This window comes from Schistocerca cancellata, chromosome 1, assembly GCF_023864275.1.
Source record: "Schistocerca cancellata isolate TAMUIC-IGC-003103 chromosome 1, iqSchCanc2.1, whole genome shotgun sequence".
In the NCBI taxonomy this organism is placed as follows: domain Eukaryota; kingdom Metazoa; phylum Arthropoda; class Insecta; order Orthoptera; family Acrididae; genus Schistocerca; species Schistocerca cancellata.
Window position 1 is genome coordinate 1217474652 of NC_064626.1, and position 72089 is coordinate 1217546740.

Genomic DNA, 72089 nt, shown 5'->3' on the forward strand with positions numbered 1-72089 from the left:
TTTCCAAGTGCTCCTTTTTTAAAGAATGTGGATCATAAAATAATTATTTAATAGATCTGTTGACAGAAAGAGTTCACATTAGCAAATGCATCTAAGTTTATTTTATAAAACTAATGCTGCAACACAGCTGGAAACCAGATATTAAATGAAATAAGCAACTATGAAAAGCAAAGCATAAAAATATCATTCAATAGTCATGTGACATTTCATAAGTCAGTAGCTCTCAACTCTCGTACAAAGACACTTGTCATAATCAGGTCTGCAGATGTAAAAATATTTCTTGTCATTTTATTAGGCATTTCAGTAAATATCATAAATTACGAGCTCCACAGTATGCTTTCAACAAGGAGATGTCAGTAGCGCGGACAATGGCCTTCCCTTTCTTTTTTTTTCTACCTGTGCTTCTGACGAGGCACTCACACTAATGGCTTGTTCTCCAGGTGTTTGACACAGCTGTGTCCCGACGACGCACGTGCAGGTGGTCAATTAACTTTCTTACGGAAATATTTACGACAGCAGTTTCCGCTACAGTGACAGTCTCATATAAAAATATTTCACAGGTCAAGAATGTGCGTTGCAAATGTGTAGAAACAAAATCCTATGAATATAACCGTGTTCAAAAAATTTTCGCCGGCATTGTGATACATTCACGCATTTACACACCTTTCATAACTCTTAAAGTATGATTCTTGGTTTCCAACATCCTTTTTCACAAGTTCGCGTCCCTAACCACTATTCATTACTCCTTACCTTATTCGTCGACACTTCTTCAATATTGCATCATAACAGATAAGTAGCATAATCAAATAACTCATATAGCATCAGCCTATTAATCATAAACATACCTCAGCAGCATAATACTCATCGTCATCGTAATAATAACATCATAACACCTCAGTCAAATCTCAAAATCGTCGTAGCTTCCTCCAATAATTTCAAAACCTAACAAAATTCTCTGCTCATGTCAGAAGTGTCATCTGCCTCAAACGTACTTTAAAATCATGCTCCCTTACCAAATACATCATTCAAAGCTCTCATAGTATCACAATGGTACCAAAAAAAAATATGAACAGTGCAAAAAGTACAGACAAAATACAATTTCTTAAGTGTGAAGTAATCCAACTCTGTAATTGCGTAAACATGTGTCACTGACGTAGTAAAAAAGATGTTTGTTTCTCTGTTAAATGATCAGATAGCTGTGTAATTTATGTGTTAGAGAAATATGGTACCGATGTGTTAAATTGTATAAGCAAATACCATATTAGCTAGGGCTCCTTGTGCTTGCCAGACACATGGTACACAAAGTAAACGTGTACCCCGCTGAGGTTTATTGTAATTATACCCTCAGGTGTTACAGATTACAGCAATGGAATGAAATGTATCACAAAAAACTTTCTGTGTAATTCAAAACTCTTTAAAAATAAATGTTTTAAGTACAAAATTAATCACTCAAATACGTGTCCTGTAGCGCTAAATATGCGTCTTGCTGTTAGATAATCTCTGGGAAGTGTGGTAGTTATTGTCCTCCGAAAGCTAAGTTCTGCAGAAGTCAATGTACTTACCTCATGATACACAAAAGTGAAATGCTTTGCGTATAGATAACTTAGTTATTACGCTTATTGCCGTGATGAGGAAAGTACTGTGCTGTAACGTATTGTTGTCCTACGGAAAAGGCTGTCTCCTTGTAGCAATACCACAAAAGTTACTACTAAAACATGTTTTGCTTTCCATAAGGATTCAGAAAAAACTGTGCAGATATAAAACAGATACACCGCAAAAGCAACATTGTAAATTGTCACTCATTAGTAACGTCGTGATATAATCGTAAAGGTGTCACACAAACCAACCACTGTGTCATCTGGCATTTCACAGAAAGCACCTCAAATCCAGAATCCACTCGTAAGCAAACCAAAATGTTGCATGTTAACAGTTTCTTAAGTCTGACAAAGCATACTAGAAATGTGAAGTGAAAAGTTTTATGGCAAAGACAAAGTTAAAAGCAGATTATCTTTCAATAAACGGTTTTACATGTGAAATGTGGTGTAAACCTTTACTCTTCCTAGTACGCAGAGTTTCAACTTCAACGCAATTATCATGTGGTATACGTCGGATTCTGTAAGGTCCATTGTAAACTAGAAAGAATTTGTGACTCAAGTGTTTCTTCTTATGTGACAATGAATGAGCTTTAATGAGAACTTTCTGACCAATATATAATTTCTTTGCATTTGCTTTACCGTGTAGTTTTCTCCTTTTGTCTGCTGCAGATTTTATATTTTTAAGAGCCAAATCAATTATGTCTTTGTGTCGAAGTTTACGTGTATTCGGGAAAGGTACAAGCTCTCTGATTCTGTTCGGAGGTTCTACATTCTTCAGTACAAGAGTAGGTGGTAAAGCAGTGGAATCATGAGGCATTTCATTCAGCACATTTTGAAATAAGTGTAAATATCTGTCCCAATTCTGATGCTTTCTGTGACAATAAAGTCTGCAAAGCTTATTGATTTCTTTCATAATCCGTTCAGACGGGTTACAATGTGGTGAATACAATGAAATAAAAACAGGTTTGATTTTATGATTCCGAAGCATGCGTGACCAAACAGCAGATCTGAATTGCGGTCCGTTATCTGAAATGACTTTACTAACGTGTCCAACTTCACGTAAGAAATTTTTAACAAAGGCGTTGGATACAGACCGTCCAGTGGCTTTACGTAACGGAGTGAAAGAAACAAATTTTGAAGTAAGTTCAACAGCGACTAGAACGTACGCAAATCCATTAGATGTTCTGACAAGCGGTCCCAAGAGATCAACCGCAGCAAATTCTTTTAATTTAGAAGGAATGATAGGAAACAGCGGAGCACGATGGGAGACAGTAGATGGTTTCGCCTTTTGACAAAGTTTACAAATAGACAAGACTCTTCGAATTCTCTTTTCCATATTGTTAAAATAACAAGTCGTTCGAAGAATATGATAACATTTTCGTGGACCAAAATGTGCGTAGCTGAAATGAATGTACCAAATGAGCTTATTAACAAAATCGTCTGGAATGCAAAGTACCCATAGCTTGTCATCAACAGTGCAGCGTTTGAAGAGTATGTTGTTTCTAACCAGGTAATAATGCCGAATCTGAGTGTGTGTCTTTTCATGCCATTTACTTTTGATGACTTTCCAGATCGGATCTTTATCTTGTTCATGAGCAATGTCCTTTAAAGATGTGGTGATGAAGTTTTCAAAGGCGACTTTCTGAATGTAAAGAATACTGAAATTTTTCTCAAGGTTGCCTTCTGTGTTACTTTTCTCAAGCCCAGCCGGTGCGCGTGACAACGCGTCCGCAACAATGTTCTCCTTGCCGGGAATGTAGACTATTGTGAAGCGGAATTCTTGCAGAAACAATGCCCAACGTTTTAACCTGTCATGATTTAATTTTGAAGACATAAGAAATTGTAATGCACGATGATCACTGTATACTTTTACGTGCTTACCAGAAAGAAAGAAACGGAATTTGTTAAATGCCCAAACGATAGCTAAAGCTTCTAATTCAGTAACGGAATAATTTTTTTCAGATTTTGTTAGCACTCGGCTAGCAAAAGCAATGGTTTTCTGAACAGTAGTGTCATTTTCTATAGCTTCTTGAAATAAGTGGGCACCAAGACCGACTTTAGAAGAATCCGTGCTAAGGCAGAAATCTTGTGACAGATCTGGATGAGCTAGTATTGGCGCGTGAAGTAACGCTTCTTTCAAAGAATTGAATTCCAACTGTGCTTGTTCATCCCAGTTCCAAATAGTACTTTTTCCAGTGAGAGAACAAAGTTTTGGTGTAACTAGAATATGCATATTCAGAAAACGACGATAAAAATTTACGAGACCTAGAAAACTACGGACTTGTTTTTTTGTGGATGGAACTGGAATGGCTCTGATTGCTTCTAACTTTTCGGGATCCGGCTGAATGCCTTCAGAAGAAATAATATGTCCCAAAAACTTCACCTTTGACCTACCGAATTCAGACTTTTCCAAGTTAACTGTAATTCCAGATTCTGCAAAAATACGTAACAAACTGTTGAGGATGCGGTTATGTTGTTCCCATGAAGCTTCTGCTATTAGAATATCGTCCACATATAAGGTGATGTGACGTTTTAAGAACTCAGGTAATATGGAATTTAACCCACGAATGAATGCTGCCGAAGAAATGTTCAAACCAAAAGGAAGTTTCCGAAACTGATAACAAACGCCGAAACAAAGGAAAGCTGTGTATTTTCTGCATTCTGGATGAAGTTCGATCTGATAAAAGCTGGATCTGAGATCAATGGAAGACAACACTTTTACACCATTAAAATTTTGAAGAAGTTCTTCCATCGTCTGTGGCCTATCTGTTTCAGGAATGATGATAGTATTGATTTGTCTCGAATCTAAGACAAGCCTGATCGATCCATTTTTCTTCTCAACAACATGTAACGGATTGTTGTATGAGCTTACTGCAGGCTCAATAATGCCCTCGTCAAGCATAGATTGTATTTCTGTTCTAACACGGTCCCTATAATGTGCTGGAATTACATATGGTCTAACACAAAATTTAGTATGCTCACGAACACGAAATTGGTATTGAAATCCCTTGATTGTTCCTGTTTTGTGAGTAAAAACTGTGGAATGTGCTTGTAAAATCTCAAAAAGGTCCTGCCTATCAGTGTCATTACAATTCTCAATTGTTTGAATTTTATTCTGAATTAACTCATTAATTTCAAATATGCCGTTGATGTCATCCCTGTCAGTACTTGCAGAGTGATTGTTTGTGTCTAGTTCCGTAGAAAATTCCGAACTGTTATCTAACAGAAGGTAAAGCCGATTAATTTCCTCATCATGGTTTGAGAGCCAGTCTTCAAATTTCAAAGCTATTGACTTACCTTCTTTCTCTAAACTTATTTCAGCATCGTTAAAGCTTAAGATTGCTTTGTATTCATTCAAAAAGTCTACTCCCAGTATAATTTCCGTCGACAATAATGGAACAATAAGAAAGTTCATAGAGAAGCTGTGGCTTTGGCAAAAGAATTCTAAATTGGTTTGTTGGCGTACATCTACACTTTTTCCAAAGATTGCACCTTGTAATTTAATCTTACGTAACGGAAGTGTGGGGCAATCGTTCGATTTGTTGCATTTGCTAAAAGCTGTTTCACTAATTACTGAAATGGGACTGCCAGAGTCAAGTACTGCCGTAAATTTTACGTCATTTACAGTAATGTGAATCACAGGATATGCAATGTTATTATGTTTTACGTCGTGTTCCTGGAGTAAGATGTCTCTAATGTCTTCCATTTTTACGTAATTACTAGCTACGGCAGCTGCGTCGTCAGTTTCATAAGTATGTATTGTGGCTGCCAGCGGAGTGAGTCATTGCCTATTGTCTCTTTGTTGGCGCGCGTCGTTATTGGGATTTGGAGACCTAACTTCTACAAATTCATCGTGACGAGAGTGCTCTGCTCTGTTTAAATCTCGCCAGTTCTGATGCAATTCAGGTCTGTCGTTACGATCATATCGTCTGTCGTCATGTCGGTAGATTCGATAGTATCTTTCTTGTCGGTCACGTGGTCGAGAATTTCTTCCTGAATCGTAACTGCGCGCTGGACCGTTGCGTCTGAAGTTATTCTGTCTCCCTTGATAATAATTATTTTGGTTCCCATATTGTCTGTTTCTCTGATTGTCTCTGTGATAGTCATTACTGCGGAGAGGTGATCTTTCCCTGAAATTATTAATACTCTGCCAATGGTTGTCATACAGGTGGTGTCTATTTTGGTCACGATTTGTGTGGTGAGAATAGCCTTGTCGCGTCCAGTTATCGTTTCTGTCGTCACGGAATTGTGACGGATGTGACCTGTAGTGATTGTTTTCCTGTTTTCGCATCCCGCGACTGTCTGTGTCAATTTCTAATTCTTGTAACAGTCCCTGAAAAGCTTCAATGTCGTCTTTGCAACGTCCTGCTAAAATAATATGTCGTAAATGTTCAGGCAGTTTGATTAAGCAAATGCGGATGAGTTCTGAGGGGCTGTATGGGTTTGACAGGTACTGATTCTTGTGCAACATGTCTTCAAAATATTTGACAAGACTGGAAAATTCAGATTGTTCAAAGTGTTTCATCATCATGATGCTATGTTTTACGCGATCTTGTGTAGCTTGTGACCAATATGCTGAGAGGAACGCATGGTAAAATTCTCCTTCACTGTGACAATCGTGAATGACAGATCGCATTCTTACAGCTGGTTCATTCTCCAAGTAGCCACACATAAATTCTAATCTGTGTTCTAATGACCAGTTGGGAGGAAAACAATGAGAGAATTGATGGAGCCACGCTTGTGGATGAATGTCATTGGCAGAATTCTTGAATGTTTTGAATTTACGTGTAGTAATGAACAGCTTATAGTCAAAGTCATCGTGTCGGCGAGTAGCATATCGGTCATTGTTACGTCGTGCCGGCGGTTCCATCTCAAAATTCGGTGTACCTTGCCAATTTCTTTCATAATTACCGAAATGCCCTGTGTTATTATTTTGTGGCTTTTCCGTATTTCTAAGTTCCTCTTCCCGTGTTGGAGCGCGAGTGTCCTCTGAAATATGTAATTCTTGTATCACCTGTGTCAACTGATCTTGTACTTCCCGGATTTCTCTTTTGTACTGTGTATTGATTTGATTTTGATCTTGTTTGAATTTTCTTATTTGTTCATACTCTTCTGTGTCAGTGCAGGCTATGGGTCTTGTGTCATTCAGATCATCATCTACCTTTGTAGATAAGTTAGTGACCTGATCCGAAAGTTCAGCTACTTTCTCCGATAGTGAACACATTTCCTCAGTGTGTTTTTCTGAACCAAGTTTCAGAGTGTCCATTTGTGTTGAAATCGAATCTACTGTGTTCTTTAAGTTTTCCTGAGTTTTTGCCAGTTGCGTAACCGAATCGGTAGATGCAACTGAGTCAATTTTAGCTTGCAAGGTGTCGTGATTTTCATGAACAATAGTTTGCAGTTCTTTTATGGCTGCTTCATGATTCTGTAATGCATTTTCATGACGCGAAAAAATAGGTTGTAAATGCTCACAAATTTGTGTTTTTACGTCATTACAGACCTTTTGACATTTCGATTCAATGTTATGTAACTCAGCAGTTAAATCTTCACGTGTTTGTTCGAGAGTTTGTTCCAATGAGTCTAACTTTTGAAGATTTTGTTCCATCGTGTCTAACTTTTTAAGATTTTGTTCCACTGCGTCTAACTGTTGCTGTGTTTGTCTCTGGTGTTGTTCCATTGTGTCTAACTTCTGAAGCTTTTCTCCCATTTGTTGCATTAATTGTAATAACAATGCATTGGTGTCTGAAACATTTTCCTCAGTGCTTTTCGGCAGTGAATTTGCACCGGCAACATTCACATTTTGACAAGCTGAAAATGTGTCTTGACTTACTTGAGAAAACGGTGAGGACGCAAAACCTGAATCTACAGTATTTGCAAAATTGTGTCCTATCATTTCGGATTCCTGAGGCGAGCTGTTGCCGACCGATCGATCGATAATGCTTCCCTGTTCACTACCTGTTTCACTGCCTACGCCATTGTTTGACGCCCGCTCCATTTCCCTATGCACAGTTACCAAATTACTACTTTGAACATTAGTAAATTCATTACTCGGCGGCGCTGATAAGCTACGCTCGTCGTCACTATTATTTCTCAATTTAGCTTGGAGCCTAGTGTTACGTTTTTCACACGCCATTATTGTCACAATATTTCACACGATAACACAGAAAAGAACAATTTGAATAGCAAAAATAAGAGAACACATTAACATAGCACTGAAAATAATATCTAGTTAATTGCAAGCGTAGCTGCGAAATACTTGGTGCAAATCTATATGCATGCCACAACTGTTTTACTGTACAACAATGAAAGACTGCAACTACAAAGGAGATTCTCTCTACAATTACGCGCTAGCAATAAACAAAAGCTACACTAAATACACAAACTACAAGAAAAAATCAGAAGATTCCAGTGAGGTATCCTAGGCTAAGGGTCGACATATGAAACGTCCCCTTAGAACAATTTATACACGACTGTGCTTAACCTGACACACAATAATTTTAGCGCAACGCAATCTGACTATCAAAAATCCCTGCAAAAGAATGGCCCTGAGTAACATTACACTATACCTTTCACAAATAACTTACCTCACAAAAATCTTCATTACTGGAACTACTGCAATACAGCGAGCGCCACTACTGCCAGCTAAATAAAAGATTCAAACTACAGAAGGCACTAACTACTGATAGGGATAGTTAGCAAATGAAAGATATTAATAGAGAACAAACAATGTATTTACCTTAATATTCATAATTGACATCCAGTATTACAAAACTCCGCCATCTCTCTCCCCACATCCACCACTGCTGGCGGCTCACCTCCAAGTGCCCAACGCTACGCGCTGTTCACATCCAGCTGTAGCAGTTCATGACAACAATGGCAGACAACAATGCAAACTAGCCACATACTGCACACAGCACAGCCAGTGATTTTCATATAGAGCGCTACGTGGCATTACCCATATAAAAATCTAAACAGCCTACTTACAAGATGTGAAAATTACCGAACTATCAGTTTAATAAGCCACAGCTGCAAAATTCTAACACGAATTCTTTACAGACGAATGGAAAAACTAGTAGAAGCCGACCTTGGGGAAGATCAGTTTGGATTCCGTAGAAATACTGGAGCACGTGAGGCAATACTGACCTTACGACTTATCTTAGAACAAAGATTAAGGAAAGGCAAACCTACGTTTCTAGCATTTGTAGACTTAGAGAAAGCTTTTGACAATCTTAACTGAAATACTCTCCTGCAAATTCTGAAGGTGGCAGGGGTAAAATACAGGGAGCGAAAGGCTATTTACAATTTGTACAGAAAAGAGATGGCAGTTATAAGAGTCTAGGGACATGAAAGGGAAGCAGTGGGTGGGAAGGGAGTGAGACAGGGTTGTAGCCTATCCCCGATATTATTCAATCTGTATATTGAGCAAGCAGTAAAGGAAACAAAAGAAAAATTCGGAGTGGGTATTAAAATCCATGGAGAAGAAATAAAAAGTTTGAGGTTTGCCGATGACATTGTAATTCTGTCAGAGACAGCAAAGGACTTGGAAGAGAAGTTGAACGGAATGGATGGTATCTTGAAGGGAGGATATAAGATGAACATCAACAAAAGCAAAACGAGGATAATGGAATGTAATCGAATAAGTCGGGTGATGCTGAGGGAATTAGATTAGGAAATGAGATACTTAAAGTAGTAAAGGAGTTTTGCTATTTGGGGAGCAAAATAACTGATGATGGTTGAAGTAGAGAGGATATAAAATGTAGACTGACAGTGGCAAAGAAAGCGTTTCTGAAGAAGAGAAATTTGTTAACATCGAGTATAGATTTAAGTGTAAGGAAGTATTCTGAAAGTATTCGTATGGAGTGCAGCCATGTATGGAAGTGAAACGTGGACGATAAATAGTTTGTAAAAGAAGAGAATAGAAGCTTTCGGAATGCGTGCTACAGAAGAATGCTGAAGACTAATGAGGAGGTATTGAATAGAAATGGGGAGAAGAGGAGTTTGTGGCACAAATTGACTAGAAGAAGGGATCGGTTGGTGGGACATGTTCTAAGGCATCAAGGGATCACCAGTTTATTATTGGAGGGCAGCGTGGAGAGTAAAAATCGCAGAGGGAGACCAAGAGATGAATACACTAAGCAGATTCAGAAGGATGTAGGTTGCAGTAGGTACAGGGAAATGAAGAAGCTTTCACAAGATAGAGTAGCCTGGAGAGCTGCATCAAACCAGTCTCAGGACTGAAGAATATATATTTATATATACCATCAAAAACTAGAAAGCTAAAAATTGGTCAGAATATGCAAATTACTTTTACAATCGAATGCTGAAAATCCCAACTTGACCAGAGTAATATTTTGGTCAAAATAGGTGCTTCTATGAAAACTGCAGGCGCTAAATATTAGACTGAGAAAGATGAAAATTCGTATGTAAACTTACAGTATATGTATATGTAACAAGGGTTAGATAAGAATTTAGATATGTATATATATGCAAATGTTACTAACAAAAAGATGAAAATTCGTATATAGTGTAGCTGAGGCTACAGATGGGTATATACACTCCTGGAAATTGAAATAAGAACACCGTGAATTCATTGTCCCAGGAAGGGGAAACTTTATTGACACATTCCTGGGGTCAGATACATCACATGATCATACTGACAGAACCACAGGCACATAGACACAGGCAACAGAGCATGCACAATGTCGGCACTAGTACAGTGTATATCGACCTTTCGCAGCAATGCAGGCTGCTATTCTCCCATGGAGACGATCGTAGAGATGCTGGATGTAGTCCTGTGGAACGGCTTGCCATGCCATTTCCACCTGGCGCCTCAGTTGGACCAGCGTTCGTGCTGGACGTGCAGACCGCGTGAGACGACGCTTCACCCAGTCCCAAACATGCTCAATGGGGGACAGATCCGGAGATCTTGCTGGCCAGGGTAGTTGACTTACACCTTCTAGAGCACGTTGGGTGGCACGGGATACATGCGGACGTGCATTGTCCTGTTGGAACAGCAAGTTCCCTTGCTGGTCTAGGAATGGTAGAACGATGGGTTCGATGACGGTTTGGATGTACCGTGCACTATTCAGTGTCCCCTCGACGATCACCAGTGGTGTACGGCCAGTGTAGGAGATCGCTCCCCACACCATGATGCCGGGTGTTGGCCCTGTGTGTCTCGGTCGTATGCAGTCCTGATTGTGGCGCTCACCTGCACGGCGCCAAACACGCATACGACCATCATTGGCACCAAGGCAGAAGCGACTCTCATCGCTGAAGACGACACGTCTCCATTCGTCCCTCCATTCACGCCTGTCGCGACACCACTGGAGGCGGGCTGCACGATGTTGGGGCGTGAGCGGAAGACGGCCTAACGGTGTGCGGGACCGTAGCCCAGCTTCATGGAGACGGTTGCGAATGGTCCTCGCCGATACTCCAGGAGCAACAGTGTCCCTAATTTGCTGGGAAGTGGCGGTGCGGTCCCCAACGGCACTGCGTAGGATCCTACGGTCTTGGCGTGCATCCGTGCGTCGCTGCGGTCCGGTCCCAGGTCGACGGGCACGTGCACCTTCCGCCGACCACTGGCGACAACATCGATGTACTGTGGAGACCTGACGCCCCACGTGTTGAGCAATTCGGCGGTACGTCCACCCGGCCTCCCGCATGCCCACTATACGCCCTCGCTCAAAGTCCGTCAACTGCACATACGGTTCACGTCCACGCTGTCGCGGCATGCTACCAGTGTTAAAGACTGCGATGGAGCTCCGTATGCCACGGCAAACTGGCTGACACTGACGGCGGCGGGGCACAAATGCTGCGCAGCTAGCGCCATTCGACGGCCAACACCGCGGTTCCTGGTGTGTCCGCTGTGCCGTGCGTGTGATCATTGCTTGTACAGCCGTCTCGCAGTGTCCGGAGCAAGTATGGTGGGTCTGACACACCGGTGTCAATGTGTTCTTTTTTCCATTTCCTGGAGTGTAAGTACCTGGTTGCGTTATTCAGTGACTTTCAGTCTTTGGCTCTCGGTGGCTAGCTAAAATTAAGAGGGAGCTTGATGTCACATTCATAGGGTGGCGATATAATGCTTATAATGAAAATGACAACACTGGTCCCTTCTCTCAAAACATAATGTCACAATGTTATACGCAGTTCCGTGATAGCAACATACCGAAAACACACCCTCTTTAGACGCAAATCTCACTCACCGTGAGCGCTTGTACATCGTGCCATGAGGAAAGAAATCGATTTCGACTAGGCATTTGAACCCATCGCTCGCTCGATGTCACTTAGCCAATAAGTCCATACGTCTCTTTATTTCTTCTTTCCGAAATCAACGATTTGTCATACTTTGAAATTAAAACGAAGAAAGAAATTCCGACCACAGAGTGTGCTGTTTCACACATTACAAAAAAGTCAGTTTAAGAAAAACCTTTAGGACTTTCCTACTTTTAATTGATCCCACGTGAGGGCCGAGTTAACAGTAAATAAGCTCTGACGAGCTGTAGCAAGACCCCACAACTGCTTTCAGATTCTTAAGTACACTTCAATAGTCAGTTGTTGTACAGGATGGACCAAGTAGCTCTGTCGCGGATAATACTTATACGACTGACACGGAAGTGACGCTTGTTAAAAGGCAGGAGAATCCAAGCTTCTAGACGAACTTTCGCGTGTAGATTTCTGCGAGTGGTTTCTGAGTAAAGTGCAAATAGGACTTTGGGATCTTCAGTTTTATTTCTCCATATGAGGCCTGATTTCTCCCGTCGTGGTGTGTGAACTTACAGAACGTGAGCCATTATCCGTCAGAAGATCGTTATCAATACATGGACAGCCACTGCACAGTCTGCTGTCCGAATCGTAACACGAGTCTTTCCCCATACTGTTACAGCTAACTGGTGTGTCAAGAAACTGATAATCCGTGTGTGGATCGACTCATAGAAGATGAATGACTGTATGGATATATTCTGTGGGACGGAGCAGCAGCACACACAGCCTGTCATGAGTACGTGCGGTGTTCAGCGATGATAAGCAGCAGAGGCACTGCAATATTCCGGTCTCCTCCGTCGCCTGATTACTCCCTCTGCGATCTTCACCTATGGGACAAATTGAAGGGTCAGGAGTAACCGTATAATCCTCACACAACTGAAGAACTACAAAAGAACACTCAGAACGCTGTTGATGGTATCCATCAGGCAGAACTGCAACACATGTCTCTCAATATAATAAAATGGGTACAGCGCTGCATCGCTGTTTCCAGCATCTTTTTGAGATGTCCGTCAAAATTCCCACGACAGTCCTATTGTAAACATCTTCTGCGCCAGTTTTATTTTGCTCACCCTGTAGAAATTAGAAAGTTTGTTGTATTTTTTATGGGGTGTAACAACGGAACTTCAAATTATATTTTAGCTTTAGTTGTCATAACTTACTGACAAGGGAACCTCCCCATCGCACCCCCCTCTGATTTAGTTATAAGTTGGCACAGTGGATAGGCCTTGAAAAACTGAATCCAGACCAATCGAGAAAACAGGAAGAAGTTGTGTCGAACTATGAAAAAATAAGCAAAATATACAAACTGAGTAGTCAATGCGCAACACAGGCAACATCAAGGACAGCGTGAGCTCTAGAGCGCCGTGGTCCCACGGTTAGCGTGAGCGGCTGCGGAACGAGAGGTCCTTGTTTCAAGTCGTCCATCGACTGAAAAGTTTATTTTTTTATTTTCAGACAATTATTATCTGTCCGTCCGTCTGTCCGATGCGAGGTAACTGCGCCGTAGTATGGGGACGCCACACCTAAACAAACATCGAAACACACGACGTCAGTTGACTACAGCGCACGGAAGAGAGAGTATTCCTGCTAACGAGGCTCCCTGGCTGGCAGTTGACTGTTCACTATTTTGGACGAGAGTGCGTTAAATACGTGAGATGTATTCCGTGGGCAATATGAGTCCACAAAATATAGCTCGCGACTTCAATAACAATCGCACGGCTTTGCGGTGCGGTCGCAAAACACAGGCGCTAAACTTATTACAGTGAACAGAGACGTCAGTGAACGAACGGACAGATCATAACTTTGCGAAAATAAAGAAAGTAAAATTTTCACTCGAGGGAAGACTTGAACAAGGACCTCTAGTTCCACAGCAGCTCACGCTAACCACGTGACCACGGCGCTCCTAATCCCAGACAGTCCTTGATGTTGCCTATCTTGCACATGGACTACTCAGTTTGTATATTTTGCTTACTTTTTTCATAGTTGCACACAACTTCTTCTTGTTTTCTCGATTGATCTGTGTTCGGCTTTTCAAGGCCTATCCACTGTGTCAACTTATAACTAAATCTGAGGGGGGTGCGATGGGGAGGTTCCCTTGTGAGCCGTGCTGGCTCGGATCGATCGCTTGATCGCTACAACCGTGTGGAATTTCTGACGGTTCGCCTCATGCGGCGCTTCGACAAGCATCTGGGTAGGCTTGAGGTCTGTCCACCGCCGTTAAGCCCTAACATATTAAACTCTACTGTTTCGGGTGGAGACTTGATCTGTACGAGGGCGGTGTTTTGCCCAATTGCGGTGCGATGGTACACTCTGGAAATTTGCATGAGCTGAGATTGTGGAGTGCCCCTTCGCTATTGAGTCATCAACTATTACGGTGAGTTTGTGACTGTAAACTGTGTGCTCGCCGCGTTAACGTCGTGGTACTCCGACCAGCTTCCTCTCAACCCTATTGCTGTGTTTCTTGTCTGTCGGCGTTCATTCCGAAGGAAGTTACAACGTTCTCAGTGGCATTGTAGCGAGAAGGAAGCGACTCTGCCTTACTTCTCTCGTTTCTGTATCACTAACCTGGTGTTTTGCTGCTTCGGTAGTCCGTCCCTCGTTGCACAGTAATAGGGCTAAGGCGCCAGGTTCAATGTAGGTGATCCTGAAGTGGACTGTTTCGGGATGCCAGTTGTTAAATGTCAACAACGATTTGTACTATACTTGTTTTAATAAAAAAAAATACTTTGACACACGCTTCACAGAATTTCCAATATGGCGGCTCTTGGATACGCAGTTATTCAACCCTTTACAACACATTAACGCCTTTCTGACTTTCCATACTCGTGAAACACACTGCCCACGACACGTGGCGTTCACAGATAACTAACCTTCACTTTATCTCATGCTTCACAGCTGGAATATTTACTCGCGACCGTTATTTTAGCCTCGCCCCGGTTACTCGACCGTGCTTTTTGTGTGGCGCCCCTCTAAGAACTCGACCTGTCTTCCCGAAGGACAAGCGAGGCCCCCCTTTCTCCCTCAGCCAGTAAGGACACTTCTCTCGTTTCCTATATATATGTATATATATATATATATATATATAAAACTTTCAGCCAATGGGCGTTCAGATCGCTGTTGCTAGGCGGATCTGACGTCATGTTTGCGGAAAGTGTGACGGAAGTTTGTCTCGGAACACTTGCGAGGTGGCGGGGCAAGCAGTGTATTTAACACTAAATTCTTCTAGAATCTCCATATGTAAATGATGCTCTAAGCCCCCCCCCGTATTCTAACTCCGACTTTTGCTGTTGCACATGGATTAAAAAATATACGCGAACTGACTGTAATCAACCCTGCAAGTGGAGTAGAAAAGAGTTTGGCACCTGCAATAATTTAATTTGATAAATAAGTTAAATAAAGGAAGGTTTCGTTAACGTAGTGAGAAATGATGGGTTGCTCTACCGGTTAACAGAATGAAAGTTCTGTCCAAAATAACAATACGATTTATTAAGACTAAACACAAAACAATAAACAAAAACATTTATAATACATCAAATTGGCTCAAATTGGATACTCAAACAAACGCTATGAAGGTGAAGTTGTCCATAAACTAGATTGTGAGGTTTAAGATGAAGTGGTATGTGGAGCCAATTCCTTGCCACTCAAATCTTAAGAGAAACACACAGCTAACCCAACATTAACTGCTGCTACTCAAGACAGAACAAAGTTAGAAAAAGACGAACAGGCGCGCTCTGCTGAGCTCTGATTATCACCTAGGAAAATCCCTATCTGCCGGTGCTGCGGACATACATTACCAAACTGTCTTCTTATCTGCCAGAACACGATCTGGCGTACCGGAGGCGATGGCTGGTTGCTTCGACGTCCTCAACTGAAAGGCGAGAGCCGACTACCTAGAGCACCCGTACAGGCCGAACACACAACATTCCCACCCCCACGACAGTGGCCGTGGTTAAACGTTCCAATCAGCAACTCGAAAACCGGCGGAAAATTCCACTCTATTGCCAGAGCACTACCATTCCACCAATGGAGATTCTTGGCGCCAATTTCTGCGCTGATTTTGCTACGTCATGGAGCTATGCCCTGAGCAAGCCAATCACAGTTACTATTTTGCAGAAAGTGCGGGAATTTTCCCGCCACAACTGCCTGGGTACACAAGTCATTCCCACGCCTCGTTGGTAGCCCGCCAGAAAGTGTTTTCGCTAAGTTTCTGCGAAGTAACGGAACCTCTAGCCCAGCCGCTACTTCAGACCCCTCCGGGCGTGTCTTTTGACAATGTCTGCGTCTCCAAAGCATTCACTCGACTTCCTCACACCCGTCGGCTTAACCTTTTCCAGATCAGCAGAGCCCGCCTGTCACCCGACCACCCGGGTGACGAGAGACGCTGCGTGGGAAGTCCGCATGTGAAGGAATAGCGACTTTTCACTGCATGCAATTAGAGAGGAAAATCGTAAGATAGAAAAATGAGAGGGGGCTCATGCCACCTCTCACACTGTCTCAGATTGTCAGATCCTACTCCCGAATAGTCGGATACTGTCCTACTAAGGTTGCACAACATTGCTCCCTATGATTTCATTACTAATGCTCCTTGCTGACGCTTAATTGTCAAATGTAAATGTAGCCTGGCTCCTAATGAGTATTCCCGATTGCAAAAATATGTCTAATACTTGGCTTAAACACTTGAAGGGAATGCATGTATGCATTACAAAGTGAAGCTCATTTCAGTGATGAAGCTTACTTTAATGAGAGACTCCCTTCCAATGCGGTTTTTATGGGCAACTATCTGTAAAATAATTTTTGGCGTAATAGTCTTGTCTTCCATTTACAAACAGTGAAGTGAAGAGCTGCCCTTTTCACTGCAATTATTACAGACAGGCATTTGCAAAAGATTTTTGGGCGCTGCGAGTTTATCTGGTATGATAGTGAAAACAGCGAAGTTCATTTCAACGAGAGGTATTGTTTCAGTGTAGTTATTACGGACGATCATTGCGTAAAATAATTTTTGTGTACTGAAACCTTGTCTCGTCGCCTAGTACTGTTATTCTGACGTTAGCCATTTGTTAAAGACTGTATAAACCACTGTAATTTTTACTTGGCATATACTGATAGTTTGCTTATCACCATTGTAGTCATTGGGCAGATGTTTTTACTAATTTATATTGGGGTTGCAAGTTGTTATGTACCAGAACATGTCCTTAATTTGCTGAAAAACAGTGCACTGTTATTAGCTTTTAAGATTAGTTTTTAGTCTGTTGCAGTTGGTCTTGTGTGGGACCCGCGCATATAACAGTATGGCCGTTGAGTGACGCGTCTGTATCACCGATACCGTCCTTTCTTATCACCACCTGCTGCGGGGTTTGAGTTGTATTCAAGTAAATTTGCTTTATTCTAAACCTACGTCACCGATGGGCGTAACGCATTTGTTGTATATTTACTACCAGTTTGTGGTGAATTTTAATGGCATTGTTTAAATTTTATATCCACAGTCATTCCAAAGGGTCTCGTCCGAAATATGGAGGGGGATCTGCAGACGGGGAATCGGACGCACTGGGTGCAGCAGCTGCAAATAGTGGCACATGTCCGCACCAACAACGCCTGCTGCCTGGGTTTTGTGGCTAAATGGTTCAAATGGTTCAAATGGCTCTGAGCACTATGGAACTTAACTTCTGAGTTCATCAGTCCCCTAGAACTTAGAACTACTTAAACCTTACTAACCTAAGGACATCACACACATCCATGCCCGAGGCAGGAGTCGAACCTGCGACTGCAGCGGTCGCGCGGTTCCAGACTGTAGCGCCTAGAACCGCTCGGCCACTCCGGCCGGCGTTGTGGCCATCCTCGGCACCTTTCGCTGGATGGCTGATTTGGTGAAAGCAACTTGTATCGCACGCACGGTGGTCAAAGATGAGTATTTGTAGCATCGTATCCAGGGTAGATCACGGTCCTCTGGTTTGAAGCAGAGTGGAAGGTCTAAACGAGACACTCAGACGATCTGCGACGGCATCGGGTGGAAATTTCTTGACGACCGCTATGTTGGAGAAATTTAAGATTCCTCTAAATACACTCGTGCTCGTAAAGTAAGGATAATGATGATACATGGTGAAAGAACGCTATGGTGGGCGATTTGCGGGTTTAAATCACCTCGGGGTATGACCATGCGGTGCATCTGACCTACGGTCGTCGCACGGTGGCGCTGGCAGCAGTCCACATACGCAGAGGTGTGTTGGTGCATGTCAGAGTACGGTGCAGCGAGTAAGTGTACAGACGTTTTCAGACATTCTAATGGTGACTATGTGTTGAAAATGATGCAAAGAAATATTGATGACATTATGAGGGGTAGGATACTACGGCGACTGGAGGCTGGTCAAACACAGCAGATCGTAGCACGAGCCCTCCGTGTGCAACAAAGTGTGATCTCAAGATTATGGTAACGATTCCAACGGACAGGAAACGTATCCAGGCGCTACAGTACGGGACGTCCACAGTATACAACACCACAAGAAGACCGGTATCTCACCATCAGTGCCCGCAGACGGCCACGGAGTACTGCAGGTAGCCTTGCTCGGGACCTTAGCGCAGCCACTGGAACAGTTGTCTCCAGACACACAGTCTACAGACGACTGAACAGACAGGGTTTATTCACCTGGAGACCTGCAAGGTGCATTCCACTGACCCCTGCTCAGAGGAGAGCCCATAAAGCTTGGTATCAAGAACACAGTACCTGGTCATTGGAACAGTGCTCACAGATTACGTTCACGGACGAGTCCAGGTATGAGCAGTGTTTCTCGCCGGGTTTTCATCTGGCGTCAATCAGGGACCAGATACCAACCCCGTTAATGTCCTTGAAAGGGGCCTGTATGGAGGTCACGGTTTGATGGTGTGGAGTGGGATTATGATTGATGCACGTACAACTCTGCATGTCTTTGACAGAGGAACTGTAACAGGTCAGGTGTATCGGGACGTAATTTTGCATCAGTATGTCCACCTTTTCAGGGGTGCAATGGGTCTCATCTTCCTCCTGATGGATGATAACGCACGAGCCCACCAAACTGCAATCGTGGAGGAGCACCTTGAAGCTATAGATGTCAGACGAAAGGAGTGGCGTGCCTGTTGTCCAGACCTAAACCCCATCGATCATGTCTGGGATGCTCTCGGTCGACTTATCGCTGCACGTCTTTAAACTCCTACGACACTTCAGGAGCTTCGGCAGTCACTGGTGCAAGAATGGGAGGCTATACCCCAGCAGCTGCTCGACCACCTGATCCAGAGTATGCCAACCCGTTATGAGGCCAGTGTACGTGTGCATGGTGACCATATCCCATATTGATGTCGTGGTACATCTGCAGGAAACAGTGGCGTTTTGTAGCGCATGTGTTTCGGGACGCTTTTCTCAACTTATCACTATACCGTGGACTTATAGATTTGTGTTGTTTGTGTTCGCTACGTGCCTGTGCTATTAGCGCCAGTTTTGTGTAGTGCCAAGTTGTGTGGCACCACACTCTGCAATTATCCTTAATTTATGAGCATGAGTGTAGACCAGGTGTGTAGCACACGCAGGAAGCAACTACTAGGGTAGCGTAGTACGTTTGGAGTGCTCATGCGAGTTGGAGAAACCGTCACCCCCTTGGGATCAGACACGAACTGCCCCCCGAAATCGAAGTTACATCAGCCACTGCGATCTCATGGAATGCTCGTCCTCTCAGATCATAATATAGAAAATGTTAATATGATATTAGTAAACTTGAGAGGCACCCATGGAAAGATCCTAGAATTGGCATCGCCGATTGAAGGTTACAATCCTGAGATAGTATTAAGAACAGAAATTTGGTTCGAGCCACAAGTGAATAGCAAAGGAATCCTAAGTACAGATTGGAATATTTATCGCAAGGATAGGTTAGTCGCCAGTGGTGCCGGTGTGTTTATTGCAGTAAAGAATTCGATAATATCTAGCGAGGTTATCGCGGATTTCGAATGTGAATTAGTCTGGGTGAAGCTCAGCATCAACTGTCGGTCAGATACTTTTTTAGACCGCCTGGGTCAGGAGCTTTAGTGGTAGAGCGTTTCGGAGAGAACTTGCAAAATAGCGTTAGTAATTTTCGTGATCACGCCGTTGTAATAGGGGTGACTTCAACTTGCCAGGTGTAGATTGTTAGAGTCGTGCTATTGAAACTAGTGCCAGAGACAGGGATTATTCTGAATGTCTTGTCCGAAAATTATTTCGTGTAGATAGTTAAAGAACCAACTCTTGAAGGGAGTCTTAGACCTCGTAGCAACAAAGGGAATGAATGAGAAATCTGTCCGCACCATCTCTTGCAGCTCACGTCACGTGATTTTGGGAAGGCTCATTTTAGTCCGTATAACACCTAGCGCGTTTTGAGTGGTTACTTTGCTGCTACAGAGAGTTTGCCTTCTGAAGTAGCGTGAAACTTTGCGCACTAGTTTTACAGATATCTTTGCAATTTCGTGGTGGGAACTGAAGTAGGCTGAAAGTTGTGAAGAGGAGTGATACTGTGCTTTTTCACAGTAGTATCATAGCTCAGATTCCTCTATATCTACCGTATAGCGGTAACGGAATAAGAAGCGACAACCCACAATTTTCTTACGTTTTCTGTTGCACTTATTCATATCAGAATTTCTGTTCTAATTAATTACGTTACATTGACACTGTAGACGGTGCCGAAATGACATGAAAAAAACAACTCATTTGGAACTATGAAATTGTTACAATAAATATGATCAGCGATTTGTACCACCCACTTCAGTGTGTCTTTATTTACCCTTCTGTTTTTTATAGACGAGTAAAATATTTATAACATTTTTTCGCCATTTCATCAGAAATGTAAAACCAAACACTATACACAAAAAATAAAAAAATGCGGCATCGTTTCACGAATTTTGATCTGATAAAAGAAGTGATAGCCCACAACATTTCTTTTACATTTTCTACGGCACTGATTCATATTGTCGAATCAGTTCTATTTAATTACATTGCAATGACTTGGAAAACTGTCTCATGTGGAAGTGCTTAGCTACACACAAGGGTTTGAGAACCTATATAAACAGGAGGAAATTTTCTCTGCTTATTAACATAAAACCAATACGTATACACTGACTGCCAGTTTACTCAAACACACTTGCAAATCTGTATAGCACATTTATCGTAAACACATGGCCATAAGACGGCAGGAATTATCTCTACAGTAAAAGACTTCATTCAACATATAAAGTGCCTCATATCAATATGACTTTTACAATTATACATTTGCTGTGCATACCTATGAAATATAACTGGTCCTCCTTCTGCATACCTCTCTCTACATCCGTAGCAACGACAATACTGCACCATAACTGTTACTAAAACATAACAGAAATGTACATAAAACAAGGCGAATGCGTGTAATATTAAATGTTCTCTATTCCCACAAATTGTAGACAAGCATCGTCGCTTCAAAATGGCATGACTAGCTCGGTTTGATGTGGAGAACATGTGCAGTAGGCTATGCTCACTCCATCGATATACACTCCTGGAAATTGAAATAAGAACACCGTGAATTCATTGTCCCAGGAAGGGGAAACTTTATTGACACGTTCCTGGGGTCAGATACATCACATGATCACACTGACAGAACCACAGGCACATAGACACAGGCAACAGAGCATGCACAATGTCGTCACTAGTACAGTGTATATCCACCTTTCGCAGCAATGCAGGCTGCTATTCTCCCATGGAGACGATCGTAGAGATGCTGGATGTAGTCCTGTGGAACGGCTTGCCATGCCATTTCCACCTGGCGCCTCAGTTGGATCAGCGTTCGTGCTGGACGTGCAGACCGCGTGAGACGACGCTTCATCCAGTCCCAAACATGCTCAATGGGGGACAAATCCGGAGATCTTGCTGGCCAGGGTAGTTGACTTACACCTTCTAGAGCACATTGGGTGGCACGGGATACATGCGGACGTGCATTGTCCTGTTGGAACAGCAAGTTCCCTTGCCGTTCTAGGAATGGTAGAACGATGGGTTCGATGCCGGTTTGGATGTACCGTGCACTATTCAGTGTCCCCTCGACGATCACCAGTGGTGTACGGCCAGTGTAGGAGATCGCTCCCCACACCATGATGCCGGGTGTTGGCCCTGTGTGCCTCGGTCGTATGCAGTCCTGATTGTGGCGCTCACCTGCACGGCGCCAAACACGCATACGACCATCATTGGCACCTAGGCAGAAGCGACTCTCATCGCTGAAGACGACACGTCTCCATTCGTCCCTCCATTCACGCCTGTCGCGACACCACTGGAGGCGGGCTGCACGATGTTGGGGCGTGAGCGGACGACGGCCTAACGGTGTGCGGGACCGTAGCCCAGCTTCATGGAGACGGTTGCGAATGGTCCTCGCCGATACCCCAGGAGCAACAGTGTCCCTAATTTGCTGGGAAGTGGCGGTGCGGTCCCCTACGGCACTGCGTAGGATCCTACGGTCTTGGCGTGCATCCGTACGTCGCTGCGGTCCGGTCCCAGGTCGACGGGCACGTGCACCTTCCGCCGACCACTGGCGACAACATCGATGTACTGTGGAGACCTCACGCCCCACGTGTTTGAGCAATTCTGCGGTACGTCCACCCGGCCTCCCGCATGCCCACTATACGCCCTCGCTCGAAGTCCGTCAACTGCACATACGGTTCACGTCCACACTGTCGCGGCATGCTACCAGTGTTAAAGACTGCGATGGAGCTCCGTATGCCACGGCAAACTGGCTGACACTGCCGCCGGCCGCTGTGGTCTAGCGGTTCTAGGCGCTCAGTCCGGAACCGCGGGACTGCTACGGTCGCAGGTTCGAATCCTGCCTCGGGCATGGATGTGTGTGTGATGTCCTTAGGTTAGTTAGGTTTAAGTAGTTCTAAGTTCTAGGGGACTGATGGCCATAGATGTTAAGTCCCATAGTGCTCAGAGCCATTTGACACTGCCGGCGGCGGTGCACAAATGCTGCGCAGCTAGCGCCATTCGACGGCCAACACCGCGGTTCCTGGTGTGTCCGCTGTGTCGTGCGTGTGATCATTGCTTGTACAGCCCTCTCGCAGTGTCCGGAGCAAGTATGGTGGGTCTGACACACCGGTGTCAATGTGTTCTGTTTTCCATTTCCAGGAGTGTACATACTCTATGCTAGCAACCAGCAAGACATTCTTCATTACATCTTCGACGGTTATCGATATGCTGCGCGTTAATATATAACCATCAGCGCCTTGCATATGTAACAGTCCCACAGGGGGCACTGTGAACAGCGATGTTACTAACTTCTTATTTAATTTTAATTCACTTTTTATTCCATTTGATTTCATAGTGTAAACTCAAAATAACCAACTCAGTAGCAATACATAACACCTAAATAGGCTTTCACAATTATTTGCCAGTTAATTATTTGCCAGTTAATTTGCAAGCAGTACTTCACAGCAACCAGCTAGACGTAATTCGTTACAGCGTAAGTTCTTTGACACCTATCGATGCTGCACGTTGCTAAGTAACCAAAGAGTCCAGAATATGCAGGTGATATATATTCTATAGGGCAGTGCGTTAGCTATGTAATTAACGTTTTAATACGCTATATTTTACAATGTAAATGAAAATAAGCAATTTAACAATATTACATAACATCTACATTACCTTTAACAACTATTTCTGTGCGACAATTCACTTACAAGCAACACTTTAGAGCAACCATCTAGACATACTTCATTACATTGTAACATCTTTGACGGTTGTCGACATGCTGCACGTTGCTGTGTAACCGGAAGGCATGCTGTTCACGCAGATGGCTCCGTAGACGACAGTGCAATAGCAATGTTGTTAGCTTCTTACTTTACGTTAATTTTCGTTCTACTGCGTTATATTTTACAGTCTAAACTTAAAATAAGCAACCAAATCCGATATTATAATTAGATACCATAAACAAGCTGCTGTCAAAAATTTTGTAGACATGTTGTACGTGTTGCTAAGTAAGCAGTTTGGCCTTATACATACAGGGGATAGGCAAAAGAATGTGAACACTTGTACTTACTTGGGAATGGTTTATTAACAAAAGGTTCGATCCCCATTTGCCCGTAATATAGTTGCGATTCTTCTTGGAATACTGGCATATAGTGATTATATAGTCTCCAGTGAAATGTGTAGTGTAGTGTAGTGTAGTGTTCAGTGGATGTGTTAGAAAGTTTACCATCATCTTATTTCACCCGTTTGGTGATCAGTTGCTTGTTTTTTCATTAACCTTTGCTATGGTATTTCCTGTTTTACAGCAGGTTCCTAGATTTTTTATATTATTGCCCTTCCCTTTAATATTTCAATACTTGTAAGTTGTAAATTGCAGCCGGCCAGTGTGGAACGAGCGGTTCTAGGCGCTTCAGTCTGGAACCGCGCGACCGCTACGGTCGCAGCTTCGAATCCTGCCTCGGGCATGGATGTGTGTGCTGTCCTTAGGTTAGTTAGGTTTAAGTGGTTCTAAGTTCTAGGGGACTGATGACCTTAGAAGTTAAGTCCCATAGTGCTCACAGCCATTTTTTGTTACAGTCAACACTATAAATTGATATTTGTAAATCAGTGTTCTCGTCATTTAGCCAATAAGCATTCAGCATGGAGACTACTAGGGCGCCGATCTTCCGCTATTTAACAACGTCACATTGTTGCTTCTGCAACAATCGGCAGTATGTGGAAAATTCTGCAGTTCCTGCTCTGCGGATCCGCCTCCACACACCAACTTCCGATACAACTTAGTTTGATTTCTATTACCTAGCTTATATTTGGTGTGTATGTCTCTCTATATTTATAGTACTCTATATTCCAGAGTGCGGTCTGAGGATGTCTGCCTCTGGACTGAAACTGGTCACCCTTAAATGTGACCTGTTGCGATCTAGACTGCTTTTCTAAGTACAATGATGGCAAATTACTGGAAACAGTATCTACCGGGAAATATCTCGGCGTAACTATCCACAACGGTCTTAAGTGGAATGACCATATAAAACAATATTAGAAAAAGCAGATGTCAGACTGAGATTCATGGGAAGAATGTTAAGGAAATGTAACTCATCCAAGAGGGACATGGCTTACAAGGCCGTTCTTCGACCACTTCTTGAGTATTGTGTATCTATCTGGGACCCTTTCTGGGTAGGAACTGAGAGAAGAGACATAGATGAATCAACGAAGAGCGGCGTGTTCCGTCACAAGATCGGTTGCCCGTGCGAGAGCGTTAAAGAGGTGTTCAAAAATCCCCAGTGGCGGACGCCACAAGAGAGACGGTTTGCGCCAAGTAGAGGTCTACAACTGAAATTTAGACAGTACATTTCGGGAAGAGCCGGACAACGTATTACTTCCTCTCACACTCATCACTCGAAATACGATAAAATTCGAGAAATTAGAGGTAATAGAGACAATCATTCTTCCTATGCGCCTTCGTGATAGGAAAAGGTAAGGGGGATCAGTTAGTGGTACCAGAAGTACGCTCCACCACATACCTTTTGGTGGTTTGCAGAGTATGGTGTAAATGTAGACGTAGACGAAGCTTCTAAAGGTTTAATTTGTCACTCTTTGTAAACAGAACAAATGCAAATGTGGTGTGACAAAAAACGTCAAAATACACTCCTGGAAATGGAAAAAAGAACACATTGACACCGGTGTGTCAGACCCACCATACTTGCTCCGGACACTGCGAGAGGGCTGTACAAGCAATGATCACACGCACGGCACAGCGGACACACCAGGAACCGCGGTGTTGGCCGTCGAATGGCGCTAGCTGCGCAGCATTTGTGCACCGCCGCCGTCAGTGTCAGCCAGTTTGCCGTGGCATACGGAGCTCCATCGCAGTCTTTAACACTGGTAGCATGCCGCGACAGCGTGGACGTGAACCGTATGTGCAGTTGACGGACTTTGAGCGAGGGCGTATAGTGGGCATGCGGGAGGCCGGGTGGACGTACCGCCGAATTGCTCAACACGTGGGGCGTGAGGTCTCCACAGTACATCGATGTTGTCGCCAGTGGTCGGCGGAAGGTGCACGTGCCCGTCGACCTGGGACCGGACCGCAGCGACGCACGGATGCACGCCAAGACCGTAGGATCCTACGCAGAGCCGTAGGGGACCGCACCGCCACTTCCCAGCAAATTAGGGACACTGTTGCTCCTGGGGTATCGGCGAGGACCATTCGCAACCGTCTCCATGAAGCTGGGCTACGGTCCCGCACACCGTTAGGCCGTCTTCCGCTCACGCCCCAACATCGTGCAGCCCGCCTCCAGTGGTGTCGCGACAGGCGTGAATGGAGGGACGAATGGAGACGTGTCGTCTTCAGCGATGAGAGTCGCTTCTGCCTTGGTGCCAATGATGGTCGTATGCGTGTTCGGCGCCGTGCAGGTGAGCGCCACAATCAGGACTGCATACGACCGAGGCACACAGGGCCAACACCCGGCTTCATGGTGTGGGGAGCTATCTCCTACACTGGCCGTACACCACTGGTGATCGTCGAGGGGACACTGAATAGTGCACGGTACATCCAAACCGTCATCGAACCCATCGTTCTACCATTCCTAGACCGGCAAGGGAACTTGCTGTTCCAACAGGACAATGCACGTCCGCATGTATCCCGTGCCACCCAACGTGCTCTAGAAGGTGTAAGTCAACTACACTGGCCAGCAAGATCTCCGGATGTGTCCCCCATTGAGCATGTTTGGGACTGGATGAAGCGTCGTCTCACGCGGTCTGCACCTCCAGCACGAACGCTGGTCCAACTGAGGCGCCAGGTGGAAATGGCATGGCAAGCCGTTCCACAGGACTACATCCAGCATCTCTACGATCGTCTCCATGGGATAATAGCAGCCTGCATTGCTGCGAAAGGTGGATATACACTGTACTAGTGCCGACATTGTGCATGCTCTGTTGCTTGTGTCAATGTGCCTGTGGTTCTGTCAGTGTGATCATGTGATGTATCTGACCCCAGGAATGTGTCAATAAAGTTTCCCCTTCCTGGGACAATGAATTTCCAGGAGTGTATGTTCACTGTACGATGTCAAATTACAAATTTTAGCCGAAGCATTTTGTGGGAAGTACAGTGAAGAATGACTCATCATTCACTGCCCAACAAGAAAATTGAAGCACCCTGAAGCAGACAAGGAAACGAAAGGAGGGGGTGTGACGCTATTAAGGTGAGTACAAAATCAAGTAAAATTGACAATCTCCTCAGGGAAGCTGGCTCTCAACTGTTCTAACAGGACTACAGGAACTGGGGCAGACGTGGGGATTTTTCTGGCTGCGGGAGTAACTCAGGGTCACTTACAGTTCGTAGAGGCACGTGTCTTGTGTGGACATGCATTGTCCTATTGAAAAATGGCACCGAGATACTCTTGCATAAGACGCAGGATCTCCATGGAGTATTATTATGCTGTCAGAGTTCCCTCATTCACTACCAGCAATAACCTGGTCATAGTCGATAACACTACACCATAACGCGAGCGGTAACACCGCTCCGCCTGTACAAAACAATGGGACCACGATACTCTTTAAAAGCGGTGGCTCGTTTTATTTTACAGGTTACTATCCCTCTGTGTAGGGGCTGTAATTTTTTATATTCCTTTTCCTAAACCAGCAAGGTAAAACAAGGGCCACTACTTCCACCACATCAAGTGGATTTAGTGCTCACGTACTCACACTGAGCCGTGAACACTTCCCAGTTTATCAATGGGGGATAATTGAAAATTATTGTTACTGTTATCGGTGCCATGCGTGCAATGGTCGTGCCAGGCGCGCGATACTGGATCTTGATCCTATCATTAATGGCGCCAGACCTGCACGACCTTGTAGCAACCGTTATTGTTCTTCACTATTCTACTGTGACACTGAGGATGGTTTCACGCAATGAAAGGGAGAATGTACAGATTAAAGGACTCATTTATTTAACAGTTGAATACTGAACAATTATACAATCAAATGGGGGTGGGGGAAGAAAGAATTCAGTTCAGCAGCTTGCCCCAACGCTCGTTCATAATAAGCCACGATAGCAGGAGACAAGGAATTTTAGGGACGATCGCCGTATTATCAAATGGGGTCCAATTTACTAAAGGAAGGGGTTGCAGGCATGCAACGACCACCACCATGAATCAGCCAAAGACTAAGAAAGATGCTACTGTGGGTGAATCGAGAAGGTTGTATATACAAGGTTACTGGAGCATTTAAATTCACATAATTTGCTGTCAAATGTTCAGTTTGGTTTTAGAAATGGTTTAACAACTGAAAATGCTATATTCTCTTTTCTCTGTGAGGTTTTGGACGGATTAAATAAAAGGTTGCGAACGCTAGGTGTTTTCTTTGATTTAACGAAGGCTTTTGACTGTGTTGACCACAAAATATTACTGCAGAAGTTCGACCATCATGGAGTAAGGGGAGTAGCTTACAGTTGGTTCGCCTCTTACTTTAAGAACAGAAAGCAGAGGGTAATTCTCCGCAATATTGAGAGTGGTAGTGATGTTCAGTCCCAATGGGGCACTGTTAAGTGGGGCGTTCCCCAAGGGTCGGTGCTGGGGCCACTGCTGTTTCTTATTTATATAAATGATATGCCTTCTAGTATTACAGGTGATTCAAAAATATTTCTGTTTGCTGATGACACCAGCTTGATAGTGAAGGATCTTGTGTGTAATATTGAAACAGTAACAAATAATGTACTTCATGAAATAAGTTCGTGGCTTGTGGAAAATAATTTGATGCTAAATCACAGTAAGACTCAGTTTTTACAGTTTCTAACTCACAATTCAACAAGAACCGATATTTTGATCAGACAGAATGGGCATATTATAAGCGAGACGGAACAGTTCAAATTCCTAGGCGTTCGGATAGATAGTAAGCTGTTGCGGAAAGCCCATGTCGAGGATCTTGTTCAGAAGCTAAATGCTGCTTTATTTACCGTTAGAACAGTATCTGAAATAAGTGACACTTCAACACGAAAAGTAGTCTACTTCGCATATTTTCATACGCTTTTGTTGTATGGTATTATTTTTTGGAGTAATTCTTCTGATTCAAAAAGGGTATTTTTGGCTCAAAAACGGGATGTTCGAGCTATATGTGATGTGAGTTCGAGAACCTCTTGTCGACCCCTATTCAAAAATCTGGGAATTCTGACATTGCCCTCACAGTATATATTTTCTTTAATGTCGCTTGTTGTTAGCAATATTAACCTATTCCCAAGAGTTAGCAGCTTTCACTCAGTTAATACTAGGCAGAAATCAAATCTGCATGTAGAATGCACTTCCTTGACTCTTGTGCAGAAAGGAGTGCAGTATTCTGCTGCATCCATTTTCAATAAGCTACCACAAGAACTCAAAAATCTTAGCAGTAGCCCAAACTCTTTTAAGTCTAAACTGAAGAGTTTCCTCATGGCTCACTCCTTCTATTCTGTCGAGGAGCTCCTGGAAGAGCTAAAAAATTAAGCAAATTCCAGTGTTACATTGTTGATTGTCTTCATTTAAACTTACGACTTGTCACCTGAATATGTTTTTTTTTTATATTTCATTTTATCTGTTTCTAATATCGTGTTATAATTTCATGTATTGACTCGTTCCATGACCATGGAGACTTCTCCTTAATTTGGTCCCACGGAACAATAAATAAATAAATAAAATAAAAAATAAACCGCTAGGTAGCCTCCTGTACTAAAGGAATACAACCAGCAAGACGCGAAACTATTCGTATAACCTTGGATTGCGGTCCGACTACGTTAACGAAACATGAAGGGGCGCCAGACACTCACCACGTGGCGTAGGACAAAGGGCACAAGGTTTCAAGTTAGGAAGACAGAAATTCTGAGTCGAATTTTACGCAGGAGCACTGAAAGAGCTACTGTCGGACGAAGTGGAACAGTGAGCATCAATGTATGCACTTAAGTGCCGTACTGCAAGCTTCTGTGACTAACCAACACGTCTCGCACATTATGCCCGACTTTATAAGGAAACCCCTACAGTCTTATAACACGGAAAACATTGCATAAACCGTAATCCAAGGAGCGCACATCAGTACAATGACCTATAAGGTTCCCTCTGGGCCGCAGGGCGCGAATCTACAGCGTACGTCGGTGCTCATGCTTGGCGCCCGCCCGCGAAAAACGTGCGCGCACCTGAACTGGCCAATCATAGGGCCGGAATTTCACAGGGAGGCGACCTCGCGACGTTAAAGTTGATACGAAATATCAGTTACAAGGTTGGTAAGGCAGGTTGGGGAACTGAGAGCAGGAGAAACTTTGGCCACTACTGAACTTTTAAACGCCACCACGTGCTACCCTGGCGATCGGAAACAGGATAGGAAACGGGGAGCCATCATGGCTGCTAGGAAGACTGCTGCCCTCGACCGTAAATAAAGAAAATTCCTGGCGCCAAGCTCCTCTCACAGATCAGTGTGAGACAAGCTGTAGAAATTGTCAAATAAATCAGGCAACCCATAGAAATTATTAATATTACCTGAATTATTAGTTTACCGAGTACCAGAATGCGTGGATTAGAAATATGAAATGCGAGCACTGAATGGTGAATGAAGTGCACGTCTTTCATCTTGCATAAGAGGTCATGCATGAGAACGCAGAATGTCCATGAATTACTGCATGGGGGCTTAATTAAATTTTTAAGATTATGCAAATAATTTTTTTGTCTGTCCGGTTACGCTGTTTCGTAAACGGTTGGCCCTGACCAGTATTAGTACGCAATCTGACTGCTTAGAATAACAACAAGGAATGAAAGAAAATTTCCGTTAACACAATTAATTAATTAAGTCCCCAGCAACTATAAAACGTACGAAACCAAAGAACAAGTGTAACTGTTCTGTGTGTGGAAGTGTGATTCAACGTACACATCTGGCACGGTTCTTCTTCAATAAGACAAGAAATTTTAAGTACCATTTATATTGAAGTAATTTAAAAAAATAGAAATACTATAATTACGCAAGAAAACCAGAATTACACTCTAATACAAGAACACAAGCCAGATGCTTTGTTGACTGAACCTGTAATGACGCATTATTTAAGATATTGAAATAATAAAAAGAAAAGGGAATTTTTTTACCTTCATATATACTGACGAAAAGCACTCTGATCATTACAATATCTCCATTCGAACAACATCTGCTGTCTAGCCAATCAAAACTGCATAAAACATGGAACAAGCACTCTCCACCACGACTTCACAACAACAACTGTCCATTATGACCTCTCGACAAGCACTCTCTACCACCGCATCTGAACGACTACTGCCTGTGGATGCGGCTGAATAATACTCTTTGGCGCAATCTCTGGCGCTGTGGCTCAGTGTAGCCACCTTTCATTACTAGTATAAAGAGTTCTCTCAATCACTACCAATGATGACCTGAAGTCATAGCCGATACTCCTCCCGAACAGGCCGTGAAGGCCTGAAGGTACCGACCGGCCGCCGAGTCATCCGCAGCCCACAGGCGTCACTGGATGCGGATATGGAGGGGCATGTGGTCAGCACACCGCTCTCCCGGCCGTTATGTCAGTTTCCGTGACCGGAGCCACTACTTCTCAATCAAGTAACCCCTCATTTTGCCTCACGAGGGCTGAGTGCACCCCGCTTGCCAACAGCGCTCGGCAGACCGGATGGTCACCCATCCAAGTGCTAGTCCAACCCGACAGTGCATAAGTTCGGTGATCTGACGGGAACCGGTGTTACCACTACGGCAAGGCCGTTGGCCACAGCCGATAGGTACACAACATAACGTCAGACCAACACAATGGAAGAACGGGACCTCTTACCAGGTTGCCGAAATACTGCGAGGTGCCGGGGCAAGCAGTGTATTTAACACTAAATTCTTCTAGAATCTACATATGTAAATGATGCTCTAAGCCCCCCCCCCCCTATTCTAACTCCGACTTTTGCTGTTGCACATGGATAAAAAATATACGCGAACTGACTGTAATGAACCCTGCAAGTGGAGTTGAAAAGAGTTTGGCACCTGCAATAATTTAATTTGATAAATAAGTTAAATAAAGGAAGGTTTCATTAACGTAGTGAGAAATGATGGGTTGCTCTACCGATTAACAGAATGAAAGTTCTGTCCAAAATAACAATAGGATTTATTAAGACTAAACACAGAATAATAAACAAAACCACATGAAACATTTATAATACATCAAATTGGGTCAAATTGGACACTCAAACAAACGCTGTGAAGGTGAAGTTGTCCCTAAACTAGATTTTGAGGTTTAAGACGAAGTGGTATGTGGAGCCAATTCCTTGCCACTCAAATCTTAAGAGACACACACACCTAACCCAACATTAATTGCTGTTACTCAAGACAGAACAAAGTAAGAAAAAGACGAACAGGCGCGCTCTGCTGAGCTCTGATTATAACCTAGGAAAATCTCTATCTGCCGGTGCTGCGGACATACATTACCAAACTGTCTTCTTCACTGCCAGAACAAGATCTGGCGTACCGGAGGCGATGGCTGGTTTCTTCGACGTCCTCGACCGAAAGGCGAGAGCCGACTACCTAGAGCACCCGTACAGGCCGAACACACAACATTCCCGCCCCCACGACATTGGCCGTGGTTAAACGTTCCAATCAGCAACTCGAAAACCGGCGGAAAATTACACTCTATTGCCGGAGCACTACCATTCCACCAATGGAGATTCTTGGCGCCAATTTCTGCGCTGATTTTGCTACGTCACGGAGCTATGCCCTGAGCAAGCCAATCACAGTTACTATTTTGCAGAAAGCGCGGAAATTTTCCCGCCACAACTGCCTGGGCACACAAGTCATTCCCACGCCTCACTGGTATCCCGCCAGAAAGTGTTTTCGCTAAGTTTCTGCGAAGTAATGGAACCTCTAGCCCAGCCGCTACTTCAGACCCCTCCGGGCGTGTCTTTTGACAATGTCGGCGTCTGCAAAGCATTCACTCGACTTCCTCACACCCGTCGGCTTAACACTTTCCAGATCAGCAGAGCCCGCCAGTCACCGGACCACCCGGGTGACGAGAGACGCTGCGTGGGAAGTCCGCGTGTGAAGGAATAGCGACTTTTCACTGCATGCAATTAGAGAGGAAAATCGTAAGATAGAAATATGAGAGGGGGCTCATGCCACCTCTCAATACTCCACCACGATGGTCATCTGTGGTCGAGAAGAACCACGCTGAAAACAGTACTACGTCATTCGTCAGCAGTTTGTTTGGTTTGTTGGTTAACGGGACTGATCATCAGCAGTCTACGCTTCCCATCACGGCACCATTTGAAGCACAGCCGTTTCTGTTATGGTATTTACGGCAGCCTTTGCATGGGACAGTAATTCTGTCGTTCAGTTGCTGCTTGTATTTGAGCAATGGTGTGGGGGCACAAATGTTGCATGGAGTCCACCACTTGTTCTCTCATGGCAGGAGCAGATGTGATGATGTTACGATGTGCCTCGTACTTGATAGAGCGAGTCTCCCTTGTGATGGTCACATGTGATCGACTGGAACGCTGACAACAAGTATGACAGACCACGCTTTCCGTTAACGAACATCGGGCCACTGTGAAATACGAATGCCCCGCAAATCTAAATACTGTACGATTCAACCGTCGGCCAAATGGGTCCTCGGAACAAGTCATTTGGTGATAATGCTGCATCACACGAGTACGTGGCCTCTCTTTGCCCTTAACAGTGATCTCATTTGACGATATTCACACCCCTTACATTCTTAGACACGGTAACAACAAACACGAACAATACCGCACTCTGGTGTCGCTCTACCTTACACAGGGAAGTGCTTCTTTAATCCTCGAACATACCTCCAGATGGAGTGTAATGTGCGGAGTTACATTAACTTCCGATCACGTCATCTGGGTGCTTCACTTTCTGATACCGTCAGTGTAGTACAAGAAAAAGGTGAGGCAGCCACCTGAAGTTGAATGCACTCGTTGTCACAGCGCGCGAAATGACCAGACTGTGACTTTGTTGTATGTCTGTGACCAACAATTATGTTATTCACTGTCGGCCAAGGGTGAATAGAGTGCGAAGAGGGGGCGTACGTTCGACATTTAACAATAAACGAACTTGGGGCGAGGAACGTCTGGTACACTAAGGCGACGATTCACTTCACGATGAAAAATTTGTGGAGTCTAAATTACTGAAGGGTTATGGTACTAAGATATGCTGAATTATTGTCTAGGATTCTTAAGGGCTCTCAGTACAGATTTTGTCGGACGTTAGTTAAGGGGCTCCGGAACGCCCTGTACTTGCAATGTTAAAATAACGCTTATAAATTACATCTTTCCTCACAAAGTATTTGAGGTAGGAAGTTGAACTTTTTATAGATTATTTATTGGAATATGGGCTACAACTTAACACAGGGATTTTACAAAATTTTAGTTCAGTTATTAAAGATGATTTTTTTCAATTGTAATGAAAATTCACAACATTTTTTTGCAATTTTTTATTTATATATTCAAAACTATACAGTTTTTTGGAAAAAGGCTGTGTTAAATTATGCATAAGGTACTGTGTAACATTTACTGAAACTTTGAAACAAATATGTTTGGAAGATCCTTAGAAACCATGTAATTAGTATGAGAAACTAAAAGTTTTGGGAACCGAGCGACAAAGATTGGATTAACTTTTTAGTGCATTCCAGGTCCATAGGATGGATTATCTTCATCCTCTGCAAACTCCTCCTCCAGCTTCCTCTTGTTCCTCCTCCTGTTTACTCTTGCTTGTATTTCTAGACACTTTTCAGCCCTGTCTGCAGCCCGAAGGCGTTCCTTGTCTAAAGCAAGCATCGCTCGTACCATGTTAGAACCTATCTTCATTCCCATATTTCTAAATACCTTGCACCTTACAATGCTGCCATCATTGAAAGTCGCAACAGCATCATACACACCAAAGTGAAGTGTTTCTATTCCAACAAATACAGTCTTGGGGATTCTCGACCATATAACACTATTTACACTTTCATTGGGGTTTTGACTTTTTCCGTGAATACACTTTTTCAACAGTTCAGGTGCTGCTAAGTCTCTGAAAATAGGTTAGCCACAACACATACTTTATCTCTCATCACTAAAATGTACCTGATGAACACGGACGTTAATAATAACACCATTTGACAGCAGTTTAACAGCGCCACAGTGGGTCACGCCCATGTAGAACACATTTCAAAAATAATTTAAAAATAGTTGTAGTCTTCGGAATTGAATAAATTATATATCTATTAAAAGGTTCAGAAAACGCAAAAAAGTAAAAATTGAACTTTTCATGATTTTGAGCCTTTCCGGAGCCCCTTAAAAGTTTTCTCAAAATCTACGAATTCTATAGAAAATTGTAATTCACATAATTTCTCTTTTCTGTGATTTACTACATGCAAATATAGGGGAGGGAAAAGATCCACCTTGGTACAACAAACATATTAGGAAGTTGCCGAGAAAGCAGAGAATTTTGCACAGTCCTTTTAAACGTAGTCACTGCCCCGCTGACAAACAGAAATTATGCGAAATGAAAGCCGCTGTCAGAAGGACAATGAGAGACTCTTTTAACGAATTTGAAAGCAATATTTTATCTGCAGGTTCTAAAAATAACCCCAAAAAATTTTGGTCGTACGTAAAATCTACGAACGCTACAAATAATTCAATATCTTCTCTTGCTGACAGTACGGGTAATGTAACTGATGATGATAAACAGACGGCCGAAATTCTAAACCTAGTATTCAAAAACTCGTTTACGCTAGAGGACTGCAGCATCATTCCCCCTTTCAGTTATCGAACAAACGAAAGGATGGCTGGCATAGTGTTTAGTGTATCTGGGATTGTAAAACAGTTAAGATTCTTAGACGCCAGAAATGCATCTGGCCCAGACGGTATCCCCGTAAGATTTTATGTTGACTATGCTACAAATATAGCACCATTCTTATCCGTCATCTATCAAAGATCATTGGAACGGCGGAAAGTTCCACGGGACTGGAAGAAGGCCCAGGTCATAGCAATCTATAAAAAGAGTAGAAAATCGGATGCACATAATTACCGGCCAAATTCAGTGAAATCGATTTGTTGTAGAATCATGGAACATATTTTGTGTTCACACATAATGACCTTTCTAGACTCTGATAAGCTCATCTGCAGAAACCATCACTGTTTAAGGAAACAGCGATCATGCGAGACACAGCTTGCCCTCTTTGTGCATGATGTGCAACAGGCTCTAGATATCGGCTCCCAGGTTGATGCCATATTTCTCGACTTTCGAAAGGCGTTCGACTCAGTTCCGCACTGTCGCTTGCTATAAAAAGTGCGCGCTTACGGTCTACCCATTGACATATGCGGTTGGACAGAAAGTTTTCTAGCAGACAGGGAGCAGTATGTCGTCCTGAACGGGGTAACTTCAACAAAAACAAGGGTAACTTCAGGTGTACCCCAGGGCAGCTTTTTACGATTTACATAAACGATCTGGTTGATGGTATTGACAGCGGCCTTACACTGTTTGCCGATGATGTTGTAGCCTACAGGAAAGTAGTATCACACAAAAGTTGTGAACAAATCAATGAGGCATCGCAGAAAATAAATGCGTGGTGTAATGACTGGCAGTTATCTCTCAACATTAGTAAGTGTAACCTACTGCGTATAACAAGGCGAAAATCCCCATTAATGTATGAGTACAAAATAAATGATCAGTCTTTGGAAGCTGTAACATCAGTCAAGTATCTGGGTGTGACTATTCGAAATGATCTCAAATGGAATGTTCAGATTACACAAGTAACGGATAAGGCGAACTCTAGATTGCGGTTTATTGGTAGAATCCTGAAGCGACGCAGTCCTTCAACAAAGGAAATAGCTTACAATACGTTAGTTCGTCCAGTCTTGGAGTATTGTTCGTCTGTATGGGACCCTTACCAGTTGGGTCCGATTCAAGAGATTGAAAAGGTCCAAAGAAGAGCGGCAAGATTCGTGACTGGTACATTTAGCCATCGCGAGAGCGTTACAAATCTCATAGACAGTTTGAAGTGGGACACAGTTACAGGTAGACGACGCGCCAAACAGAAGGGTCTGCTCACTAAATTCCGAAATCCAATCTTCACCGAGGATGTAGAGCGTATATTATTACCAATAACTTTCAAATCGCGTAATCATCATCATTCGATGATAAGAGAAATAAGAGCTCGTGCTGAGGCGTTCAGACAGTCGTTTTTCGCTCGCGCGATCCGCGAGTGGAACAGAGAGGGGGAAATATGACTTTGGCGCTAATTGTGCCCTCTGCCACACACTGCTTGGTGGCTAGCGGAGTATATATGTAGATGTAGATATGAAGCCTTTTTGTTGTTTTGCATTCTTAAAGTCTAAAGTTTTGTTCTGTTTGCTCATAGTTTCGCTGAATATCGTGTAAATTACAAAGGGGGTGTTTAGAAGTCACCGTAGTATGTCATTACAGGGTTATTACAAATGATTGAAGCGATTTCACAGCTCTACAATAACTTTATTATTTGAGATATTTTCAAAATGCTTTGCACACACTTACAATAACTCAAAACGTTTTTTTAGGCATTCACAAATGTTCGATATGTGCCCCTTTAGTGATTCGGCAGACATCAAGCCGATAATCAAGTTCCTCCCACACTCGGCGCAGCATGACCCCATCAATGAGTTCGAAAGCATCGTTGATGCGAGCTCGCAGTTCTGGCACGTTTCTTGGTAGAGGAGGTTTAAACACTGAATCTTTCACATAACCCTACAGAAAGAAATCGCATGGGGTTAAGTCGGGAGAGCGTGGAGGCCATGACATGAATTGCTGATCATGATCTCCAACACGACCGATCCATCGGTTTTCCAATCTCCTGTTTAAGAAATGCCGAACATCATGATGGAAGTGCGGTGGAGCACCATCCTGTTGAAAGATGAAGTCGGCGCTGTCGGTCTCCAGTTGTGGCATGAGCCAATTTTCCGCGGGCTACGCGTGAAACTTGCCCGCACGCGTTCAACCGTTTCTTCGCTCACTGCAGGCCGACCCGTTGATTTCCCCTTACAGAGGCATCCAGAAGCTTTAAACTGCGCATACCATCGCCGAATGGAGTTAGCAGTTGGTGGATCTTTGTGGAACTTCGTCCTGAAGTGTCGTTGCACTGTTATGACTGACTGATGTGAGTGCATTTCAAGCACGACATACGCTTTCTCGGCTCCTGTCGCCATTTTGTCTCACTGCGCTCTCGAGCGCTCTGGCCGCAGAAACCTGAAGTGCGGCTTCAGCCGAACAAAACTTTACGAGTTTTTCTACGTATCTGTAGTGTGTCGTGACCATATGTCAATGAATGGAGCTACAGTGAATTTATGAAATCGCTTTAATCATTTGTAATAGCCCTGTATATTACCATAGCAGCTTTCAGCCCTAATTTTCCACGCGTACTTAACCTTCAGACGTCTCCTTCGACGTAGAACCCAACAATCTTGTCGAAAATTGTTGCTGCCTTTTTAAAGACCGCAGTGAAAATTCTTATACGGCAAGCAGAAAAGCTTCCTTGCGGCATTACGGCCTTGCCGCACAATATTGCGTTCGCGAGAGGCAAGAGCCGCTCCTCTGACGGAAAACACGGCCCGGCGACGTCACCTGCTCTTGAGCGTACGTGTGTGCGTGTGTGTGTGTGTGTGTGTGTGTGTGTGTGTGTCGGGAGAGCGTGGGAAGGTAGGGACAGAGAGGGAGACGGGTTTGGTGGGAGACGCCGAGTGTCGTTGCCGCGGAAACAATCACTTGAAGACGCGTGTCTGGAGGAGGAGCTGTTGGTGCGTCTTTGTTTCCAAAGTGGCTTAGGGCGGTGGCGCTGCCTGGCGGCGGCTGGCGGTATTATGGCGTGGAGAAGGCTGCGGGCCAGCCGGCGCGGTCCTCGACTCACTCGCAGAGTTTGGAGGGCGGCCCTAAGCCCGCGCCGCGCAGACAACTCCCAAGTCGGGCGCGCCCGGGCGCGAGTTTAACGAGATTTTACGGCACTTCACCTCTCTCTCCTCCGCCGAGGCATCAAAACCGCAATTCGGCATCTCCCTCGAGGCCGCTGCGCGGGGGCGGCAAGTGCTCCAGTGTTCAGCGATCACTAGCAGCCCAGCTGAAGCGAACAGGTTCTCGCGAAAGTGCTGTTGCTCACTGAAACGAGCTTGTAGAGTCGCTACCAAAATAAAGGCGCCCCACCTCTCTCGTCTCGTAATTCCCACCCTGTCTTCGTGCCAGCCGTTCTCACCCGTCCAACCCCCTCTCCTGTCCCTCACGCCACCCATTCTCTGTTTGTAAAAGGTAGAATCGAAACACCTTCACTCGTCTAAATTTTCAGTTGTTTTACCTGAGCGAGCAGTTTCAGCGCTACATTACACCATCTTCAGGCTCCCCGACCGACGTGTAGAAAGAATCCCACCCCAGCGACCTAGCATTCAGTGACTGATATCCATAGATTTCTTCTTGACGCAGTGACCCTTTCGATTATTACTTGCAGAGTTACGACCAAAGGGATCTCCGTGTCTAAAAGAAATCTACGGATACCAGTCACTGAGTGCTGTCCCCTGTTTGGCTGGTCTATAGGTGGGAATTAGATTAGGAAATGAGACGCTTAAAGTAGTAAAGGAGTTTTGCTATTTGGGGAGCAAAATAATTGATGATGGTCGAAGTACATCTACATCTACATCTACATCCATACTCCGCAAGCCACCTGACGGTGTGTGGTGGAGGGTACCTTGTGTACCTCTGTCGCTTCTCCCTTCTATTCCAATCTCGTATTGTTCGTGCAAAGGATTGTCGGTATGCCTCTGTGTGGGCTCTAATCTCTCTGATTTTATCCTCATGGTCTCTTCGCGAGATTTACGTAGGACGGAGCAATATACTGCTTGACTCCTCGGTGAAGGTATGTTCTCGAAACTTCAACAAGAGCCCGTACCGAGCTACTGAGCGTCTCTCCTGCAGAGTCTTCCACTGGAGTTTATCTATCATCTCCGTAACGCTTTCGCGATTACTAAATGATCCTGTAACGAATCGCGCTGCTCTCCTTTGGATCTTCTCTATCTCTTCCATCAACCCTATCTGGTATGAATCCCACACTGCTGAGCAGTATTCAAGGAGTGGGCGAACAAGCGTACTGTAACCTACTTTCTTTGTTTTCGGATTACATTTCCTTGGGATTCTTCCAATGAATCTCAGTCTGGCATCTGCTTTACCGAAGATCAACTTCATATGATCATTCCATTTTAAATCACTCCTAATGCGTACTCCCAGATAATTTATGGAATTAACTGCTTCCAGTTGCTGACCTGCTATTTTGTAGCTAAATGATAAAGCATCTATCTTTCTGTGTAATTGCAGCACATTACACTTGTCTACATTGAGATTCAAATGCCATTCCCTGCACCAGGCGTCAATTCGCTGCAGATCCTCCTGCATTTCAGTACAATTTTCCATTGTTACTACCTCTCGATATACCACAGCATCATCCACAAAAAGCCTCAGTGAACTTTCGATGTTATCCACAAGGTCATTCGTGTATATTGTGAATAGCAACGGTCCTACGACACTCTCCTGTGGCACACCTGAAATCAATCACTCTTACTTCGGAAGACTTCTCTCCATTGAGAATGACATTCTGCGTTCTGTTATCTAGGAACTCTTCAATCCAATCACACAATTGGTCTGATAGTCGATATGCTCTTATTTTGTTCATTAAACGACTGTGGGGAACTGTATCGAACGCCTTGCGAAGTCAAGAAACACGGCATCTACCTGTGAACCCGTGTCTATGGCCCTCTGAGTCTCGTGGACGAATAGCACGAGCTGGGTTTCACACGACCGTCGTTTTCGAAACCCATGCTGATTCTTGCAGAGTAGATTTCTAGTCTCCAGTAAAGTCATTATACTCGAACATAATATTTATTCCAAAATTCTACACCTGATCGACGTTTCAGATATAGGTCTATAGTTCTGCACATGCATTCGACGTCCCTTCTTGAAAACGGGGATGACCTGTGCCCTTTTCCAATCCTTTGGAACGCTACGCTCTTCTAGAGACCTACGGTATACCGCTGCAAGAAGGGGGCCAAGTTCCTTCACGTACTCTGTGTAAAATCGAACTGGTATTCCATCAGGTCCAGCGGCCTTTCCTCTTTTGAGGGATTTTAATTGTTTCTCTATCCCTCTGTCGTCTATTTCGATATCTACCATTTTGTAATCTGTGCGACAATCTAGAGAAGGAACTACAGTGCAGTCTTCCTCTGTGAAACAGCTTTGGAAAAAAGCATTTAGTATTTCGGCCTTTAGTGTGTCACCCTCTGTTTCAGTACCATTTTGGTCACAGAGTGTCTGGACATTTTGTTTTGATCTACCTGCCGCTTTGACATACGACCAAAATTTCTTAGGATTTTCTGCCAAGTTAGTACATAGAGCTTTACTTTCGAATTCATTGAACGCCTCTCGCATAGCCCTCCTCACACTACATTTCGCTTCGCGTAAGTTTTGTTTGTCTGCAAGGCTTTGGCTATGTTTATGTTTGCTGTGAAATTCCCTTTGCTTCCGCAGCAGTTTTCTAACTCGGTTGTTGTACCACGGTGGCTCTTTTCCAGCTCTTACGATCTTGCTTGGCACATACTCATCTAACGCATATTGTACTATGGTTTTGAACTTTGTCCACTGATCCTCAACACTATGTGTACTTGAGACAAGACTTTTGTGTTGAGCCGTTAGGTACTTTAAATCTGCTTTTTGTCACTTTCGCTAAACAGAAAAATCTTCCTACCTTTTTTAATATTTCTATTTACGGCTGAAATCATCGATGCAGTAACCGCCTTATGGTCGCTAATTCCCTGTTCTGCGTTAACTGTTTCAAATAGTTCGGGTCTGTTCGTCACCAGAAGATCTAACATGTTATCGCCACGAGTCGGTTCTCTGTTTAACTGCTCAAGGTAGTTTTCAGATAAAGCACTTAAAAAAAGTGTAAGCAATAGCGCGTACTTCTCAAGCGTTATTGAGAAAATCGCAAGATAATTTCGGTCGTCAAATATCGTCAAATATATACACCTGTGCGTGGCCATTTTTACCAGGAAGCGCCGGCAGCCGAGTGGTGTACCACGCCCTGATATTCCTAAAAAAAAAAGAGAGAGAGAGAGAGAGAGAGAGAGAGAGAGAGAGAGAAGAAAAAATAAAAAAAGTGGTTAGCGTTCACGCCCCGTAGTCGTTGGGTCGAGTCCCGCTATTCAGTTTTTCTTTTTTTTAATTTCTAACGCAGTCATTTTCTTTACTATTTATATTACAGTTGATGTAATGGGAAAAATACGTGTAATCGGATGAACTTTTATTAAATTTACAATGTTATTTGGCAGTCAACAAATTTTTATTATCATAAATAATATAATTTTCTATCGACTAGTAAACGACCAAACGCATAAAGTGATACTGAAAATGTATGCTTGTCCGTGTCTTCAAAATTGTTCGTATTTAATCGAAAGAGAACGAGAAATTGCTTCTCGTGAAGACGCTATTAAAGTACACTCGATACTGCATGACCAATGATCAGCGCCGATATTTAAGGAAATGCTGCGTTGTGCATGGTTTGCTTCCAAATTATCGGCTGAAAGAGAGGATTTTGAAAATGTTAACGAGGTTTGTTTTTCCACGGAAAACCTCAAAAGATCTTGCGTGTGTGGAAAGATAGCATTTATTCAATGCAGCTGGTGCCGCTTAACTTTGTTTTTCGTGTTTTTACGAAAAATACCATCCCGCAACTTGTAATCGTAATGTCGAAAGCGACGATTAATTGTACATATTTCGAAAGCCGTCTGCGCCGGTCAAAACTTGGAGGTAACAAGTCGTTTCGGGCTTCTTCCAGGTATAAGGGATTTCTCAAATCACGGACAAGCATACATTTTCAGTATCATTTTATGCGTTTGGTCCTTTACTAGTCGGTAGTTACGAATATTACCTTATTTGTGATTATAAAAATTTGTAGGCTGCCAAAGAACATTGTAAATTTAATAAAAGTTCATCCGATTCGCACGTATTATTCCCATTACATCAACTGTAATATAAATAGTAAAGAAAAGGACTGCGTAAGAAATAAAAAAAAAAAAACAAAAAAGGAAAAGAAAAAAAATGACGAGCGGGACTCGATCCAGCGACCCAGCGACTACGGGGCTTGAACGCTAACCACTCGACTGCCAGCGCTTCCTGGTAAAAACGGCCACGCACAGGTGTATTTATTTGACGATCGAAATTATCTTTCGATTTTCTCAATAACGCTTGAGAAGTACGCGCTACTGCTTACACATTTTGTTGTCCTCATGGAGCACTACGAGTGTACGAAGTTTACAGTAAACCCGCGCCCCAAACGTCATGGCCTCCCCTTGTGAGTGCTGTCCCCTATTTGGCTGGTCTATAGGTGGGACTCTTCCTATATGTTGGTCACAACGCCTGAAGATGGAGTAATGTAGCTTTGAAACTGCCGAGTGATGATCGCAGGGATCGCTGTGTCAAGAAGAAATCTGCGGATACCAGTCAATGAACATTGGCCCTCGTTTTGGCTGCACCGTAGGTGGGATTCTTCTTACATGTCCGTCAGGAGGCCTGAAGATGGCGTAATGAAGCTCTGAAACTGTCGAGTGGGGACCTTCCTACATGTTGATCCGGAGGCCTCAAGATGGCGTAATGTAAGCGCTGAATCTGGTTGCTCATTTAAATGGTCCAAATGGCTCCAACCACTATGGGACTTAACATCTGAGGTCATCAGTCCCCTAGACTTAGAACTACTTAAACCTAACTAACCTAAGGACAACACATACGTCCATGCCCGAGGCAGGATTCGAACCTGCGACCGTAGCAGGTGCGCGGTTCCGGACTGAAGCGCCTAGAACCGCTCGCCCAAAGCCGTTGCTCAATTGAAATAACTGGAAGTTTAGACGGCTGAAGGTATTTTGTTTCGACATTTTATATTGAAGAGCTTAAGTCCCGCAACCATCTGTACAAAGATGGACTTACAGAGACCATTCTCTCTTTTATTTGTATGTGAGTGACTCGCATATACAGTCTAACTACGTGGTGTTAGCACCAGAGGTATACACAAACAAATTCTTATAAGGAAAGAACTTGACATTTTATGTTGTTGGGTAAATACCCAATCGACAGAGACACTCTCCAAGGTGTTATCCTCAGCAGTTCACGAACAGCACTCAGTCTTAAGGCGAACCCGTGCGCATGCACACAAAAGTGTACTGTGCACCAGGAAGACGGACAGTCAATATGTGGACGCCACAACGAAAGTTGGAATGTGTGCTACTGCCAGCAGAGTTAAAATCGATAACAAATGTTCAGCGGAGTGCAAGAAGAGAATGGAACTTGGATTACCCCACGCGTAAATCCATTTTCGTGAAACTGTAAGTCTGATTTCGAATCCCGGAAAAATCCTAAAACGAGCGTGATTGAAGAGATAGTGGAACGTGCGCGCGAAGCATTCGCTACCCTCCTGCGTAAATCTATTAGAGAAGCTAGAAGGGAACTAGCCATACCTCGTTCGACGGTGCACCACACTGAGCACAGACGTCTCTAGCTGCATCACATTAAGCATGAGGACGATGTGATTTTGCTGTTGAAATGTAGCGTCTTATAAAGGAAAACAACCATTATCTCAATGAAGTGCTGTTCAGTGATGAATCTACCTTCAACGACTGTAGCAAAGTGGCAAAATTAACCGACGTAACTGTCGAATATGGGGAAGTGAGATTTATGGAGAAGCTTGACACACGAAAAAGCCGAAGAACACCAACAACCGAATGGTAATCAGAGGCCGTACCACAATGCAAACCCAAACGATAACAATAGCAACCGACAGAGACGAAATGACAACAGGTCAGACAGTCCATATGAAACATCTCCTTAGAACAATTATACATGACTGTGCTTAAACAGACACACAATATTTTTAGCGCAACGCAATCTGACTTTCAGAAATCCCTACAAAGGAATGGCCCTGACTAACATTAACCTGTACCTTTCACAAATCACTTACCTCACCAAAAATCTTCGTTACTCGAACTACTGCAATACAGCGAGTGCCACTACTGCCAGCTAAATAAAAGATTCAAACTACTGAAGGCACTAACTACTGATAGGCATAGTTAGCAAATGAAAGATTTTAATAGAGAACAAACAATGTATTTACCTTAATAATCATAATATATATGCCATCCAGTCTTACAAATTTCAAATCTCCGCCATCTCTCTCCCCACATCCACCACTGCTGGCGGCTCACCTCCAACTGCGCAACCCTATGCGCTGTTCACATCCAGCTGCCCAACACTACAATGGCAGACAACAACGCAAACTAGCCACAGACTGCACACAGAACAGCCAGTGATTTTCATACAGAGAGCGCTACATGGCGGCGGCGTTACCAATATAAGAACCTAAACAGCCTACACATATAAAGACAAGCCTAAAAATATGCGGGGTGACAGTGAATATTGGTGACAGCTAGGGCCAAGTCATTGGCAGCCGCAGCAAAATTCTATCAATTCAGGTCAGCCAATAACTTATGTACAGGCTATACCTATACCAAGCAATCAATATCCACCGTGGTGGGATCCAAGCAGGCCTCCTCCGACTGAAAACTCACAAAATGTTAGAATAGTGGAGGTACCTTTGGAAACAAAACAAAACACTCAGAAGCCAACAAATTAATTTCGGTCCCTGTAGGCCTTCGCCAGGTGACCGAGGCCAACAATGAAGGCAATAGGTCGACAGAACAAAAAATAAACATGATACGGTATCAGGATGGCAACAGGATGGAAGATGAGCTATATCAGGAACCTGCTGTCTCTGATAAGCCACAAAGGGAAAATATCCAAGCAAGTGTCACCGGAGCTGTAAATGGTATAACAACTACTATTCTGCTTGACATAGGTGCGAATGTATCAGTTATGAACACGCAGTTTTTCAAGAAGGTATCGGAGATAAGGAGATTGCCGATTTTGCCGGTCGCAAATTGTAAGGTTATAGTGGCATTGGGAAAAAAGGCACAGAGTATAAAATACCAGACACAGGTTGAAGTTTCCTTGGGAAATGATCGCTTATTATGCACGTTCCTACTAATGGATAACTTGTCAGTACCGGTGCTTCTGGGTCTTGAGTTCCTTCGGGAAAGAGAAGCTGTAATTGATCTCGCCCGTGGGACATGTGCACTTAAGTACCAACAGCGACCACTAACATTAATGCTGAAACGGGAGTTCGGTGCGAACCTTCCGCTGATGAGAAAAATGAATATTTCTGTCAGCAAACAGAAGTTGTTAGTGTTGGATCATAAGCACCCACAGATGTGTCACAAAAATCGAAATAACGATGCACCCAGCAACGTGAGTGACATCGTCACAACAATAGAAGAGAAGGTACAGGAGGCAACTTGCATTAATGCTTCAGAGGCTAGACAGTTAACAGAATTATTATCCGGATACCTCGAAGTATTCACTGAACGCCCTGGAATCATAAAAGATTACCAGTATAATATGAAAGTATATCCGCAGACCTATTGCAGAGCATCTTACTCGGTCCCCTGGACTAAGAAAAACGAAGTGAATATACAGAGGAACAATCAGAAGTGCAAGTGCACTACCCCATAACAGTAAATATAATGTTTATGGTAAAATAATTAGCAGTTATAATTTGATAATATTACGTATGTATTAGTTTATAAGCTTTTATGTGAAGTATTACACTGTAATGTTCTTGAATTATTTGAACAAGGAGTAGAGAATCACCATTATAAATAACTTGATGAACACTTGAGTGTTATTGCATTAAATGTGAGGAACTTTACCTTTCTATACGTAGGATAGAAATGATTAAAATGCTTAAGTAATATATTTGTTCGTGTGTAAGAATGGATATAACAAAAATGTTTTCATAAGATTGAGTCATGTAGTCCCACACACGTAGTGAGTGTTGGTGGTGTGTGAGCTGTGTGACTGAAAAAAAAACTGCTTTCACTACTAGTGAAGCGAAATCTGATTGTGTACTGATTTACGTATACGGTTTCATTACGAAGTCATTTAAAATGCTCTTATGAGCAAAATTCCGTTTAGATAAACCGAACATGGACATCTGTCCCAAAGACATGGTAAATAACAATCCCAATAAAAAAATAAAAAATAGAAATATATTAATATATGTATCTGTAATAAAAATGGAAATGTACTGTTATCTGGACAGTTCAGTAATGATCTCATGGTCAAGATAATGTAGCAGATTCTGGAAGTTTTACATTGTCTCATGTTCATGTGACAGTGTAAAATTTTAAATTTTGTTATTCAGTCATGGTAATATGAACTTATGTGCAAGTGTACCAGACCTCATTACTTGAAAAGTGTCAATTGCATATAGATTGTCTGTTAAGTACTGTGGAACACTACTGACAGCAATCAGAACAGTGAAACGTGTTTCGCAGGGACTAGTGGACGCGTGAAGAACTGTAATTTACATTGTGAATAATGATGAACAGTGATAAAAACTGTGATCACGTAACCTTATGAACTTTCTTGGAGTGTCAAAGTTAGCAGCAACGCTATGAACGTTGAGTACTGTTGACTGTATTAATAATTAACTTGAACTGAGGACCTTTAGTAGTTTGATATGAAGCGTCTCCGCGTGCCAAATTTAATGTGATAGACTGTAGATCCAGCCGCGCGGCAAAACAATAGTGCAACGTTGGCTACGCAGCGCGTCGCGAAAATATTTACATTCCGCTTAAGTAAACGAAGTACACTACGGACACTTGTATGATTAACGGTGCAGTGTTCAAAATGTGCATATTGTGATAAACTTACATGTGAATCACTACATTGTGTTGAACAGTGTCAAAATACAGAACATACTCCAAAAACAGTCTAATTCCATCCGTGTGAATGCATGTGAAATGGGCACTAATAAACTTTTCCGCAGGATGAGAATAGTAATTATCTTGTCACCGATGCTTATATTTTGACATTTCATGTACCCGTCTTAAACTGAGGGACGTGGGAAAGGAGAAACAAGACCTGCTGCAGCGCGACCTGTAGCCAGCAGCAGATCCAAACCACGGTGTAGCCGACGGCAACCGACGCTCCACCGTCTCGGCCGGGGGCGGTCCAGCAGCAACCACTACCTGTCTGCGGTCCAACGGCTCGACACGGGGGCGGTCTTACGACGTCAGCAGTAAATTCTTAGGACATTCGATAAATGAGTGACTTTGGAAATTTTGTGATATACCACCATGAGAAAACATTCATTATCTGGTTCAAATAGTTCAAATGGCTCTGAGCACTATGGGACTTACATCTATGGTCATCAGTCCCCTAGAACTTAGAACTACTTAAACCTAACTAACCTAAGGACAGCACACAACACCCAGTCATCACGAGGCAGAGAAAATCCCTGACCCGGCCGGGAATCGAACCCGGGAACCCGGGCTCGGGAAGCGAGAACGCTACCACACGACCACGAGCTGCGGACATACATTATCTCAGATGCTTATAACAGAGTCATAAATTTGTATTTTCCATCATATTTGTTTTACATTCATGTCAAGCCTGACTGTTAAAAGTAGGTGTCTGTATTTTCTGGAAGCCCCTTGGACGGTTTTATTCCCGGTTTTCCGAGTCCACTGAACCCAAATGGGGGGGGGGGGGGGGGGGATAAGTTAATCCGGGAAGTATCCGCAGCAATTTCCGAGATAATACAGTCAATGAAGTCATTTAAAGTACTCGATTCAGCTATAATTTTGTCATGTCTAAAACAACATTGAGACTAAACATTTGCATCTTGAGAGTAGCAAATCTACGTGGATTACGTGGACTGATAAAAGAAATATACAATAGATAAACTAATTTTTTTTCTCAGCCCAAGGGGCATTGTAACATCCAAGTGATAAGTTTTTGGCTACAGTGCGACGAGAGGAAATTATGCCTCTAACAGTTATAAACATTATCTATTCGACGTATGAAGAAACAGTCAAAACGAATGAAAATGATGATAAATATTAATTATTTATATAATATTCTATGATGTAATTGGACATATGTGTATCATACAAAGACAATGATAATTGTAATTTCCTTTTATGATCTGCGTTTGTCTTCCTTTGGTTTTACCTTTTGTTGGTTGGCTTTTGTAAGTTGCGGACGCATATCAAACTGAGGTCTGTTACGAAATTGTAATTATTTGTTAATTATTACTTGAAAATAAAGTTCGTTATTATTATAAATATGAGCGATTAATTACTTGTAACTCTAATTCATCTTTGAGTAAGCATTATCTATGTTAATTATTTCTTTCCGCTGCAACTAGCGCAGCCATTGATGATAACGATTTGTATCGCTTGTTTGTCTGTGTTCTCCTTAGAAACAAATCAAATGTTTGCTTGATGAAGTCTAATTAGTGCACAATACGAAAGTAGATTTTATAGCGTTTAATAACCATTTTAAATATTTACTTATTTGCTCTAACAATAGAAAGTCTCTGTCAATTGCCTGCCGCCATCTTAGCAATTATCTCAGCGGCAAATTCAAATTTAAATTACGCAACTCTGCAGAATAAATGCCGAAGGCAACACAAATGTATAAAAATAAATGTGCACCGGTGGTCCCGAACTCATTTTAATGAAAATAATTCGAATCAGATTGGTTCTTTAAAAATAGTGCCCATAGCACGATCGTTATAACAAACTTATCTAGCTGATGTATGGAACCGAAACTAATTACGCACGAGTTGCGAAGAATATTGTTTCAGGTAACATACGTCAGTGTTGAGCGCGGCTGATATTCGGTGGTTTTAATGATCATTTTGCTGAAGATAACTGCTTCCATCTTAATCAATAGTTGTATAGAATCTGTTGTATGAACTGTAATTTAGTGACACTTACACAACTTACAGACAACACTTTAACACGACATTAACTTGGAGTTCTTTAGCAACTTGGTCAAATCTTTAGTCAGGAGAAAAATTATTTAGTAATTACTCAATGTAATAAAATAAGATTATCATTTCCATTTACAAATTAGTTAAATATCAAACCACTGAATAACACAGCGAACGCCACAAACCCAACCCAACCCAATCCAGCTTTTGTAGCATCCAAATGTTGTTCAGAATCCCCTGTCCCTAGCGAGTCAACTTTGCAGTGTACCTTTGGGCTATAGCCTTATTACTGTACTTCATTCTTCGCACCTGCATTTCAGTGTCTTTAAGCTTCCGTATATCGACGGTATCAGCAGTCGCGAATACTGTTTTCCACAGACGACCTCCTGCATATAACTGTCGTATGTCGCTAGACCGCACATAGCACCAAATCCATCACTTGGTGTAATTGCTTCCACAGATATTCGTTGGGGAGACGTACCACTTGTACTCTCCCTATACTTCTTCTCACACTCCTATCTTCACAGTGAAGGTGTAGCTCCGAAGTATGTACCTTCCACCTTCTGTATTTCCTTTCTCATTCCCCACTCACTGTATATTAGCTTTGCTGGTTAAGATGACATCTTCCTTTCAAGAAAGTCTTTTCTCTAATTTCCCTCTTGGGAGATGATGATAAGAAGGTGATTGGGTATCAGGGGAACTGATTACTCTTTGTTCGAATTAAGGGGCTCCGGAACGCACTATACTTGCAATGTTAAAATAACGCTTATGAATTACATCTTTCCTCACAAAGTATTTGAGGTAGGTAGTTGAACTTTTTACAGATTATTTATTGGAATATGGGCTACAACTTAACACAGGGATTTTACAAAATTTTAGTTTAGTTATTAAAGATGATTTTTTTTCAATTGTAATGAAAATTCGCAACATTTTTTTGCAATTTTTTATTTATATATTCAAAAATATACAGTTTTTTGGAAAAAGGCTGTGTTAAATTATGCATAAGGTACGGTGTAACATTTACTGAAAGTTTGAAACAAATATGTTTGGAAGATCATTAGAAAACATGTAATTAGTATGAGAAAATAAAAGCTTTGGTAATCGAGCGACAAAGATTGGATGAACTTTTTAGTGCATTCCATGTCCATAGGATGGATTATCTTCATCCTCTGCAAACTCCTCCTCCAGCTTCCTCTTGTTCCTCCTCCTGTTTACTCTTGCTTGTATTTCTAGACTCTTTACAGCCCTGTCTGCAGCCCGAAGGCGTTCCTTGTCTAAAGCAAGCATCGCTCGTACCATGTGAGAACCTATCTTCATTCCCATATTTCTAAATACCTTGCACCTTACAATGTTGCCATCATTGAAAGTCGCAACAGCATCATACACACCAAAGTGAAGTGTTTCTATTCCAACAAATACAGTCTTGGGGATTCTCGACCATATAACACTATTTACACTTTCATTGGGGTCTTGAGTTTTTCCGTGAATACACTTTTTCAACAGTTCAGGTGCTGCTAAGTCTCTGAAAATAGGTTAGCCACAACACATACTTTATCTCACATCACTAAAATGAACCTGATGAACACGGACGTTAGTAATAGCACCATTTGACAGAAGTTTAACAGCGCCACAGTGGTTCACGCCCATGTAGAACACATTTCAAAAATAATTTAAAAATAGTTGTAGTCTTCGGAATTGAATAAATTATATATCTACACTCCTGGAAATGGAAAAAAGAACACATTGACACCGGTGTGTCAGACACACCATACTTGCTCTGGACACTGCAAGAGGGCTGTACAAGCAATGATCACACGCACGGCACAGCGGACACACCAGGAACCGCGGTGTTGGCCAGCGAATGGCGCTAGCTGCGCAGCATTTGTGCACCGCCGCCGTCAGTGTCAGCCAGTTTGCCGTGGCATACGGAGCTCCATCGCAGTCTTTAACACTGGTAGCATGCCGCGACAGCGTGGACGTGAACCGTATGTGCAGTTGACGGACTTTGAGCGAGGGCGTATAGTGGGCATGCGGGAGGCCGGGTGGACGTACCGCCGAATTGCTCAACACGTGGGGCGTGAGGTCTCCACAGTACATCGATGTTGTCGCCAGTGGTCGGCGGAAGGTGCACGTGCCCGTCGACCTTGGACCGGACCGCAGCGACGCACGGATGCACGCCAAGACCGTAGGATCCTACGCAGTGCCGTAGGGGACCGCACCGCCACTTCCCAGCAAATTAGGGACACTGTTGCTCCTGGGGTATCGGTGAGGACCATTCGCAACCGTCTCCATGAAGCTGGGCTACGGTCCCGCACACCGTTAGGCCGTCTTCCGCTCACGCACCAACATCGTGCAGCCCGCCTCCAGTGGTGTCGCGACAGGCGTGAATGGAGGGACGAATGGAGACGTGTCGTCTTCAGCGATGAGAGTCGCTTCTGTCTTGGTGCCAATGATGGTCGTATGCGTGTTTGGCGCCGTGCAGGTGAGCGCCACAATCAGGACTGCATACGACCGAGGCACACAGGGCCAACACCCGGCATCATGGTGTGGGGAGCGATCTCCTACACTGGCCGTACACCACTGGTGATCGTCGAGGGGACACTGAATAGTGCACGGTACATCCAAACTGTCATCGAACCCATCGTTCTACCATTCCTAGACCGGCAAGGGAACTTGCTGTTCCAACAGGACAATGCACGTCCGCATGTATCCCGTGCCACCCAACGTGCTCTAGAAGGTGTAAGTCAACTACCCCGGCCAGCAAGATCTCCGGATCTGTCCCCCATTGAGGATGTTTGGGACTGGATGAAGCGTCGTCTCACGCGGTCTGCACGTCCAGCACGAACGCTGGTCCAACTGAGGCGCCAGGTGGAAATGGCATGGCAAGCCGTTCCACAGGACTACATCCAGCATCTCTACGATCGTCTCCATGGGAGAATAGCAGCCTGCATTGCTGCGAAAGGTGGATATACACTGTACTAGTGCCGACATTGTGCATGCTCTGTTGCCTGTGTCTATGTGCCTGTGGTTCTGTCAGTATGATCATGTGATGTATCTGACCTCAGGAATGTGTCAATAAAGTTTCCCCTTCCTGGGACAATGAATTCACGGTGTTCTTATTTCAATTTCCAGGAGTGTATTAAAAGGTTCAGAAAACGCAAAAAAGTAAAAATTGAACTTATAATGATTTTGAGCCTTTCCGGAGCCCCTTAATTCATTTTCCGTGATGTGTTGGTGGACATTCTGTGTTGGGGAGGCACACTGGACAGAGGACTTGAGTGAGGCCACGTCTGCTGGGTTCCAGCAAGGTAGGACCCAGGTGACAGTAGCGGTGGTCACGGGCACTGACTTTCGGAACCACCCTCGACTTTCTCTTGACCGGATGGAAGGCAACGAGGATTGCGTGTAATCTGAGGCCGTGGTGGTCGGGCTTTGTGCCATTTATGTCTTATGATCACGGATCGGGACAGTGGGTTGTCTGCCAAGCCAGCGCCTTACGCAGGCACAGTATTTTGATATGTTGGTTACTCTTCCCATGCCACGATCTTTCAGTGTTCGCTTCTAAAGAGCAAGCTGATTGGTTGACAGTTGGTGACGCTTGCTGACGTAACAAGCGCCGCTAGAGTAGGATTTTTCGTGGTGTTTTGGGGGTACTGCGTATGGCGATTTGTAAACTTGTGACTGGGGCTAATATCGGCGACCGGCCACCTAGCTTGGTAGGGTTGGCACACCTTAATCATTTCGGAGTTTGTGTGGAGAACTTCTCGGAGCACTCTCTTCTGAATCGCCGGAGAGAGGAGACCTGATGTACAGACCACAGTTCAGTCGAGGTAAGAGTATGCAGTGTCTCGGTAGCCTGGACAGAGTTTTTGTAAGTGTGCTGATCGGGACGTTGGTGAGCATAACTCGAGTTCGATATCACGACTTGTTGAAATATTGTCCATGTCCGCAGCTTATGAGGATGGCCGGCAGCCGTAATTACAGCCTGCAGGGCAGCACGTCGCTGATAACTGACTCCACAAGAATAGAGCACAGCGTTTGGTAAAATACGAGGGCAGTTCAATAAGTAATGCAACACATTTTTTTTCTCGGCCAATTTTGGTTGAAAAAACCGGAAATTTCTTGCGGAATATTTTCAAACATTCTCGCTTCGTCTCGTATAGTTTTATTGACTTCCGACAGGTGGCAGCGCTGTACGGAGCTGTTAAAATAGCGTCTGTAACGGATGTGCGTTGCAAACAACGGGCAGTGATCGAGTTTCTTTTGGCGGAAAATCAGGGCATCTCAGATATTAATAGGCGCTTGCAGAATGTCTACGGTGATCTGGCAGTGGACAAAAGCACGGTGAGTCGTTGGGCGAAGCGTGTGTCATCATCGCCGCAAGGTCAAGCAAGACTGTCTGATCTCCCGCGTGCGGGCCGGCCGTGCACAGCTGTGACTCCTGCAATGGCGGAGCGTGCGAACACACTCGTTCGAGATGATCGACGGATCACCATCAAACAACTCAGTGCTCAACTTGACATCTCTGTTGGTAGTGCTGTCACAATTGTTCACCAGTTGGGATATTCAAAGGTTTGTTCCCACTGGGTCCCTCGTTGTCTAACCGAACACCATAAAGAGCAAAGGAGAACCATCTGTGCGGAATTGCTTGCTCGTCATGTGGCTGAGGGTGACAATTTCTTGTCAAAGATTGTTACAGGCGATGAAACATGGGTTCATCACTTCTAACCTGAAACAAAACGGCAATCAGTGGAGTGACGCCACACCCACTCCCCTACCAAGAAAAAGTTTAAAGCCATACCCTCAGCCGGTAAAGTCATGGTTACAGTCTTCTGGGACGCTGAAGCGGTTATTCTGTTCGATGTCCTTTCCCATGGTCAAACGATCAACTCTGAAGTGTATTGTGCTACTCTTCAGAAATTGAAGAAACGACTCCAGCGTGTTCGTAGGCACAAAAATCTGAACGAACTTCTCCTTCTTCATGACAACGCAAGACCTCACACAAGTCTTCGCACCCGAGAGGAGCTCACAAAACTTCAGTGGACTGTTCTTCCTCATGCACCCTACAGCCCCGATCTCGCACCGTCGGATTTCCATATGTTTGGCCCAATGAAGGACGCAATCCGTGGGAGGCACTACGCGGATGATGAAGAAGTTATTGATGCAGTACGACGTTGGCTCCGACATCGACCAGTGGAATGGTACCGTGCAGGCATACAGGCCCTCATTTCAAGGTGGCGTAAGGCCGTAGCATTGAATGGAGATTACGTTGAAAAATAGTGTTGTGTAGCTAAAAGATTGGGGAATAACCTGGTGTATTTCAATGCTGAATAAAACAACCCCTGTTTCAAAAAAAATGTGTTGCATTACTTATTGAACTGCCCTCGTATTTGGCAGCTCCAGCGAAGTAGGGAATCAGTTAGTTATTTTGATAGCCCGAGCACCACGCCTGCCCGCGCAGTGCCCACAGCGGATCTAATTTACATGTGGGATTCTATATGTGGCTTACGTTACTTGATGACTGTGCCAAGGTTAGCCAAGTAGCAGCGGAAAAGCGACTATCTATATGACTCCGTATGAGCCCTAATTTCTCGTATCTTATCTTCATGGTCCCTACGCGAAATGTATGATGGTGGCAGTAAGATCATTCTGCAGTCAGCTTCAAATGCCGCTTCTCTAAGCTTTCGCAGTAGCGTTCTTCGAAATGAATGTATTCTTCCCTACAGAGAGTTCAGGAAGCACACCCGTAACTCTTGCATGCAGATCGAACCTGAGGGTGAAAAATCTAGCAGCTCGCCTCTGAATTGCTTCGATGTCTTCTATAAATCGGGCCTGGTGCAGGTCCCAAACAATACATCTACATCTACATCCATACTCCGCAAGCCACCTCAAGGTGTGTGGCGGAGGGTACTTTGAGTACCTCTATCGGTTCTCCTATTCTCGTATTGTTCGTGGAAAGAAAGATTGTTGGTATGCCTCTGTATGGGCTCTAATCTCTCTGATTTTATGCTCATGGTCTCTTCGTGAGATATACGTAGGAGGCAGCAATATACTGCTTGACTCCTCGGTGAAGGTATGTTCTCAGCGTCTCTCCTGCAGAGTCTTCCACTGTAGTTTATCTATCATCTCCGTAACGCTTTCGCGACTACTAAATGATCCTGTAACGAAGTGCGCTGCTCTCCGTTGCATCTTCTCTATCTCTTCTATCAACCCTATCTGGTCAGATCCCACACTGGTGAGCAACACTCAAGCAGTGGGCGAACAAGTGTACTGTAACCTACTTCCTTTGTTTTCGGATTGCATTTCCTTAGGATTCTTCCAATGAATCTCAGTCTGGCATCCGCTTTACCGATGATCAACTTTATATGATCATTCCATTTTAAATCACTCCTAATGCGTACTCCCAGACAATTTACGGAATTAACTGCTTCCAGTTGCTGACCTGCTATTTTGTAGCTAAATGATAAAGGATCTTTCTTTGTATGTATTTGCAGCACATTACACTTGTCTACATGGAGATTCAATTACCATTCCCTGCACCATGCGTCAATTCGCTGCAGATCCTCCTGCATTTCAGTACAATTTTCCATTGTTACAACCTCTCGATTTACCACAGCACCATCCGCAAAAAGCCTCAGTGAACTTCCGATGTTATCCACATGCTCATTTACGTATATTGTGAATAGCAACGGTCCTACGACACTCCCCTGCAGCACACCTGAAGTCACTCTGACTTCAGAAGACTTCTCTCCATTGAGAATGACATGCTGCGTTCTGTTATCTAGGAACTCTTCAATCCAATCACACAATTGGTCTGATAGTCGATATGCTCTTACTTTGTTCATTAAACGACTGTGGGGAACTGTATCGAACGCCTTGCGGAATTCAAGAAACACGGCATCTACCTGGGAACTCGTGTCTATGGCCCTCTGAGTCTCGTGGACGAATAGCGCGAGCTGGGTTTCACACGATCGTCTTTTTTGAAACCCATGCTGATTCCTACAGAGTAGATTTCTAGTCTCCAGAAAAGTCATTACACTCGAACGTAAGACGTGTTCCAAAATTCTACAACTGATCGACGTTAGAGATATAGGTCTATAGTTCTGCACATTTTTCGACGTCCCTTCTTGAAAACGGGGATGACCTGTGCCCTTTTCCAATCCTTTGGAACGCTACGCTCTTCTAGAGACCTACGGCACACCGCTGCAAGAGCAGTACTCAAGAACAGGTGGCACCAGCGTCGTATACGCAGTCTCCTTTACAGATGAACCACGCTTTCCTAAAATTCTCCCAATAAATCGAAGTCGACCATTCGCCTTCCCTACCACAGTCCTCACGTCCTCGTTCCACCTCACATCACTTCAAGAGCCAGCTGCCAGTCATCGCACCAACTGGAAATTTTGTGTGTGTCATCATGCATCATCCTACAGTCACTTAACTTCGACAGCTTCTAGTACACCACAGCATCATCAGCAAACAACTGCAGGTTTCTGCCCACCCTGTCTCCCATATCATTTTTGTATATCGAAAACTGCAATGGTCCTATCACTCTTCCCTGGGGCACTCCTGATGTTACCTCTGCCTCCGATGAACACTTGTCTTCGAGGACCTATTTCGTGTGCACGTGACTTTGTTAAGAGTCTGCAGTGGGGTACTGTGTCGAATACTTTTCGGAAATCTAGAAATATAGAATCAACCTGTTGCCCTTCTTCCATTGTTTGGCATCACCGGTGCAAGTTGAGTTTCGCATCACCGATGCGTTCAAGATGTGTTACCGCTCTAAGTTTCGACCTGTATCTTTGAATATTTAGCAGGAATCCTTCGCATGGTACACCTCCTCACTCACAAGGAAGATCCTAGCAGTGAAGTTGACATGTGGAATGGTGAAGTACAGAAGAAGAATGATGTGACTGAGAAACGTGGAAAACTTTCTTTTATGTATGTAGATAATGTATTTGAAAGTGTGTTGAAGCGTTGTATTACGAGCCAGAATAATTAAGAGAAATAGAAGAATAGAAGGAATACAGACGTCTAAAAAATGAGATCAACAGGAAGTGCAAAATGGCTAAGCAGGAATACAAGGACAAATGTAAGGATGTAGAGGGTTGTCTCACTAGGGGTAAGATAGATACTGCCTACAGGAAAATTAAAGAAACCTTTGGAGAAAGGAGAGCCATTTGTGTGAATATCAAGAGCTCAGAGGGAAACCCAGTTCTAAGCAAAGAAGGGAAATCAGAAAGGCGGAAGGAGTATATAGAGGGTCTATACAAGGGCGATGTACTTGAGGACAATATTATGGAAATGGAAGAGGAGTTAGATGAAGATGAAATGGGAGATACGATACTGCGTGAAGAGTTTGACAGAGCACTGAAAGAACTGAGTCGAAACAAGGCCCCGGGAGTAGACAACATACCATTAGAACTACTGACGGTCTTGCGAGAGCCAGTCCTGACAAAACTCTACCAACTGGTGAGCAAGATGTATGAGACAGGCGAAATACCGTCAGACTTCAAGAAGAATATAATAATTCCAATCCCAAAGAAAGCAGGTGTTGACAGATGTGAAAATTACCGAACTATCAGTTTAATAAGTCACAGCTGCAAAATAATAACGCGAATTCTTTACAGACGAATAGAAAAACTGGTAGAAGCCGACCTCGGGGAAGATCAGTTTGGATTCCGTAGAAATGTTGGAACACGTGAGGCAATACTGACATTACGACTTATCTTAGAAGAAAGATTAAGGAAAGGCAAACCTACATTTCTAGCATTTTTAGACTTAACGGAAGCTTCTGACAGTGTTGACTGGAATATTCTCTTTCAAATTCTAAAGGTGGCAGGGCTAAGATACCTTTTTGCAGCTAGGGTGTCGATTTTATCATCATTTAATTCTAGAGAAGCTGCACGGTCATCACTGGTATCTGTTCTTTCGGGAACAGATGCTACCTTCATACAAAGTTGTTTGCTTGTTGCTTAGACAATTAACGGAGACAGTTTAGTTCCAGTACGATGAGCGTAGAGGAAGACAAAGTTTAAACTTGTTGTAAATCGAGATCTGGACAAGATTATGTAGAATAATTCTACGGTTACAGAGGTATATCTCAGTAAGGGCCACCGAAAAAAAAGAGAAATCACGGAAGCAGCTAAGCAGTTGATTTCACCTCTCTCCATTTGCGAATGGAACAGGAAAAGGAACAACTAGAAAATCCACAAGGTACACTCCGTTACGCACCGTATGGTGGCTTTCGGGATATATGTATCTAGATGCAGAAGTTTGCTGGAACGTTGCTGTACATAGCTCACCATTCAGGCAGTATATGTGACTTCCCAACACCAGGTGGAATCATACAATCTGAACACCCTAAAAGACCATATCTTTTTTAAAAAAATCTAACCATTTTACTTTCAAGTGGTTTGCTTAAATTCGGAAGAAAATGCTGATAATATGTGTAATTCATATCATTCAAGGTGAATCACGTGTTCCCTTCAGAATATTGCGTATTACTCGAATGCAATCGTAAGCCTTTAATTTTTGCTGGAGAAGTGGTGTTTCCCTCTTACCATCAAGTAAGTTAAGACAGATATTGACTCAGAAATCTGCTAGTGACATAAACAAGTCCCACTAGTTATTTTTAAAGACGCTGTCCTATCTACGCCAACAACTCTTCTCTCCCTTGCAATCACAAGCCAACAAAGCAGTTCGCGTGATTATCTCACGTTGAGGACACAGACGCAGGGAGCTAAAAATGCGTTCGAGGCGCCTTAAAAGACGAATGTGGAGCCCTGACGCACCCACGAGATCCTCCCGTGGTCCTAAATTAGGAGCGTGGCTGCTGGAACGAGGCAGGGGCGAGCACTTGGGCTGTGCGTGCCAGATGCCCGCCCCAGATACGGACAGATCGGCCGATACACAAAAATCTATTTATATGCAAAGTGCGCTTGCCGCTGGCCGTGATGTTCTTCCGAATTAATACAAACAGCATGGCCGGCCATTCAATCAGCGCTTATCTTTATGGTCCGGGTAAAGAACTGTTCACGCTGGTCACACACTTGAAAGCACGGCAGGCAGCGGTTCTTTTGTAAGGGCAGCCCGACTGCTGTCGAGATTTCTGCGCGGCCGTATGTTATGCAAAAGGTTCCTCGGGCGCAGTATTATTTGGATCATATATCCCCGAAAAAAATATTCCGTAATTCATTTCTTCTATATTTCAAAGGGCGCTATTCAGAGGGAAAAATGGCCTCATGCATGCGAGAACAGTATAATCGGGTCGTTGGAGGCTCACATAAAAACGTGAGTAGTATGCTTATTAAGGCACAAACGATTCACCAGTTAGTGGGTAAATAATCATCAAAATTAATGATTTGTTATTGTTGTGAACCTTAGTCCGAAAACTGATTTATTGCACCCTCCCACTCTGTCTATCCTGCGCAATTGGCTGAAAAGTTCACGTGGAAATGGATGTAAGTGCCAATGTGTAAATCTTCCAGGAAGAAGAAAATTAGGTAAATCCTACAAATGCTCTACTTGTGTATTTTTATGTACTATCCATGTTATTTTGTGTTTTGAATAAATATCTCTAAGAATGTTATCCACATCAATAACGAATTAGGAAGAACAGGTATCCTTATAGAAACGATATTTTGGGTCCACGTATTCCAGCATAGGAAATAAATCTTTACTCTTGCTATCACTGATGTGTCATTGTTGAAGGCGTCTATGTTCCTGAATTATGTGTATTTTTCCTTCTTGAAAACAGCACGATTTCATTGAAAGTGTTCTTTGTTTCAATATGTGGCAAATCTTCCACTGATACTTTAATCCACGATTAGTTAGTGATCTGCAGTAATGTTTATACACACAACATATGCCCTGGAGACATAAAAGAAATCAGATTTTCCTATTGCTACCAACCGAAATGAATTTGAAGCCGAGCAGTTCCTATTACAGTCTGAATTCCTTCAGGCACCAAGGCCTTGTTAACAGTTTTCCTTTTAATGATTAATGAAAACCACTGCAGATGTGTTATTACGCTTTTAGTGTGTTACGACCGGTTTCGTTTCTTTGAACGTCTTCAGGTTGCTGAGTCGTGCTGAAGTCAACACATAAATGGTCTGGTTGTCGATTGTACACGCTCAAGACGTTTATGTTTCTCAGTAACGCCTTAGTCTTAATTACATGTCGTATAAGAATGTTCGGAGAGCAGAAACTTCAGTTCCGTATAATCGTATCCTCTGACCACTAGGCACATTAGAACGAGCAGCTCCATGCTGTTCTTGTTCTGTCCAATGCAGTTCTCGCACCGTATTTCCAGCTGGCGGACAAAACCTATGAAAGATACGATGCAACAGCGTAATCTCAACTTCCCCAGGCTCCTTCATGCCACATACATATGAGAGCAGAATTTTGCACATGAATATGCAAGTTGTAGCTTGATACATTCGTCACATGTAGAACATGTTAGTGTGTGTCAAAGTGGGCGTGAATATAATCTGTTGTACGCCAGTAGCCATAGTCGCTGCAGTGCTTGAGTATTGACTAGATACCTCGAAATCTGTAAGAAGTCTTGGAACCTTCTCGCCTCTCCTCAGGTGAAGTTCTTTTGTAGCAATTACAGAGAATCTGGACGTCCCACTAATGGCGTTTGTTTAACAGGTCACTTTATCGCAGGTGCGAAATGTGTCTGTTCTCGGCCATTTAAAAGGGAGGGTAGGAAATTCCCATTTGAAAACTATGCAGTAAAATTGACCATCGATATGCGTCTCAAGAAATCCCTCCTCGAATGCATACTAAAGCTAGTCAGTATGTAAGCCAGAACTAAGGTACTGCTTTGCAGACTTCTGTCTGGAGTAACGGCTCTCTTCTGCTGGGAATGACACATGCATTGGTACGAAATCTGTTTAAATGAGCTGTCTTTGTTAAATACCAATTTATGGACAGCGTGTTTTTCGCACGGTATTTTTAGGCGGTAAATCTGACTATACTGTCTCCGTCTCTTTCGTCTCCATTTGCATTCCATCACCTGCAATGCTGGCGCCAAATAACAGCGTTTGCTCTTGCACGATGGAGTTACGTGTTTGTGAGAAATTGAGTGCAAGTAAACCGAAAAAACGTACGTATTCTATGGTAAGTGGGAAGAACGGAACCTTATTAAAAAGTGGGCATCGAAGATATTTCAAGTAGAACGAGCAGTCTCTTCTCTTGTCGTGAGACTGAACTTGAATGCGAAATAACTCTATTTCAGAATGATATTTCTTTAAAGTCAGAAAACAATGATCACTTTTGGAAATTAGCCAGTGTAAAACCCCACCTTAACGTTGTAAAAGTGACATCGTATGTTTGATCTTTTTTACATAATTTCGTATGTGTCAGGCAGCGTTTTCAACGATGTACATAATAAAATCTAAGTGTATAAATAAACTGACTGACTGTGTAAAGTTGGCTCTGACAAATTATTGACCAGATTACAACAAACTTACCAATGATTGCAAAGCCAAGTGTCTCACTATACTATTAAAACATTTGTGACTGTGTGTACTTTAATTTTTCACACGCGTAAAATCTTGAAATTTGAGTAATAGGTCTAGAACTGTTGATGGAGGGAAAATAACCTTTTATGTATTTTGTGTAATTAAATTTTTTTGTGGTTACGTTACTGTTTCGTGTGGAAAGCTTTATGAATGTTTAAGTCAGTAGATATACACTCCTGGAAATGGAAAAAAGAACACATTGACACCGGTGTGTCAGACCCACCATACTTGCTCCGGACACTGCGAGAGGGCTGTACAAGCAATGATCACACGCACGGCACAGCGGACACACCAGGAACCGCGGTGTTGGCCGTCGAATGGCGCTAGCTGCGCAGCATTTGTGCACCGCCGCCGTCAGTGTCAGCCAGTTTGCCGTGGCATACGGAGCTCCATCGCAGTCTTTAACACTGGTAGCATGCCGCGACAGCGTGGACGTGAACCGTATGTGCAGTTGACGGACTTTGAGCGAGGGCGTATAGTGGGCATGCGGGAGGCCGGGTGGACGTACCGCCGAATTGCTCAACACGTGGGGCGTGAGGTCTCCACAGTACATCGATGTTGTCGCCAGTGGTCGGCGGAAGGTGCACGTGCCCGTCGACCTGGGACCGGACCGCAGCGACGCACGGATGCACGCCAAGACCGTAGGATCCTACGCAGTGCCGTAGGGGACCGCACCGCCACTTCCCAGCAAATTAGGGACACTGTTGCTCCTGGGGTATCGGCGAGGACCATTCGCAACCGTCTCCATGAAGCTGGGCTACGGTCCCGCACACCGTTAGGCCGTCTTCCGCTCACGCCCCAACATCGTGCAGCCCGCCTCCAGTGGTGTCGCGACAGGCGTGAATGGAGGGACGAATGGAGACGTGTCGTCTTCAGCGATGAGAGTCGCTTCTGCCTTGGTGCCAATGATGGTCGTATGCGTGTTTGGCGCCGTGCAGGCGAGCACCACAATCAGGACTGCATACGACCGAGGCACACAGGGCCAACACCCGGCATCATGGTGTGGGGAGCGATCTCCTACACTGGCCGTACACCACTGGTGATCGTCGAGGGGACACTGAATAGTGCGCGGTACATCCAAATCGTCATCGAACCCATCGTTCTACCATTCCTAGACCGGCAAGGGAACTTGCTGTTCCAACAGGACAATGCACGTCCGCATGTATCCCGTGCCACCCAACGTGCTCTAGAAGGTGTAAGTCAACTACCCTGGCCAGCAAGATCTCCGGATCTGTCCCCCATTGAGGATGTTTGGGACTGGATGAAGCGTCGTCTCACACGGTCTGCACGTCCAGCATGAACGCTGGTCCAACTGAGGCGCCAGGTGGAAATGGCATGGCAAGCCGTTCCACAGGACTACATCCAGCATCTCTACGATCGTCTCCATGGGAGAATAGCAGCCTGCATTGCTGCGAAAGGTGGATATACACTGTACTAGTGCCGACATTGTGCATGCTCTGTTGCCTGTGTCTATGTGTCTGTGGTTCTGTCAGTGTGATCATGTGATGTATCTGACCCCAGGAATGTGTCAATAAAGTTTCCCCTTCCTGGGACAATGAATTCACGGTGTTCTTATTTCAATTTCCAGGAGTGTATAAATTGTCTAAATTGTATGTAGTAGATCTCAAGCCTAAAAAGTATGAACACCCATTCTCTAAGCCCTCCCATAACGACAACGCTTTCTGTGCTACCCGCCAACCTTTATTGAGCACCATACATTGCCGGAAAAAAGTCACAACACCAAGAGTTTTGTGAGATAAACGAAAGTTGGTAGGTATGTTTCTACTAGAGATGGGGGATCCGCTCTTGAACTGATTCATAGAGTTGAATCTTTCAAAGGAGTGAACAATCAATGATTCAGAAAAAAAGAACGGTAGCTCCGAACGTTTCCCACGGCAGAGAGAGAGAGAGAGAGAGAGAGACGGAGCACATCAGCAGCGCCTCTGCTGGTCACAGCACAGTGCACGCCACACAACACAGCCAGCGCTGGCCTCTGCCCTGCTTCTACCTTGGCTGCCTGCATTGTGCAGTGCCCCATTGGATTTTGAGTTTCACATATGCCGTGCCGTCTCTGTGCGTCGTCTGCCACGTGCAGTGTCTGGCGCAGCTTAACTTCACATCGCACTCTGTCGGCGATGGTTTCAGTCGCACAGGACAGAGAGCCACCTAGCGGATAACATAGGAACTACTTGCAACAACCTGCTCGCAAGGGAACGGACGATTTGTCTCGGAGCGGGAGAGTGGTGGCCGTTCACCGCTCCCCCCACCCTCGGAACTCGCCCGCTCAACGCTCACCCCACCGTTCTCGACTCTAGCCAGAGCGTTGAGCAAAGCAACTCAGGTGTCACTCTGGTCTCTGCGGTCTTAGCTCACGCAGTAATACAGCTCGCGGCTCGACCTGCTCGACTCAGTGCTTCTGCATCGGAGTTCATCTCTACTGGATATTGTTCTTCGTAGTAATACCGCTATGTATATTACATTATTATGTTATGTATACATCATTTGTTTTTATTTTATTTTTATTTGTTTAAACTGATCAGATTAGGTTCCTGACGACTCCTCTTACTATAGAATTTTTATTATGGACACTCGAATTTACGCTTTAATTAGGAGCGAACCGATAAACGTATCGCAAAATGTGATACACCAATATTTTCCTTGTTTTATTCTGCGTAAGGCTATATGCAGCACTTTCGTTTTACAGTCAAATTTATATATTTTTTTCTTATTCTGGTACGGATTTTGCGATTTTAGGCGTCTTCGGAAGGAAACGTTCACTCTAAAAATATATGGCTTGCGATGGATTTGTATGAGGTTAATGAAATTTTAATACATTATAGCCAAATATATTGTTAATGTAAATCTCAAGTTACAACATTTTCCGATCACCCAAAAAACCACGATAGTGCAAAATAAATCAATAATCAAACACTTTGTCATATCGTGGAAATTTCAATAAACAATACAAAATTCTTACTCATTATCTGTGTTACTTCAAAATAGGATCAAATAAGATCAAAATAAAGGTGTAGTACTGGAATAAACCAAGTTTAAAGGGCAATGTGCCTTCCATTTATTTTCTATTGTAAATGAGTGGTGAGTCATGAAAAAGAGCTAATTCATTTCAGGGAGTGAACAGTTCTGATCCGATCTCTGAAAAGAACAGTTTTGCCCATCTCTAGTTTCTACATCCGAAAGATGACGTCAATACAGAGTTGATGTTAATGAAGAATGTCCTTAAGGCAACGACGACGCCACTGTCAACAGCGCATTGGTTTCGTAAGATGGTTCAAATGGCTCTGAGCACTATGGGACTCAACATCTATGGTCATAAGTCCCCTAGAACTTAGAACTACTTAAACCTAACTAATCTAAGGACATCACACACATCCATGCCCGAGGCAGGATTCGAACCTGCGACCGTAGCAGTCGCGCGGTTCCTGACTGAGCGCCTAGAACCACTAGACCACCGCGGCTGGCGGTTTCGTAAGAAATCGTGTAATTGGACAATGACAGGCTGAATGTTACTACAGAAAGACATGGCAGAAATGTAGTATCTGTGCTTGATTGTTGGCAGCGGTGTTCACAAGAAGGTACGGTGACAAGAAGACTGGGCTCCGGACAGCAAGGTTGAACTACCGGGAGGGAAGACCGTAGTGTTCGGCGTGTAGCTGTGGCGTATTGTACTGCGTCTGCAGCAGAAATTCGAACCGCAGTTGGCATCACAGCGACACAATGGACTGGTACAAATCGGTTACTTCAAGGACAGCTACGCACCAAACGCCCTGTAACGTGCGTCCCACTGACCCCAAATCACCATCTTTGCGGACTTCAGTGGCGTCTGGCGAGAGCTCATTGAAGGGTGGAGTGGAGGTATTTTCTGTTTTATCATGAAAGCGTGTTCTGCCTCGTTGCCATTGATGGTCGTATGTTGGTTAGGAGGAGGGCAGTTGGGCATCTACAATCAACCTGTCTATGGCCTAGACACAGTGGACCCATACATTGAATCATGGTCTGGGTTGCAATTCTGCATGTCAGCAGGAGCGCTCTTGAGGTTGTCCCACGCAACCTGACAGCAAAATTTTACGTCAGTCTGGTGATTCGACCCCTTTTGCTGCCATTCATGAATAGCATTCCAGTGGGTGTTTTCCAACAGGATAACGCTCGTCCAGATACCGCTGTTGCAATCCAACCATGCTCTACCGAAAATTGATATGTTGCCTTGGCCTGCTCGGTCACCAGAACTCTCTCCAATCCAGCACATATGCAACATCACTGGGCGGGAACTCAAGTGCCATCCACAACCAGTATTAATCGTCCCTGTACTGGCCGAAAAAGTGCAACAGGCGTGGAACTCTACCCCACAAACTGACGTATGGCATCTATACGACACAATGCATGCACGTTTGCATGCTTGCATTCAACATTTTGGCTGTTACATCAGTTTGCTTATGTACCAGCATTTCACATTTGCAATGGCTTATCTCGTGCTTATACTAAACCGTGATCTCGCATCGTTAATCACTTAAATACGTTAGACAAACATATTTCCGAAATTTCATTATTGTACTTTACTCGTTTCTTGGTTTTTCCGTCAGTGTAGAAATGTACCTGAATAGAAACAACCTGTTACGAACTCCTAGCCGCTAGCAGCTAGCAGCTAGCAGCTAGACATCCCGAGTGTCCCGAAATGAAAATTAAAAATTGTGTTAATAATAATTATTTGCAGAACTAGCTACATTAGAATGGTGTTTAAAGAAATATTTTGTTAATGAACCAGTAAATGAATAGTGAAGGTCCTATGAAGTCGAAAGATGACTTTAGTATTGATATAGTAATGAAGTTTATTATTTCGAGACAGATTTAAAGGCACTTAAATGAGCAGTAAATAAGATGAAAAGAGTAGTAACTTATATACTGGAAATCTTGAATGAATAATAAATTCAGTAATCATTTTTTAAATACAGCGATCATAACAGTTTTAGGGTCCCCCCTCCCCCTCATTCATTTGAATTCTGAAGTGTTCTAAATTGATTTGACTAGCAAAAGTTAAAGTCAATATAAAAGTCAAAATTTATCAGTGTTATCTTTATCAAAGTTGACATTTTGTGTGTGGCATGAAAGTACAATTTCTAGGGTAACCTATGCCCGATTTTAATCAGATTAATAGACAGTATAAAGTTTTGTAGTAAACATTATAGTGTAGTGTCATGTATTCATGATTTTCCATATCAGTACAGAACGTGAAACTATCAGTTCAATAGATTTTATGGTTCTAAAATTCTACTATATTATGCATTGTTACAACATGTTGTTTTGCATGAATACATAAAAATTTGTACAGGGAAGAAACTCAGTTAATGCCTAATTAGTCTGGCAACCGTATTATTGTCACATTGGTAACGTCTTCTGGTTTGCTTTTGTTCCGTCCTGACGTGTGATTGCATTTCGAACTTACTTGACGTATCATTGTTATTACAGAGTGGATGTAAGTCTGATTTGCCACCATTCAGGTACACGCGGTCGATATCTATACGAAAATCCTTTCTCATAAGGTGAATCCCGCCCACTTACCATAGCACAGGCCTTAACGAGTACTGTCTCACGGGGGTTACAAACCCACAGGTACACCGTGTTTTCGGAACCTGTAGTCAATGTCAGAATTGCTGATGTAAATCGTAGCTTAAATTCCCTGAATGACAGATCGGTGTGCTTTCCACTGCAGTGGTTAGATAACTCACAAGTTCAATAAACTCAGTTATAACTTTAATACTTCGTGTCGTCTGCATCATTTAATTGAACATTGTATTACGACGCCTTCTGTACGTTATTTAGAGAATACATTATCTCTGGATTTACGACGTAGGAGTTGTTGAATAAGCACTGTTTAACGACGCTATAATACTTCACAAATCAACATTCTCGCAAGACTGTAACGTGGCATCGGCTTGAGTGGTGAAACTTACAATTCGAGATATCATATTATCTACGGTTGAACATTCATTTGCAAACCGGGCATAAAAACTACTGTTATCAAGTTTCGCGTAAGCTTACAAGACCGTCGCAAACACGCGAGTAAGAGTGGTGCAGTCGCTGTGTGTAACAGTAAAGAAGACAGGCATCCTTCGAACACCAATACTTCAATTACAAGCGAGGGCCGCTTATACATTTAGCAGTGTTGCTCCATCGATACGCGGATATCTGTTAAAGGGACACAGTATCTGAAACCAAACAAACAAAGCGAGGAGTTTGTTTTAACAGTTACAGATCGGAGTTGTCGCAATCGACGGACGCCGACCTGTGCCAACCAGACTTGAACCATCACCCCGATCGAGCCGACACACACACACTCGCCACACTTGGCAGCCACATAATCTCATGACCATTTACCTCGCCTTCGTAGTACACACTCGATATTCGTTGCTTTGCTTGACCTCCGACAGAGATTATGTAGTCATTCCACTTTATATCTCTTCACACTGTTACTACCAAATATTTTCATGACCAGATTGACTACAGTAGTCCCTCTTTAATCACGTAGTCAAATAATAGAATACGTTGATGTTTCATGAATTACACTCTACATTTTTGTTTTTCACCCCAAATTGATATTTTTTTGGGTATGTAACTGGAGAGCACTGGAATTGTTACGGCATAGAATTTCATCTTTGGTAACTTGCGAAAAGATTGACATTGCAATTCACGGTCTCTGCTAAAGCAGTCAGGCGAGCACCACTGTCCTGGCCAAAGATGGGCTAGTCGGAACTGATCCATCACCGTGTTATCCCCAGGCAATGGCGTCATTTGGGGGCGGTTTGGAGGGGAGCCCTTGGTTTAGAGGTGGCGCCGTTTATTAGTAATCCTAATGTCATCGTCTCGGGTTAGAACACAACCAGTGCTTAAACTTCGAAGAAAAAACCGTCAGCAATTACGCCTGAGCACTTTCAGCATAAGAAGTCACCTTCATTCTGACAGCGGCCTTGTCAAAGAAGGTGAAGGGGGGTGGGGGTGGAATGTCCTTAAAAGGCATGAGGATGCAGAAAGCAACAGAAACCACTGCATTAAAGACACATAATCTGTATCTAGAGGATATGTGGCCTACAGTCGAAGATGATAAAATCTCTATTAGCAAAATATTCCTGACTAGTTCCCCATTCGGATCTCCGGGAGGGGACTGCCATGGAGGAGGTATCATGAGAGAAAGATTGAATAACTAACGAAAGGATAATGTTCTACGAGTCGGGGCGCGGAATGTCTGAACTTTGAACGTGGCAGGAAAGTTAAAGGGGAAATGTAGAAGCTCAGTCTAGATATAGTCGGAATGAGCGAATTGAAATGGAAAGAAGGCAACGATTTCTGGTAATATCAAAACAGCATAAAATAAAATATCTGGAGTAGGATTAGTTATGAACAGGAAGGTAGGGCAGAGAGTGGGGTACTGTGAACAGTTCAGTGATAGAGTTGTTCTCGTCGGAATCGACAGCAAGCCAACACCGACAACAGTAGTTCAGGTAAACATGCCTACGTCGCAAGCGGAAGATAAAGAGACAAAGTATATGTGGATAACGAACGGGTAATTTAGTGTGTACAGGAAGATGGAAGTCTAATAGTCATGGGGGATTAGAGTGCTGTTGTAGGGAAAAGAATAGAAGAAAGGGTTACTGGACAATGTGGGCTTAATAGTAGGAATGAGAGAGGAGAAAGGCTAACTGAGTTTTGTAAACAAATTTCAGCTAGTAGTAGCGAAAACTCTTTTCAAGGATCACAGGTGGACGACGGGGGGACGGGGAGACACGGGAAGTATTCAGTTAGATTACCTCATGGTCAGGCAGAGATTCCGAAATCAAGTATAAGATTGTAAGGCCCAACCAGTGTCAGATATAGGACTGAAACCATAGTTTTTTAGTGATGAAGAGTAGGGTAAGGTTTAAGAGACTAGTCAGGAAGAATCAGTGCGCAAAGAAGTGGGATACCGAAGTACCAAAGGATGAAGAGGTGTACTTGTAGTTCTCTGAGACTATAGAGACGATAGTGATGAATAGCTCAGTAAGCAGTTCAGTTGAAGAGGAACGGGCATGCCTAAGGGATTATCAAAGAAGGTGGAGAGAAAAATGGAGGTACAAGTAAGGTAACTACGAAGAAACAATGGATTAAGGAAGAAATACTTCAGTTGATCGATGAAAGAAAAAAAGTACAAAAATGTCCAGAGAAATTAAGGAATGTAGAAATACAGACCACTTAGGAATGAAATAAATAAATGCAAGGAAGCTAAAGCGAAATGTCTACATGTGAAATGTCAAGTCATCATAAAAGGAATTACTGACTAAGCATACAGAAAAATTAAAACAGTCTTGGGTGAAATTAAAAGCAAGGGCGGTAACATGCAAAGTGCAATGGAAATTCCACAATTAAACGCAGAGGAGAGAGCAGATAGGTGGAAAGAGTGCAGTGAGGGTCTGATGACGTAATAGGAGAAGAAACAGGAACTGATAGGGAAGAAATACAAGATACAGTATCAGAATCAGAACTGAGACGTGCTTTGGAAGATTTGAAATCAAATAAGGCAGAAGGGATAGATGACACTCTATCAGAATTTCTAACATCTTTGGGGGAAGTGGTAACAAAGTGGTTATTCATGTTGGTGTGTAGAAGGTATGAGACTTCCGGAAAAATATCATCCACACAATTCCCAAGATTGCTAGAGCCGAAAAGTGTGAGAATTATCGGACAATCAGATTAACAGCTGATCCATCCAAGTTGCTGACGAGAATAATAAACAGCAGAATGGAACAAACAATTGAGAATGTGTTAGATGACGGTAAGTTTGGCTTTAGGAAATGTAACGGCACCAGAGCGTTAGTTCTGACGTTGCGGTTGATACTGGAGGTAAGACTGAAGAAAAATCAAGACACGATCATATTTGTCGACCTGAGATAAGCGTTCGAAACATAAAACGGTGCAAGATGACGAAATGGGAATAAGCTACAGGAAAGATGGGTCATATGCAATATGTACAAGAACCATGAGGGTAAAATAAGAGTGGTGCACAAAGAATGAAGTGCATGGATTAAAAAGGGTGTAAGACAAGGATGTAGCTTTTCACCACTGCTGTTCAATCATACGTCGAAGAAGCAATGAAGGAAATAAAAGAAAGATTCAAGAGTGGGATTAAAATTCAAGGTTAAAGGACGTCAGTTTTAAGACTCTTCGATGACATTGCCGTGCTGAGTGAAAGTGAAGAAGAATTACAGGATCTGCTGAAAGGAATGAACAGTCTAATGAGTACAGAATATGGATTGAGAGTAAATTGAAGAGAGACAAAAGTAATTAGAAGTAACAGCAATGAGAACAGTAAGAAACTTAATATAAAGATTGGTGATCACAAAGTAGATGAAGTTAAGGAATTCTGCTACCTAGTGTTGTGGATGGGTGCCAGGTGGTACCATACTAAAACTCGGCGAGAACTTTTCAAATGATTTATTTGTTTCCATTACAGTGCTCCGTTCACCTCGGTCTACGTCACAGGGCCCCACAATGCTGAGGGAGCCTCCACCGGTCTGTGCAGTGCAATCCTGTGGCATGCCGGCCTTGGCCAGCGCACTGAGTCCCAATGATGTCAGGATGGCTGTTCCAGCAGCTGACTCAGCGGCCACCATCCCCATTGATTCGACACTGCTTCGCCAGGAGCCGTAGGCTGCCCCCACAGCTGCCTCTTCCTCGCTGGCGTAGCTGAGAATGGGGCGGCAACAACCGCCCGCGATCTGGCATCCGAATCTGTGACCCTCGCTTCGGAAGTCTCCAGCGCGTGTTCGGGAGCCAAGACGACTGCCTGCGGTAGCGAGTCA